Source organism: Gadus macrocephalus, chromosome 8, assembly GCF_031168955.1.
Source record: "Gadus macrocephalus chromosome 8, ASM3116895v1".
In the NCBI taxonomy this organism is placed as follows: domain Eukaryota; kingdom Metazoa; phylum Chordata; class Actinopteri; order Gadiformes; family Gadidae; genus Gadus; species Gadus macrocephalus.
This window is the reverse complement of record NC_082389.1, coordinates 10,317,317-10,388,432: the sequence shown is the minus strand read 5'-3', so window position 1 is coordinate 10,388,432 and position 71,116 is coordinate 10,317,317. Positions and strand designations below refer to the sequence as shown.

General features: G+C 46.4%; 4 protein-coding genes and 1 long non-coding RNA gene across 12 annotated transcripts in view; 2 read left to right on the top strand and 3 right to left on the bottom strand.

Annotated features, from left to right (window-relative positions):
• chd7 (chromodomain helicase DNA binding protein 7) overlaps positions 1-564 on the top strand; it is a 51,583-nt gene extending 51,019 nt beyond the window's left edge. For all 4 annotated transcript variants that reach the window (XM_060058763.1, XM_060058760.1, XM_060058762.1 and 1 more), the window contains exon 41: positions 1-564. This exon is cut by the window's left edge and continues 2,135 nt beyond it. The gene's annotated coding sequence lies outside the window, so the exon portion shown is untranslated.
• A 15,098-nt stretch (positions 565-15,662) lies between these two features.
• Positions 15,663-36,331, bottom strand: asph (aspartate beta-hydroxylase). Of its 5 annotated transcripts, XM_060058758.1 has the most exons (12): positions 30,550-30,707; positions 28,924-29,085; positions 27,786-27,830; positions 27,465-27,533; positions 21,562-21,657; positions 20,387-20,467; positions 20,201-20,298; positions 19,508-19,888; positions 19,019-19,387; positions 18,763-18,964; positions 18,608-18,643; positions 15,663-18,135 (listed from the first exon to the last, which is right to left on the bottom strand). In XM_060058758.1, exons 1-12 carry the CDS (start codon positions 30,629-30,631, stop codon positions 18,128-18,130), a joined length of 1,629 nt encoding a protein of 542 aa, XP_059914741.1. In that variant the 5' UTR covers positions 30,632-30,707; the 3' UTR covers positions 15,663-18,127. The 5 variants fall into 5 exon arrangements, with proteins under 5 accessions (XP_059914741.1, XP_059914739.1, XP_059914742.1 ...); XM_060058756.1 differs by lacking the exon at positions 30,550-30,707 and adding an exon at positions 36,223-36,331 and having other exon boundaries at positions 18,763-19,387; XM_060058759.1 differs by lacking the exon at positions 30,550-30,707 and adding an exon at positions 33,027-33,178 and having other exon boundaries at positions 18,763-19,387.
• Positions 36,332-39,457: 3,126 nt separating this feature from the next.
• On the bottom strand, positions 39,458-55,627 carry ttpa (tocopherol (alpha) transfer protein). Its single transcript, XM_060058754.1, has 5 exons — positions 55,350-55,627; positions 51,894-52,047; positions 42,423-42,616; positions 41,056-41,166; positions 39,458-40,799 (listed from the first exon to the last, which is right to left on the bottom strand). Exons 1-5 carry the CDS (start codon positions 55,530-55,532, stop codon positions 40,518-40,520), a joined length of 924 nt encoding a protein of 307 aa, XP_059914737.1. The 5' UTR covers positions 55,533-55,627; the 3' UTR covers positions 39,458-40,517.
• A 2,929-nt stretch (positions 55,628-58,556) lies between these two features.
• LOC132462958 (uncharacterized) lies at positions 58,557-59,069 on the top strand. Its single transcript, XR_009526938.1, has 2 exons — positions 58,557-58,703; positions 58,744-59,069. It is a non-coding gene; the product is annotated as an uncharacterized LOC132462958 (long non-coding RNA).
• A 148-nt stretch (positions 59,070-59,217) lies between these two features.
• Positions 59,218-70,455, bottom strand: LOC132462956 (xenotropic and polytropic retrovirus receptor 1 homolog). The gene is made up of 15 exons (XM_060058753.1): positions 70,175-70,455; positions 68,435-68,536; positions 67,609-67,832; positions 66,968-67,117; positions 66,555-66,638; positions 66,227-66,308; positions 64,977-65,066; positions 64,675-64,772; positions 64,245-64,424; positions 63,955-64,117; positions 63,077-63,280; positions 61,988-62,154; positions 61,253-61,392; positions 60,442-60,663; positions 59,218-60,130 (listed from the first exon to the last, which is right to left on the bottom strand). The coding sequence occupies exons 1-15, from the start codon at positions 70,287-70,289 to the stop codon at positions 60,076-60,078; spliced, it is 2,076 nt and encodes a 691-aa protein (XP_059914736.1). The 5' UTR covers positions 70,290-70,455; the 3' UTR covers positions 59,218-60,075.
• Between the last annotated feature and the right edge of the window lie 661 nt (positions 70,456-71,116).

Below are 71,116 nucleotides of genomic sequence, written 5' to 3'. Positions count from 1 at the left end.
TATATCATATATCTATGAATTATGGGCTGGTGTATTGTCGTGGAAACACAGGTTGACATCGCTGCCTTTTAAACGCTGTGGGCGTCTCGAACGCATCCCCCCCCTGCTGACACAGCAATAATCAAGGCAGCTTTTGAATGTTCAGACATAACATACACACACACACACAAACACGCACACACACAAACACAAACACAAACAGTACATGACTAACCAGATGTGTGGTATGAAATAAAAATGAACCTAAACTGTAAATGATGAATAATACTGCAATCATGTCTCACTCTGTTCCTGTTGATGCACTGGTGTTGAGAGTTCAATATAATCAGGTACCTTTATTACTTAGCTACTTTCTTGAAATGGACTTTTAGTTACTTTTAGCCAGCAAGCTGAAGAGCATTACCTCAAAATTATCTAGCCTTGAAGTTTACAGACTTACCGTGTACATGTTCTTTATTTTGGTGTGTCTTTTTGTTTTATTTTGTTTTTTGAGACATCATTATGATGAATTGTAGCTATGATGCTTTTAATAAAAGTGAATCACAATATTCGCCTAGGAAACCACATCCTCTCCGTCTCCATTCTTTTGTGGGTGGGTGGGTGTTGGTGTGTAGTCAAGCATCAGCAATGGCCTGCCTCCGTCTGCAGCCGCTGACGAAACCCGAACTGACAGCCAGACGTGTGTGTGTAGTGGGTGATTGTCTGACCGTCGCGCTAACAAAGGAATGCAGCCAGACTTTTGGTCGGCTCTCTGGCGTAGACTTAGCCCGGTCCGAAAAGCTAACAGTCTTCAGACCAAAGCTTGAGCTCTGAACCCCAATGTGTAATCTTGTAAATATGAAGACTGGACTGACGCAGATAATAAATAACATGCTGAAAGATACACATTCTGTTCAAATGGATAGCATTCATGCTAAGAAGGTAGGGCTAAAACTAAAGAATATAGGCCTATAATATGGTTATTTGGTTGTACTTTGGGTTAGGGTGTGGTTGGCTACAACAAGGGTGGGTTGGCTACAGCAAGGGTTATTCCACCCTTGTTATTGTAGTTGATGAATTAATATCAACTACAATAGAGATCCATGTTTATCATGCTACATCACCAACTCTGTCTCGAAACGTCCCCACAAAACGAGAGTGGGTGTATGTGTTTGAGAGACGTCTGGCCTAATCGTCTTGCTGGAGGAAGTGGGACGTGAAATCCACCAGCCCTCCTGGGTACACACACACCAACCCAGCATGCACTCTGTCTCTCAGACATCGTCTTTCTCTCTCTCTCTAACCCAACCCTAACCTAACCATTAAACCATGACCTAACCATAAAGCCCTAACAATTTGGGTTTAATGGTTTGGTTAGTGCCAAACCTAACCATTAAACCTAGCCCTAACCTAACCATTAGACCTATCCATCAAACCCAGCCCTAACCATTAAACCCTAACCTTACCATTAAACCCTAACCCAACCATTAAACCCAGCCCTAACCATTAAACCCTAACCCAACCATTAAACCCAGCCCTTACCATTCTTTTCCTTTTTTCTTTGAATGTTAAGCCCACCAACATGTTATGTTGGTGCGCTTCAAGCAGCCAGTGATTGATCGGCAGGTGTTATTCAACGCTGGGCCTAGCTTCTTGTCATGGGAGGATCTCTCCCAAACAAGACACGCATACTCTGCAGAGGTGTAGAACAGGGCCAAACCAGTAGATCTTATGCCGCGTTTCCACTGCAGGGTGCGGAACGGGTTGCGTTTCCACCACCAAAAGTGGGCGTGACCCGGACTTAGCTGTACCCGTTTTGGCCTCGTTTTCAGTACTCCTCCGTTGGGGTACTGAAAACGAGACAAGACGCCTGAAAGGGTCCCGGGAAATTCTAGCTACACACCCCCTCCGTTGATTGGTCGACAGAATCATCACTTCCGGGCGACGTGGGGATAAAAACAAACAAACAGTAGCCTCGCGGTATTATTCTTTACAATTAACATGTCGCGTAAAACGCTTGCTTGGGCGAACAAGGAGGTGGAGACGTTCGTCTGCATTCTTGGGGAGGAAGACGTTGTTTACGATGTTTACGTAGCTGCCGCGGCGATCGACATCCGGCCTACCTTAAAGGGTACTGTCGGCGGTGGAAACACGACCTCGGAACTGAGCTGGGCTATACCGCCCCCTCCCTACCGCACCTTTGCGAACCGAACCATTCCGCACCCTGCAGTGGAAACGCGGCATTATTGTGTGTGCTGTGACTCCACATTTGGAGTTAGTCAGCTTCCGGAGGATTTTATTTCGGGAGTTTACTTTCAGTTTGGCATCTTTGACGTGTTCCTTATAGGAGAGTGCAATCCAGTGTTACACCAAGGTAGACAGGGTTGTTGCAGTGCTCAAGAGGTGTTCCAGACCATGTGATGTTAAGTGGTCTGTTTGCTTCCCGGATCCTGAGATGGAACGAGCAGTTTTGGGTCTTCGCAGGGTTTGTGTGTAGGTGGCTGCGCTCGTAGAAGAGGTGTAGCTCATCTAGGGCTGAGGTCAGATTCGCTTCTATAGCTTCAAACTTACTCTCTTGGGTTGTTACACAGAGGTCGTCAGCGTAGATGAACCACTCAGTGTTCTGGTCCATTGGCTGGTCATTGCTGTAGATGTTATATAGTAGTGGAGCCAGCACACTACCTTGAGGTAAGCCATTCCGTTGACTTCACCAGCGACTTGTTAAGTTCAACATTGAAGTGCCTATATTTCAGGAAGGCTCCGAAGAGGTCCATGAGTGCCAGGTATTTGGTATTCCTCCAAGATCTTTTCAGGAGGAGGCAGTGGTTCACAGTGTCATATACGACAGACAGATTGGCGCGTTTCCACTGCAGGGTGCGGAACGGATCGGTTCGCAAAGGTGCGGTACGGGTTGCGTTTCCACCGCCAAAAGTGGGCGTGACCCGGACTTAGCCGTACCCGTTTAGGCCTCGTTTTCAGGACTCCTCCGTTGGGGTACTGAAAACGAGACGAGACGCCTGAAAGGGTCCCGGGAAATTCTAGCTACACACCCCCTCCGTTGATTGGTCGACAGAATCATCCCTTCCGGGCGACATGGGGATAAAAACAAACAAACAGTAGCCTCAAGGTATTATTCTTTACAATTAACATGTCGTGTAAAGCGTTTGCTTGGGCGAACAAGGAGGTGGAGACGTTCGTCTGCATTCTTGGGGAGGAAGACGTTGTTTACGATGTTTACGTAGCTGCCGCGGCGATCGACATCCGGCCTACCTTAAAGGGTACTGTCGGCGGTGGAAACGCGACCTCGGAACTGAGCTGGGCTATACCGCCCCCTCCCTACCGCACCATTGCGAACCGATCCGTTCCGCACCCTGCATTGGAAACGCGGCAAAAGACGGCTCCTGTCACCAGTCCTTTATGGTACCCGTATTCTATGTGATGTGTGAGGCTTCTTGTCAGCATGCAGTTGTTCATCAGCTCAAGGACCCCATTCCGTGTCAGAGGTCCAAACTGCTTGATCTCCTCTGTGAAAATGTTGTCCAGGCCGATGGTTTTGCAAGTCTTGAGGGCTTTGATGCCTACAGTATATTGAGCTCTTCAAGGGCTCAGTCAGTCCGGTGTTTTGGGAGTGCTGAAGTCGGTCTACCTTTGGTCTTGGCTGTTTGGTGGTGGATTTCTTGTTGAGCAGCAACTGATACACAACTTGGTTGGCCGTGGTGGTATACTGTTGCTGTGTTGGAGTTGATGGGTCATTGCTGATTTTTCGGATGAGGCTCCATGCCTTTTTTCTTTTTTTTGCCATATCAGTTGTCTCCAGTAGAGTTTGCCATTTCCACTGGCGGCATTCTGACAGGGAGGTCATGAGTCTCTCACCTACTTCGATGATGCTTTCAGCAAAGGGGCCAGATTCGTAGAGCTGTTGCTATTGCTCATATAGTTCGCTACTTGCAGCGTCAAGGCCAGGGATGTATTGAGTGCGACAGCCTCTTGGGATGTTCTTCTGGGCTGCCTGATGAACTAGCTTGGTGAAGATAAGATTTTTGGGGTCCGCTTGATGGTGGGGGTCTTTAAGATATTCTTGGAAGCCAGGCCAGTTCACTTTCTCAAAGTTTAATCTTCTCCCGAAAGGAACTGTGGCTGGGGTAACTGCAGAATTGACTAAGGCCAATTGGGCCGTGTCAGTCCCAGCTTCTTGCTCAATCCAGAGATGTTATGCCTGACAAACGTGATATCAGGGTTGTAGCCGGCTTTCCATCGCCCCCTATCAAAGGACTTTGGTAGTTTGGCATCATGGATCAGGTAGAGCTGGTTGGTTTCGGCTACTGCTTCCAATTCATCTTCATCGTCAGTTTCCGGCGTATCCCCATTGTGAACTGTGGCTGTTGAAGTCTCCAAACACACTATCCTTTGATGGTATTTCTGCCATCAGGAAAGTTGTAGAGGTGGCTTGTAGACGGAGCTGATGGTAATTTCTCTGAGCTCAGGGGTTTGCTGTTTTCATCGCTCTTTGATGTTTATGCGATGATTGTCCTGTTTTTTGCAAGCTTGACGCTTCCATGTTTTCCATGTGTTCTTTCAATGAGGGTGGTCATTCCTTCCACTCGAGGGCGGGGATGTTTGGGTCCGCGTTGAGTTTTTTGAAGGCAGAGAGTATCACACTGATGCTCTCTGCAGAGTTGGGCAGCAAGTTCTTCTCAGCTGCAGACAGTCCTTCAACATTTAGAGATATGATGGTCAAAGATGGCCTTGGTGGCAGGCGTTGGCCTCTCTTCCTCTTTCGGGCTGATGGGCTAGCTAGTGCCATTATTTGGGCTATTCGACATAATTTGTCTTTCGGCTTGGCGTCAAAGTGTTTGGTAGAATTCGCAAGTAGTATTGTTGATATTACTTGGCAGGGATCGCGACGTGAACTCTTCTACCTTTATCCCCCTAACCATTAAACCCTGACCTAACCATTAAACCCTGACCTAACCATCAAACCCTAACCTAACCATTAAACCCTCACCTAACCATTAAACCCTCACCTAACCATTAAACCCTAACCTAACCATCAAACCCTGACCTAACCTAACCAATAAACCCTAACCTAAACATCAAACCCTAGCCTAACCATCAAACCCTAACCTAACCATCAAACCCTGACCTAACCTAACCAATAAACCCTAACCTAAACAGTTCTTCTTTAGTCAGGTTTTTGCATGTGACACACACTGCATGCATGCGTGCGCGCGTGTGTGTGTCTTTGGCTGGACGTGTCACTTCCTGCTCCCTGTGGTTGTCATGGCAATAAAGAGCCATCTGCTGTCGGCATGACGACCTGCGGCCTGCTGGCTGTCAGCCAACTGTGATTGATCGCCCCGAGAGAGAGGGGGAGATAGGGGGGGAGAGCGAGAGGGGGAGAGAGAGAGAGAGAGAGAGAGGAAACAGGAGAGGAGAGTAAATAATAGATGAGGCATAGAAGTGATGACAGAAGAACGAGTGGAGAAGTGGACATCCAGATGTAACATCTCTCTCTCTCTCCCTCTCTCTCTAGAGGGAGAGAGATAGTTATCTCTCCACTCATAAATCCATCTCTCAGCCAATCGATACAGGGTGTCAGGATGAGGTAATTGATGACCTCACAGTCAATAAGCGATATGATAGGCCGACACACAGCACAGGCCGCTGCTGCAAACACAGGGTCACATTTCACCGGCCGTCTTTATGTGTGTGAGTATATGTGTGTTTGTGTATCTGTTAGTATGTGTGTGTTTGTGTATGTGTTTGTCTGTGAGTATATGTGTGTGTGTGTGTGTGTGTGTGAGCGTGTGTGTGTTTGTCTGTGAGTATGCGTGTGCGTGTGTGTGTGTGTGTGTGTGTGTGTGTGTGTGTGTGTGTGTGTGTGTGTGTGTGTGTGTGTGTGTGTGTGTGTGTGTGTGTGTGTGTGTGTGTGTGTCTCAGTCAGATCCAGAAAGGTTTTGAATCGTGCATTCGACGGGAAAACTAAGCTTGGCTTACGGCGACCTCTGGTGGTTATTTTGTTGGTTTTTGTGAAATAATAATGACATCATAGTTTGTTATTTTATACGTGTAAATAAAAGTTATATTTGTTTACAATTCTGATGCACAGAACAGTTTCAAGATGTTATGGTTTATGGATAATTAAATGACCAACGTGTATTTCTAGTATAAAGTATAAATACAATTCCAGATTGCCTCTAAAATAACAGCATTAACGCCTCGTTTCCACATACGTATGTTTTTCGTATCCGTGCTTCCGTAAATTTACGGAAGGAGTCGCTAGTGTTTTACGTACGGGCATGAATTTATTTACGGACAAAAGATGTTAGGAGGAAACCGATGGATTGCTTACTCCGGGTAGGAAATGAGTCCTTAGCCCAAGTGAAGGAGTTCAAGTAGGCTACCTCGGGGTCTTGTTCGCGAGTGAGGGTATGGAGCGTGAGATTGGCCGGAGAATCGGAGCAGCGGGGGCGGTATTGCGTTCGCTTTACCGCACCGTTGTAACGAAAAGAGAGCTGAGCCGCAAGGCAAAGCTCTCGATCTACCGGTCGATCTTCGTTCCTATCCTCACCTATGGTCATGAGGGCTGGGTGATGACCGAAAGGACGAGATCGCGGGTACAAGCGGCCGAGATGAGTTTTCTGCTCCTTTACTTAGAAAGGAGTCAGCTGAGGTGGTTCGGGCATCTGGTAAGGATGCCCACTGGGCGCCTTCCTTGGGAGGTGTTTCAGGCACGTCCAGTGGGGAGGAGACCTCGGGGAAGACCCAGGACTAGGTGGAGAGATTATATCTCAACACTGGCCTGGGAACGCCTCGGGATCCCCCCGTCAGAGCTGGTCAATGTGGCCCGGGAAAGGGAAGTCTGGGGCCCCCTGCTTGAGCTGCTCCCCCCGCGACCCGACCCCGGATAAGCGGATGACGATGAGGATGAGGGTTGACACTGTTGTTTTTTATTGGTCGTCAAGAAAAAAAACGTAAGGGGTAACTGTCGTTTTTTATCGGCCGTCATAAAAAACACATAAGGGGTAACACTGTAGTTTTTTTATCTGTCGTCATGAAAAACACATAAGGGGTAACACTGTCGAAATGTATCGAATAAAACAGGGGATAACACTGTCGTTTTCACCAAATGAAACATGAGGGGTGACACTGTCGTTTTTCTTTGGTCGTCATGAAAAAAACCATAAGGGGTAACACTGATGTTTTTTATTGGTCGTCATGAAAAATAACATAAGGGGTAACAGTGTCGTTTTTTATTGGTCGTCATGAAAAAAACATAAGGGGTAACACTGTAGTTTTTTTATTGGTCGTCATGAAAAAATCCATAAGGGGTAACAGTGTCGTTTTTTATTGGTCGTCATGAAAAAAACCATAAGGGGTAACACTGTTGTTTTTTATTGGTCGTCATGAAAAAAAACATAAGGGGTAACAGTGTCGTTTTTTATTGGTCGTCATGAAAAAAACATAAGGGGTAACACTGTAGTTTTTTTATTGGTCGTCATGAAAAAAAACATAAGGGGTAACACTGTTGTTTTTTATTGGTCGTCATGAAAAAAAACATAAAGGGTAACACTGTTGTCTTTGTCAAATAAAATATAAGGGGTAACAGTGTCGTATTTTATTGGTCGTCATGAAAAAAACCATGAGGGAAATAATAGAAACACACACATACATTTTAATGTCATGTATATCCTCTTTATTGATGATTAATTGTTGTGTATTGTCATCGCCTCAGTGGTGCAGTGGAGTGCATTCTGCCTAACCTCCTGGAGACCGGGGTTCAAGTCCGTTTGTTGTCCTCTGTTGGAAGACACTTATTTCTATTTCATGCAAATAATAAAGTCAAGTATAACCATTGTGATGAATTTATTCGATGCATTGATAAGGTCAGAGGTTAACACTCTAAACAGCTCAGGTTCGGACCCCCGCACTGTTGCTTTTTATTGGTCTTAATGAAAAAAAAAGATATTAAAAAAAATAATAATAATTCCTTGTCAAATAAAATATAAGGGGTTGTTTTCACTGTTGTTTTCATCAGTCATGTCAAAAAAACATAAGGGGTAACACTGTCGTTTTTATCAAATGAAACGTAAAGGGTAACACCGTCGTTATTTATCTGTCGTCATGAAAAACCCATAAGGGGTAACACTGTCAAAATGTATCGAATAAAACAGGGGGTAACACTGTCGTTTTCACCAAATGAAACATGAGGGGTGACACTGTCGTTTTTCTTTGGTCGTCATGAAAAAAACCATAAGGGGTAACACTGTTGTTTTTTATTGGTCGTCATGAAAAAAAAAGATGTTTGAAAAAAGAAAAAAGAAATTGTCCTTGTCAAATAAAATATAAGGGGTAACACTGTTGTTTTTCATCAGTCATCATGTCAAAAAAACATAAGGGGTAACACTGTCGTTTTTATCAAATGAAACGTAAAGGGTAACACTGTCGTTTTTTATCTGTCGTCATGAAAAACCCATAAGGGGTAACACTCGAAATGTATCGAATAAAACAGGGGGTAACACTGTCGTTTTCACCAAATGAAACATGAGGGGTGACACTGTCGTTTTTCTTTGGTCGTCATGAAAAAAACCATAAGGGGTAACAGTGTAGTTTTTTTATTGGTCGTCATGAAAAAAAACATAAGGGGTAACAGTGTAGTTTTTTTATTGGTCGTCATGAAAAAAACCATAAGGGGTAACACTGTTGTTTTTTATTGGTCGTCATGAAAAAAAACATAAGGGGTAACACTGTAGTTTTTTTATTGGTCGTCATGAAAAAAACGATAAGGGGTAACACTGTTGTTTTTTATTGGTCGTCATGAAAAAAAACATAAGGGGTAACAGTGTCGTTTTTTATTGGTCGTCATGAAAAACCCATAAGGGGTAACACTGTAGTTTTTTTATTGGTCGTCATGAAAAAAAACATAAGGGGTAACACTGTCGTTATTTATCTGTCGTCATGAAAAACCCATAAGGGGTAACACTGTCAAAATGTATCGAATGAAACATAGGGGGTAACGCTGTCGTTTTCACCAAATTGAAACATGAGTGGTGACACTCTCGTTTTTCTTTGGTCGTCATGAAAAAAACCATAAGGGGTAACACTGTTGTTTTTTATTGGTCGTCATGAAAAAAAAAGATGTTTGAAAAAAGAAAAAAGAAATTGTCCTTGTCAAATAAAATATAAGGGGTAACACTGTTGTTTTTCATCAGTCATCATGTCAAAAAAACATAAGGGGTAACACTGTCGTTTTTATCAAATGAAACGTAAAGGGTAACACTGTCGTTTTTTATCTGTCGTCATGAAAAACCCATAAGGGGTAACACTCGAAATGTATCGAATAAAACAGGGGGTAACACTGTCGTTTTCACCAAATGAAACATGAGGGGTGACACTGTCGTTTTTCTTTGGTCGTCATGAAAAAAACCATAAGGGGTAACACTGATGTTTTTTATTGGTCGTCATGAAAAAAAACATAAGGGGTAACAGTGTCGTTTTTTATTGGTCGTCATGAAAAAAACATAAGGGGTAACACTGTAGTTTTTTTATTGGTCGTCATGAAAAAATCCATAAGGGGTAACACTGTAGTTTTTTTATTGGTCGTCATGAAAAAAACGATAAGGGGTAACACTGTTGTTTTTTATTGGTCGTCATGAAAAAAAACATAAGGGGTAACAGTGTCGTTTTTTATTGGTTGTCATGAAAAAAACATAAGGGGTAACACTGTAGTTTTTTTATTGGTCGTCATGAAAAAAAACATAAGGGGTAACGCTGTAGTTTTTTTATTGGTCGTCATGAAAAAATCCATAAGGGGTAACACTGTTGTTTTTTATTGGTCGTCATGAAAAAAAACACAAGGGGTAACAGTGTCGTTTTTTATTGGTCGTCATGAAAAAAACATAAGGGGTAACACTGTAGTTTTTTTATTGGTCGTCATGAAAAAAACCATAAGGGGTAACACTGTTGTTTTTTATTGGTCGTCATGAAAAAAAACATAAGGGGTAACAGTGTCGCATTTTATTGGTCGTCATGAAAAAAACCATGAGGGAAATAATAGAAACACACACATACATTTTAATGTCATGTATATCCTCTTTATTGATGATTAATTGTTGTGTATTGGCATTGCCTCAGTGGTGCAGTGGAGTGGACTCTGCCTAACCCCCTGGAGACCGGGGTTCAAGTCCTGTTGATGTCCTCTGTTGGAAGACACTTATTTCTATTTCATGCAAATAATAAAGTCAAGTATAACCATTGTGATGAATTTATTCGATGCATTGCATGCATGAAAAAAATATATATTAAAAAAATAAAATAAATTGTCCTTGTCAAATAAAATATAAGGGGTAACACTGTTGTTTTTCATCAGTCATCATGTCAAAAAAACATAAGGGGTAACACTGTCGTTTTTATCAAATGAAACGTAAAGGGTAACACTGTCGTTTTTTATCTGTCGTCATGAAAAACCCATAAGGGGTAACACTGTCAAAATGTATCGAATAAAACAGGGGGTAACACTGTCGTTTTCACCAAATGAAACATGAGGGGTGACACTGTCGTTTTTCTTTGGTCGTCATGAAAAAAACCATAAGGGGTAACACTGTTGTTTTTTATTGGTCGTCATGAAAAAAAAAGATGTTTGAAAAAAAAAAGAAATTGTCCTTGTCAAATAAAATATAAGGGGTAACACTGTTGTTTTTCATCAGTCATCATGTCAAAAAAACATAAGGGGTAACACTGTCGTTTTTATCAAATGAAACGTAAAGGGTAACACTGTAGTTTTTTATCTGTCGTCATGAAAAACCCATAAGGGGTAACACTGTCGAAATGTATCGAATAAAACAGGGGGTAACACTGTCGTTTTCACCAAATGAAACATGAGGGGTGACACTATCGTTTTTCTTTGGTCGTCATGAAAAAAACCATAGGGGGTAACACTGATGTTTTTTATTGGTCGTCATGAAAAAAAACATAAGGGGTAACAGTGTCGTTTTTTATTGGTCGTCATGAAAAAAACATAAGGGGTAACACTGTTGTTTTTTATTGGTCGTCATGAAAAAAAACATAAGGGGTAACACTGTAGTTTTTTTATTGGTCGTCATGAAAAAAAACATAAGGGGTAACGCTGTAGTTTTTTTATTGGTCGTCATGAAAAAATCCATAAGGGGTAACACTGTTGTTTTTTATTGGTCGTCATGAAAAAAAACACAAGGGGTAACAGTGTCGTTTTTTATTGGTCGTCATGAAAAAAACATAAGGGGTAACACTGTAGTTTTTTTATTGGTCGTCATGAAAAAAAACATAAGGGATAACACTGTTGTTTTTTATTGGTCGTCATGAAAAAAACCATAAGGGGTAACACTGTTGTTTTTTATTGGTCGTCATGAAAAAAAACATAAGGGGTAACAGTGTCGTTTTTTATTGGTCGTCATGAAAAAAACATAAGGGGTAACACTGTCGTTTTTATCAAATGAAACGTAAAGGGTAACACTGTCGTTATTTATCTGTCGTCATGAAAAACCCATAAGGGGTAACACTGTCGAAATGTATCGAATGAAACATAGGGGGTAACGCTGTCGTTTTCACCAAATGAAACATGAGTGGTGACACTCTCGTTTTTCTTTGGTCGTCATGAAAAAAACCATAGGGGGTAACACCGATGTTTTTTATTGGTCGTCATGAAAAAAAACATAAGGGGTAACAGTGTCGTTTTTTATTGGTCGTCATGAAAAAAACATAAGGGGTAACACTGTAGTTTTTTTATTGGTCGTCATGAAAAAAACCATAAGGGGTAACACTGTTGTTTTTTATTGGTCTAAATGAAAAAAAACATAAGGGGTGACCCTGTCGTTTTTTATTGGTCTTCATGAAAAAAAACATAAGGGGTAACACTGCTGTTTTTTATTGGTCGTCATGAAAAAAACATAAGGGGTAACACTGTTGAAATAATAGAAATACACACATACATTTTAAAGTCATGTATATCCTCTTTATTGATGATTGATTATTGTGTATTTTCATCGCCTCAGTGGTGCAGTGGTGTGCACTCTGCCTAACCCACTGGAGACCGCGGCTAAATTTCTGAGGAAAACACAATATCTTTAATTTTAAACGTCATTTATAACCTCAGACATAATTAAATTAAAAATCTCAGTGGGAAGTGGAGATAGCTGTGAGCTAACCCCCTGGAGACTGGGGTTCAAGTCTGGTTGATGTACTCTGTTGGAAGTCTCATATTTCTATTTCATGCGAATTATGAAGTCAAGTATAACCATTGTGAAAAAATAAATAAATAAATTGTCCTTGTTAAATAAAATATAAGTTTCAAATAAAATGTTGTTTTTCATCAGTCATCATGGGAAAAAAACATAAGGGGTAACACTGTCGTTTTTATCAAATGAAACGTAAAGGGTAACACTGTCGTTTTTTATCTGTCGTCATGAAAAACCCATAAGGGGTAACACTGTCGAAATGTATCGAATAAAACATAGGGGGTAACACTGTCGTTTTTACCAAATGTAACATGAGGGGTAACACTGAGGTTTTTTAGTGGTCGTCATGAAAAAAACCATAAGGGGTAACACTGTCGTTTTTTATTGGTCGGCATGAAAAAAAACATAAGGGGTAACACTGTTTTTTTTTATTGGTCGTCATGAAAAAAAACACAAGGGGTAACACTGTTTTTTTTTTTTGGTAGTCATGAAAAAAAACATAAGGGGTAACACTGTTGTCTTTGTCAAATAAAATATAAGGGGTAACACTGTCGTATTTTATTGGTCGTCATGAAAAAAAACATTAAAAAAAAAGTGTCCTTGTCAAAGAAAGTATAAGGGGTAACACTGTTGTTTTTCATCAGTCATCATGGGAAAAAAACATAAGGGCTAACACTGTCGTTTTTATCAAATGAAACCTAAAGGGTAACACTGTAGAATAGAATAGAATACACACGCACACACGATACGGCCAAATCTTGTGCCGCCTTCTGAAGGCGGCACAAGATTTGGCCCCAGATTTGGTCAGAAGGCAGTTCGGACCTTAACTCAAAGGAAAGTGCTTTGAATACTCTCTTGGGTCAGAGTTTTCGCTCGTAGTGTTGTGCGATAGTAAAGCTGCCCGAGTCCTCCGAGATCACGTCACAACAATGGCTGCCCATTTAATTGATAAAATAAAGTGAACTTGCAGCAAGCACTAAGAGGCAAACTTAACCCCCATTCTAACATTTGCATTACGATACAGCTTACAATTATAAACATCACCTGATAAATTCTAGCTCATGTTCAACCATCATTCTAATAACTGATTCGCTGATTCAGCAAAGAAGCGCAAAGAGCTCCCTACGGCCATACTTGTTATGAAGTGTAGTCTCACGAACAATCTGTTTTTTCCGGTTTTGTGTCATAGCCTACGAACTTCAGAGGGGTGTTTCCTGAACACTCTTATTTCGGAAGTATGGAAGGTTTATGTAGACACGCAAGAGCTTCCGAACCTCTGAGCTGCTTTGAAGGTGGCATTGGTAAGACTTGCCCAGTTGTTGACGTATTGTTTATTAGTGACACGCATGAACATGGCGGAACATGAACGTTTTACTCAATATAAAGGAATCAACCATCAGATCACATACTTTACTAATGATTGACTATGTAACCATTCTGTTAGCATTGACTTCGCTCAGTTGTAAACGTGTAGGCCTACTGGTAAACCAGCTCTAGATAAGGGCAAGTGTAGCCTTCCATACAGTGGCAATACAATGTGCTTCTCATAAATAAAAGAAAAAAAGATAGCTGATAGGTTACAAGGACATAAAGGCGTGCAAACTTTAAACTGATCATAGGCTACTAAGTTGTGTTTAGTTCTGACTTTTTTTATCGGATAAAAAAAACCCGAACGCAGCGCACATGAACGGTTGCTGGGGAACATACGTTATCACTGACGAGGCGTCTTGATATTGCCAGGAGTCAGACCGTTAAGTGTCACACAAAAGCTGAGACTCCAAGGAGTACATGCGTCATCATTTTGTGAGCTTATCTTTATTAACTAGACGTGATGATTAAGGTCAATATTATCATTTTCCAAGTTACTACCAAATACACACAAACACACAGTTCAGCTATTCTATTTTATCTCATATGTATTAAATGAAAAAAAACAAAAAAAATGGTGTGCATGTTTACATTGTTTACTCCAGTTAGACTATTGAACTACAAATCTTTACATTTAACATTTCTTTGCGTCTTAAACTATCTAGCTTTATTAAAACATTTTCAACCTCACTCTGCAACGTTTCAAGACCCTTTTGGTTTGAGAATGAGTCCGTTTCCACAGTAGGCTACCTGATGAAAACATTATGTACTTTCCAATTTTTTATATACATATTATCCTATAGTAATACATGTGTGTTAGGGATTACTAAACATCCAACTTAAAAAAAAAATGCTGCAGTAGAATCACGGCAAAGCGGTACGCTTTTTTATTTTTATTTATACCTCTTCTTTGTATTTAATGAAGCAATATATATATATATCATACACAATATGTTACATTCAGATCTTGCATTTACTATTAACCTTCCATAACAATTCACCCTGTTTTAGTAAGGTCCTAAATCCATATAAGGGGAGGGGGGATTATAGCACCACGATAAAGTGTAACACATAACACATGCAACGCGACAAGGTGAGAGACAAACAACATACGACAGAGGAAAAAGATACAGGACGACATCAGAACTGACAAAATGTGACTTGGCAAGACAATTGACAAACACACTGGGAAGGTATTAAAGATTGGGTGGAGTGATGTGATTCACATTAAGTGGTCACGGTTAGGGTGTAGAAACGGGTTGGTCATGTTATGCATGAGTGTGGAGGGTGTGTGCCTATGTGTAAAGTGGTAGTTGCAGGGACAAATGAAAAGGGAGAGAAAAAAAAAAAAGGGAAGAATAAATAAATAAGTTTTACATAACGGAAGAGGGAGGTATGCAGGTGGTAATACACGGCTTGTAGTTATGTTTTTGTTGTATTTATAAACCTTTAAAATGAGGACCATGGGTGTCTTCAAAGGTTGATATTTGCTTATGTGCATTGTATTTTTCCAGTGAGATGTATTCTGAGATTAGATTTGTCCAGTTATTGATGTGGCAAGATTTCTTTGATTTCCAGTTTTGGAGGACTACTTTTTTAGCGACAACTAGGGAGATCAGCAACGGATTCCTATGTTTTTGCGGGATGTGGATTTCAGAAATGTCACCAAGGAGACAGTGTAGGGGATGAAGGGATTCTGTTGCTCAAAATGGTGGATTGAGTCTCAGTGACTGTAATCCAGAAAGAGTGAACCGGTTTAAAGAGTCATATGGCGTGCAAATAGGCGTCTGTGCTACCTAAAGTGCATTGTGAACAGATACCTGTGTTGGCGAGGCCCATTTTCACCATTTTACTTTGGGTGATGAGAGTTCTGTTAATGACGTTAAACTGTATAAGCTGCAGGATTGTGTTATCGGTCATGGTAAATGTATTTACCACGGCACAGCGGTACCTAGGGACACGATGGTAGACCAGATTATATTAGTGAAGTCCATAATGGCTCATCGTTTGAGGGAGAAAGATGAGGTGTTAAATTTGCGATTTAAGTGATTCTGGGCTTTATTAAACTCTTTGGAGAATAAAGACAAAGAAAGGAGTCAGGCACTATTTGTCCCAAACCGTTTTATTTTGTACTCCCAGAACAGAACTTTGACACAAGTCCTTCTTTACAACCTTCCATTGTATCATCAATTATTAATAATTTAATCCCCGTCCTAGCATTCGTAGTGTTCTGTTTGTAGACCATAACTCCTCAGATCCTATTGGTCAGTATAATTAAAGGACACATCCTCGGTTCCTATTGGTCAGCATAATCACATGTCTTCAGTTGCAATTGGAACTTTCTTCATCGTTGGGTATCCTTAACGCATTTCAACCTGGTGAACCAGCGACATTTGGTCTCAACTAGCCAAGACTCAACTAGGCCGGGCTCAACTAGCTCGGTCTCTTTTGTATTGCTTGTATCAAATGTAACCCTCCCAACCCCGAAAATAGTTTCATTCCATAATATCTGATTTGAAAAGTATGTACTGCCAGAAATTCAAAGAAATTGTATCCGTACATCTGTATTTCCCGTTCTGTTCACTTTGAAAACCTAGAATATTTCATACTTTGAAAAAAAATTCTATTTCATTATTAAAAAACAACCAGAAAACTTCACATTGACTCACAAACAGGAAGTAGAAATGAGGACCTAAGTGGAAACACCCCGAAACAACCAACAACCAACAGGTGAAAAGCTGCAGGCTGTCAAAATAAAAGTTCTCTGGTATTTGGAGTCCAACATAGGTCTAGTGAAGGAAAACCCAGCAGGACTTTTACTATGAAGGTCTGGAGTTGTCCACAGCTGAGGGTCACTCAACACGCGATTACCAACTGATGGGTGTTAAGCCCTGCCTCCCTGCTCAGAACATGCCAGAAGTCGACACTCGGTTGAATCCACTCCGTCTAACCTGTGGCGGTCAGGTGACCTCAGCTTGATGTCACAGTGATGTCACGAGTAGCACATCTGTAGTTACAAACAAAATTACAAAAAAACAATCTAAAAACACAAAGCTCACTTCCCCGGAAACCATACTGGAATCTTCATCATCATCGCAGGCGGAGCCACCTGGGACTCTAAAAAGGGCCAATCACAGTCCAGTTTGGACAGAGCGTAGACGTGTGACCCCAGGATGGTTCCAGGAAGTGAGCTCATATCCTACAACTTATTAAACTAACAAACATTATGAAAAAATTAAGAAAACAAAAAACTGAAAACCAAGTAGAGGGCTGACGTCATGAAACACACGCTTCAAACAAATGACAAAAAAAACAGAACAACATCCACCGTTTTGTCTTATGAGCAGAATGTGGCGGAGACCCGAACTAAGACAGAACATAATCACACCCAAGAAGAGTTTAACACACGTTGGCTTTGCTAGGCTGAGAGCTAGCTAGGCTAAGTAAGAAGGGCTAGGTGAGGTGAGCTAGGCTAGCTAACACGCAGGTGAGTTTCGCTGCATGATTAGTATATTGTGGTTCAAATCACAGCACAAGGTAAACTAAAAACGTGACATTTACATCTGAAACGTATAATAAAAAAAACACGTTCTACATTAAATTTTATCTAGAGTGTTAGTTATGTTGTCAAAATAGAAAACAGCATCTAGAGACACACACACACACACACACACACACACACACACACACACACACACACACACACACACACACACACACACACACACACACACACACACACACACACACACACACACACACACACACACACACACACACACACACACACACACCTCCCTGTAACCCCATGCATGTATGGCTCAACAGATACTGAGTGGTATATGAGACTGGGCGAGCTAGGAGGGACAGACAGAGAGAGAGAGGTAAAGAGCACCGTAGCGTTGCATAGAGCCCCCCTCCTGCCCCCCACAGAGCCAGCTCCTCCGGGTCTGGCCTAGCAAGTTCTGTAGAGAGGTGCTAGGCTAGGAGCAGAGCTACGTAGGCTGGGCTGGGAAACTTCTGGAAGTCTCTAGCGCCCTCTGTGGGGAGGAGCTAAGATGTCTGGATCTATAGAGCTGGAGCTCCAGAGCAGTCTCTAGTTCTGGCTCAAACAGTTCTGGAGACACTCCTAACTCCGCTTTCAATTTCCAGAACAGAAAGTGTGGTGGACCTAGAATAGAAAGAACTGGAATGATCTGATCTGGAAAAGATCGATCGGGAATGAACTGGTCTAGAATAGACCGACCAGTTGACAGGAAACAGAACATGTCCCGTTTTCCAGATCTGACTGTGGGAATTAAAAGATAAAGAGGGATCAAACAAAGGTGTCAAAGTAACTGACAAAGGACAGACATGAGAGAGAGCCAGAGAAACAGAGAGAGAGAGAGAGAGAGAGAGAGAGAAAGAGAGAACGAGAGCAAGAGAGAGGTTAGTGACGAATGTTGCCGCGGCCACGCTTCTCGTCTTCCAGAGGTGGAGAGAGCAGCGTCGTTTTGAGCACGCTCAGACAGAGTGACGACGCAACTTCAGTGGGTCCCTTGCTCCGTTGCCGTGCCGACAGCCGACTCTTACGTTTCTAGGGAAACCACAAAACAAAAACCCATTCAGTCCATGAGTGAGGATGAGCAGCGTCACCCCTGGTGACAGGGACCAGGAAGTACGACTGCAATAACAACAACATGTGGTTGACGCCGCTACCCCTCAAAGCATTACTTGGCCCATTCTGGGTACGTTCTAGAACAGGGAGAACCTGCTGTTCCTCTAGTGGCCGCTTGGGGGCACCCTACCGTCACCACAGAGCGTCCTGAAGCCATAGTCCTCAAAGGTCCCTTACCACTCCCCTTATTCAGCTTATCTTTAACATTTCATTGATGCTCTCATGAGAACATAAGAGCCTCTATAACCTCAAGAGACACTTCTATCCCCAAACCTCCTGATCTGCGGTGAGAAAGTGAGGCTCTCACCATGCAGCGACCCTGCAGAGCCAGAGCGTCCACTAGCCCTGCTAAGCTACGTGCTCCCCCCCCCCGAGGTGAGCGTAGATTTACCTGTGGGCGTTGCCTCGCTCTGTTCCGTTGTAAACTCTGTGGAGACAAAGAACAAGACGTGCCTCTGAAGCATCACTCTGGACAAAGAGCCCTCTGATTGGTTAAAGACCGCTGTGACGCCACACAGAGTACATCAGTACCAAGAACCTCCTTACCTCTGGGCTCATCTCCTGCCACCTCCTCCTCCTCCTCCTCCTCCTCCTCCAGGTCTTCTACCGTTTCCTCCGTCATCTGATCTTCTTCTTCCAGCTCCTCCTCAATCTGTTCTTCTGCCACCTCCACCTCAATCTGTTCTTCTGTCACCTCCTCCTCAATCTGTTCTTCTGTCACCTCCTCCTCAATCTGTTCTTCTGCCACCTCCTCCTCAATCTGTTCTTCTGCCACCTCCTCCTCAATCTGTTCTTCTGCCACCTCCTCCTCAATCTGTTCTTCTGTAGCAGCCACCTCCTCAACCGCCTCCTCAGCTTCTTCTGGCGTTTCTTCTTCTTCAGTGGTCTCCAGTTGCTCCTCAGCTGCTGGCTCCTGCTCCTCCTCTTCTGGCATCACCTCTTCTGCAGCTGCTACTTCTTCCTCCGCCTCCTCCTCCTCCTCCTCCTCGGGCTGGTCGGCTACGGCTTCTTCTTCCTCGACAGCATCGTCAGAAGGAGCCACCTCCTCCTCCTCCACTTCAGCTGCCTGCACCTCCTCAACTTCAGCTGCCTGCACCTGCTCTACGTGTGAAGCCAGCACCACCTGCTCTATGTGTGAAGCCAGCACCACCTCCTCTACAACTGGCAGGGTCTGCAAGGGTCAAAGGGTCATGGTTACACTCTGATCACTCTGTGACCAGAAGGAGAACCAGAAGGAGAGCCAGAAGGCGAACCAGAAGGAGAGCCAGAAGGCGAACCAGAATCAACCAACCTGTTCCATGATGTCTTCAGCAGCAGGCTCCTCCACCTCCTCCTCAACCTCAGGGGCCACCTCCTCAACCTCAAGGGCCACCTCCTCTTCTGCTGGGGCCTCCTCCTCATACTCCTCCTCTACCGGAGCAGCTTCCTCCTCATACTCCTCTATGGCAGCAGCTTCCTCCTCAGGGGCCTCCTCTATGGGAGCAGCTTCCTCCTCAGGGGCCTCCTCTATGGGAGCAGCCTCCTCAGGGGCCTCCTCTATTGGTGCAGCCTCCTCAGGGGCCTCATCTATGGCAGCAGCTTCCTCCTCCTCTTGGACCTCCTCCTCAATGGCAGCAGCTTCCTCCTCCTCCTCCTCCTCCTCCTCCAGCACCTCTGGGTCTTCCTCGAACACCTGGAGAGAGAGGAGGAGATTGATCAGAGTCCCTGCTTCTCCCAATATAAACCCTCTCCTGGTCCTCCCAATGGACCAATAGAAACCCTCTCCTGGTCCTCCAATATAAACCCTCTCCTGCTCCTCCCAATGGACCAATAGGAACCCTTTGCTGTACCTCCAAATAGAACCCAACTCCCTCTGCCAACCAATAGTAACCGAGCAGGTCAGTGAGAGGCAGGCTAGAAGGGGTCCAGCAGACGTAGAGCCTGCTTCTCACTGGCACACCTGTCCTCTGATGGACAGCTGATAACACCTGACTGAGGGGACTACCTCAGGCTCATCTTCCACTTCCTGGGCTGGGGCCTCCACTTCCTGTTCTGGGGCCTCCACTTCCTGCTGAGGTTCCTCTTCCGCTTCCTGCTCAGGCACTGGGGAACAAAGAGAGAACGTTTTAGGAAAAAATTAAGAAAATTAAAGCACAAGGACAGACACTCCCACTCCGAGACCGACACCCACCTGGTGGGGGGGCGAGCACCTCCTCTGCAGCCTCCGCCTGGATCTCCTCCTCCACCTCCACGGGGTCCGGCTCGATCACAGCTGGAGGGAGCATAGCGTTACTCTGATGGCTCTGGACAGGCCTGCCTACAGTGGTCCTCTATCCAGGCCGGTTCACCTCCTCTAGACCGTGAAACCTGATCACTAACCAACTGGGATATAGAACCGACTGGTGCTCAGAGGCCCCCCACATGGTGGGATACTGAGCTCACTGCTGTACTACACCCTGATACACACTGCTGTACTACACCCTGATACACACTGCTGTACTACACCCTGATACACACTGCTGTACTACACCCTGATACACACTGCTGTACTACACCCTGATACACACTGCTGTACTACACCCTGATACACACTGCTGTACTACACCCTGATACACACTGCTGTACTACACCCTGATACACACTGCTGTACTACACCCTGATACACACTGCTGTACTACACCCTGATACACACTGCTGTACTACACCCTGATACACACTGCTGTACTACACCCTGATACACACTGCTGTACTACACCCTGATACACACTGCTGTACTACACCCTGATACACACTGCTGTACTACACCCTGATACACACTGCTGTACTACACCCTGATACACCCTGCTGTACTACACCCTGATACACACTGCTGTACTACACACTGCTGTACTACACCCTGCTGTACTACACCCTGATACACACTGCTGTACTACACCCTGATACACACTGCTGTACTACACACCACTACACACTCCCACAGTACGGGTCAGGAGCCCAGTTTTCACCCTGCCAGGAGGGAGCTCACCGGGTCTTTTTATGGAACCAAACAGTTGGAGGGGATTTGCCTGCAGTTAGCCAATGTATTAGCTTACTGCAGGCTAATCAGTTAGCTAAGTTAGCTAAAGTGTTAGCTTACTGCAGGCTACATTATTAGGCAGAATAATTAGCAGTAATAGTACAGTACCGGGTCTACCGTTTATGAGCAGTACTAGTCCAGTAGTACTACAGTAACAGTACTACTACAGTGACAGTACCAGGTACCTTGGTCTGATGGAGTCTACAGTATATGAGCAGTACTAATGCAGTACTAGTATTAGTGCAGTACTAGTACTAGTGCAGTACTACTACAGTGACAGTACCAGGTACCTTGGTCTGACGGAGCGGGGGCGTCCACAGCGGGCTGCTCCACCGGAGCGGCGGCCTCCATCTTCGTTGCCGGGGCGACGGCACTCTCCTTCAGGCCTACACGGGACGACGCACACAGTTGTTGGCATGGCAACACAGAACAGGTGGGGAGGCTCCCCGCCGTAGAACAGGTGGGGAGGCTCCCCGCCGTGCGCCCACTCACACACCCACAGGAAGCGCTCCACACAGAGGCACCCCCCAGAGTTCCCCCTGCCGGGCGGACCATGGACCGGTTGAAACCAGAAGGAACCAGATCAAAACACGTCCGTTACCATGAAGATACTGGTCTGATGGACAGACGTCAGGGGAGAAGTCATCCTATTGGACCCTCTTTAGTCTTCACACAGGACACAGAACATCAAATCCAAACTTTATTGACAAATAAGAAAAACATTGCGACAGTGCTACAATCTCAAACCTCACCGGGTTCAACACAACAGAGGAAAGTCACAAAACAAAGTCAGCGAAAGAAGTCAGAACTCGGAACATTACCGGCCAACGTGCTCATAAAGACTATAAAACGGGGGTTTCCCGCCCCTTAGCCCAGGGGCTCACCCTCAGTTGGACCAATCATAGGCTTGACCCCTAACCTCACTTCCTGCTCGCCTTCTCCGATTTCTGAACCTTTGCTTTTTTAACCCTCTTATTTGTCCCCCTCACTTTCTTCTTTTCTTTCACTTCCTTAACCTCCTTCTCCTTATCATCCTCCTTGTCGTCGTCGTCTCCTATTCTTTCTCCTCCCCCCTCCTCCTTCCCTTTAATCTCCTTTCCTGCCTCAGCATTCTCCCCTCCTCCTTCCATCTGCTGCTTCTCCTTTCCTGCCTCAGCATTCTCCCCTCCTCCTTCCATCTGCTGCTTCTCCTTTCCTGCTTCAGTATTCTCCCCTCCTCCCTCTTCCTGCTGCGGCTGCTGTTCTTTCCTCTCCTCCCCCGTTTCTCCTTCCTCCTTATCCCCCTTGTCAGCCGCAGCCTCCTTTTTCTCCTTCCCTCCCTTCAGTTCCTCCACAGCCCTCTCCATCTCCTCCCTCTCTATGGTCTCATGCTGCTCCTGCAGGCGGGCCGCCACCCTCTCCCTCGCCCGGGCCGCCACCTCCACTCTCCTCAGACCCAGAAGGCTGGCCCTCTGCGCCTCCTCCTGCTCCTCCTCCTTGGCAAGGAGCTGCCGTACCTCGGCCAACGCCAGCTTGGCGATCTTTTTGGCATCCAGGCGCTGGTGGATGAGGGTCAGCTGCTTCAGCAGAGCCGCACGGAGCTTAAGTCCCGCCTCCCGGGACCCCGCCTCCCGGGACCCCGCCTCCTGGGGTCCCGCCGTCTCTGGAGCAGGACAACCCCGCCATTTAGCGTTACCAGGACATCCTCCACTGGTTACGAGTTACTGGGTTTGACATCATCGACTGGTTATGAGTTACTGGGTTAACCAGAACATTCTCCACTGGTTATGAGTTACTGGGTTAACCAGAACATCCGCCACTGGTTATGTGTTACTGGGTTAACCAGAACATCCTCCACTGGTTATGAGTTACTGGGTTAACCAGAACATCCTCCACTGGTAATGAGTTACTGGGTTAACCAGAACATCCTCCACTGGTTATGTGTTACTGGGTTAACCAGAACATCCTCCACTGGTTATGAGTTACTGGGTTAACCAGAACATCCTCCACTGGTTATGAGTTACTGGGTTAACCAGAACATCCTCCACTGGTTATGTGTTACTGGGTTAACCAGAACATCCTCCACTGGTTATGAGTTACTGGGTTAACCAGAACATCCTCCACTGGTTATGAGTTACTGGGTTAACCAGAACATCCTCCACTGGTTATGTGTTACTGGGTTAACCAGAACATCCTCCACTGGTTATGAATTACTGGGTTAACCAGAACATCCTCCACTGGTAATGAGTTACTGGGTTAACCAGAACATCCTCCACTGGTTATGTGTTACTGGGTTAACCAGAACATCCTCCACTGGTTATGAGTTACTGGGTTAACCAGATAATCCTCCACTGGTTAAGGATTTATGGGTTAACCAGGAAACCCTCCACTGGTTAGTGTGGGGGGGTTAGTGGGTAGGCGGCCATGTGTGGATGGGATGTCCTTGAGTCCGTTACGATGATTCGATGGCCAACGCCCTCAAGCGGGTAAGTCTCAACCAATCAGGACGCAGTTCAACTTTGTTGGGGTAATCTGCAGTGGGGGACGGCCATGCTAGCCCTCGTCTTTATAATGTTATAAGGTCTGGGTTGTCTTTCAGTCCTGATATAACAGCGTTTCAGAGCACTGCTCAAGATCCTGAGGAAGCATCTTTTAATGAGTTATAAAAAGGACCCATCAAGCAGTCCTCAAATGAGTCGTATTAGTAGATCCAAACTGTAAGAAGATCAGTGGAACCACTTTGACGGACCACTTTCTCTCCTTAAGGCTGTGGTAGTGGTGTGAGCCCTGGACCAGTCCAAACCAGTCTCCATGCAGTAGACCAGACCAAACGAGTGTCCATGCAATAGACCAGACCAGTTAGCACCAGTACCTGTTTTAACTGCTCTCTCCGTCACACTCTCCGGTTTCTCATCTGAGGTTAAACAGAACAGAAGAAGACAGACAGTTGACACAAGGGGTCACGGACAGAGGTCATGGTCGAGGGGTCGTGAGGTCAAGCTCATCAGCTAACTTCGCTACGGAGCTTAGGAATCAAATCCCTCTTGTGCACATCAGGTGGGCGTGGCTGGTAGGGCGTGACGCGGGCGTGGCATGAGTGCCAGGTGCTCCATGGGTCATGGAGAGGCCCCTCCCTCAGTAGAGCAGGACCAACCAGAAAATCTGATCCTTAAATAAATCATTAACCACGACACAACCCTGGCACTGCCTCACCCCTGGCATTGACTCACCCCTGGCACTAACAGTTTGTGGGAGGTAGATCACAATCTTTAAGATTCGACAAGCTCCAGTCGCTGCTTGTCGCTTGCTTTCTCTTCAAACTCCTAAAATCTGGAGGAACCTGAGCTTCGGTTTTTTTTTTCTGGCATTTGAAGGGCTCCTTGAGAGTCACTATCGCTAGATGTCAGCTCCATGACCAAATGGAGTTGAAAGCTTGCCAACATTTCAGCGGGTTGTGTTTATAATCTAGAAGACTTAAATATTAAACACTGGGCGTCACACAGCGACCTGAGACACGAGAGCTGCTTCTGGTAAAGGCAGTCACCCTTTCATCCCGTCAATGGGATTCAAACGGTAACCAATGGTAGTAGAATGGTAGAGAAACGTTTAAAAAGGTAAGAGGAGCTCTCAACGTGAGGTACGCCTGCAGAATGGACAGTACAGAAGAACATGAAGTCGAACTAAACAGAAGAAAAAATAAAATCAATGCCTGTTTGATGTGAATATGGGATGTAAAACGTACTGTGAAAGAGCAGCACCATGAACAGATCAAAGTGGAGGAGAACCTCCACCAACGAGGGACTAACTGAACCGTTGGAAACACACGATGCATGGGAAGTCATGACATACAACAAAGGTCTTGTTCAAATCAATCTAAAACACCAATAGCATGCCAGCAATTCATTAGTCTTCCAAGTGACAGCCAATCGTCCGCAGCCCAGTGATCTGCTGATAGTTCTGGACCAGCAGTCTTTAACCGGTCAGATCCGGTTGGATCGAGAATAAAAAACAATCGAAGAGGACCGAAGGCTTGAATGCGAGGGAGTCAAAGTGTCTACTGAGTGGACCGTCCCAGCCGGTCCTGGTCGACGACTTCAGGACCCTAGAGACCAGCTAGGGTTCCTCCCGGCACAGACCCACATCCTCCACTGGGAGGAGGGGAGCAGAACCAGTGAAGAAGCAGTGCATGATGGGACGCCAGCCTGGCTTATTGGTTATGAAGGCCAACGATGACCACCTTCTGACCAGGGGTCCCGTTGCCCCCCCTGGCTCTCATCGAGTCCTCCTTCTCCTCCTCCTCCTCCTCTTCATCCTCCTCCTCTTGTGAGGTGCTCAACCTCTGGAGGTCTTCCTCCTCTCCCTCCCCCCCCGGGTCCATCAGCCCCAACAGGGAAGTGAAGATGTTGTTTAGCCAATCGGGGCCTTCTTCGCCCTGCTCCGCCTCCTGCTCCGTGGCCAACCAGCGGCCGGGCGTGGCACCCCCCCGCAGGCCTGCGTGGCGGGGGGGGGGGGGGGGGGGGGGGGGAGATGAGGGAGGATGTACATGAATGAACAGGAGGTAGGAAAGAGGAAGGGAGGAGAGAAGGACTACGAGAAAGGGAAGGAGGTGGGGGGGTGCAGGAGTTGCGGATGGGAGGAGGGACAAGAGAGGAGAAGCAAAAGGTCAAAGGTTAGGCTCTGAGGGCGCGGCTGAAGATCTATACTTAGTGGCATTTAACTTTAGACTGACAGACACAAGGAGAGATAGAGACAGACACACACAGACAGGGATAGATAGAGACAGTTAGACACACAGACAAGGATAGACAGACAGAGAGACGTAGAGGGATAGACAGAGACGTAGAGGGATAGACGTAGAGGGATAGACAGAGAGACGTAGAGGGATAGACGTAGAGGGATAGACAGAGAGACGTAGAGGGATAGACAGAGACGTAGAGGGATAGACAGACAGACGTAGAGGGTTAGAGACAAACTGATGGACATATAGAGAGGAATGAACCTTTGAAAGTAGGGATCGACCGATATATCGGTCGGCCGATATTATCGCCGATTTTCTTTATTTATTTTTTATTTTTTACTTGTTCTACCTCACCTGTTTTTAATATTTGTTAAATATTGTTCATCTACTTGTTCTTACTTGTTCTACTACACCTGTTTTTACTATTTGTTAAATATTGTTTTTTATATTGAAGTTCAATAAATGTTCCTTTAAAAAAAATAAAAAATAAAATCGGCTCAAGAAAATTGGTATCGGTGTATCGGCTAAGGCTGATAAAAAAATATCGGTATCGTATCGGCCCTTAAAAATCGGTATCGGTCGATCCCTATTTGAAAGTCATCCAAACATAATAGACTAAAAGTCTCAAAGCTTTCAGTGTGCGATACTTGAGAGTGAGAGAGGGAGAGGGAGAGACAGAGAGAGAGAGAGAGAGGGAGAGGGACACGGAGGGTAACAGAGGGAGGGATTGAAAAAGGGGAAAGGAGGAAAAGATGGAGGGGAGACGAAGATGTAAATAAGGAAGGGGCCGTCACAATGGAAGGAGGAATGGGAGCAGTGGAAACAGAGAGGGAGGGATGACGAAGGAGTGGAACTATGGCCTGTAGCCACTATGGCAGCACGTAGCACGTAGCAGCAGCCAGCTAACAGAGGCCAGTGCAGTAGCCAGCTAGCTAACAGAGGCCAGTGGTCCCAGCGCTCCCAGTTGGTTCCTGATCCTGCAACTTGCTCCTTGTTCCAAAGTGTACTGAGCTCGAGGTTCGCTAGGACAATAATGTGGTCAGGGATAAGGGCACACTAGACTCCTGCTTTAAGTCGGGCTCAGGAGGTGTGCATGTTGAAACCTCTGCTCTGAAGCTCTTAAAGCAGGAACGGTGAGGTGATGAGGAGGTGAAATGGTTAATCTGGTTTCAGTCCACAGCCTCGTGCAGAGGAAACCCAACAGACAGCCAGGTGTGTGCGCGCACACACACACACACACACACACACACACACACACACACACACACACACACACACACACACACACACACACACACACACACACACACACACACACACACACACACACACACACACACACACACACACTAGTGGTGGTTAACTCAGCAGTCTCAACAAATCTTTCACTCCCAGTTGAAGTCCGTCTCAAAGGGTTTATACATTATGCACCTTGAGAGCCTTGATCAGATGGAGTTTAAACGAGGATCTACTTGCCGAGCAACACTTTGGCGTCCTCCACGTCGAAATCACCGTCTCCGTCCGCGTCGTAGGCCGACAGTTTACCTGCAGCCCCCAACACAGCATGGGTTAGAGAGACAGAGACGGACACATAGACACAGTCTGCTCAAACCGGTTTAGAGGTGAGGCAGACGCTTACAGAAGATAGAACTCTCACAAATGGTAGTCATAGTAAGATTAGTATTAGTGCTAGTTTTAGAAGTAACAGTTGTAGTAGTATAAGTGCTAATAGTAGGAGTAACTGAAGTAGTGGTTGTAGAAGTAGAATTAGTGGAAGTATTTGCAGTAGTACTTTACCTTGCAAACTCTCGGATAGGTTAATTTGAATGTCTTTGGCTTTGTCTGCATGCAAGTCAGAGAGAGAGAGAGAGAGAGAGAGAGAGAGATGAGAACACCAATAAGACATGCAGGCTGTCCAGGCTAGCATCCCACTGGGTAGAGACCCAATCTGTTCAGTGGCCAAGACCAGCATGCATAAAGCCAGAGGGACACTAGGGGTTAGTTGGGATACTGTTTGTTTTGTAGTCATCAGCCAAGTAGCTACATGGAGAGCTAACACACTATCGAGCTGTCTATCGCTAACCCCGACTCATATCTACCTCCACGTAGAATCAGAGCTGATGTCTAACTAACTCTAGGTAGAATCAGAGCTGATGTCTATCTAACTCTAGGTAGAATCAGAGCTGATGTCTATCTAACTCTAGGTAGAATCAGAGCTGATGTCTATCTAACTCTAGGTAGAATCAGAGCTGATGTCTAACTAACTCTAGGTAGAATCAGAGCTGATGTCTATCTAACTCTAGGTAGAATCAGAGCTGATGTCTATCTAACTCTAGGTAGAATCAGAGCTGATGTCTATCTAACTCTAGGTAGAATCAGAGCTGATGTCTAACTAACTCTAGGTAGAATCAGAGCTGATGTCTATCTAACTCTAGGTAGAATCAGAGCTGATGTTTATCTAACTCTAGGTAGAATCAGAGCTGATGTCTATCTAACTCTAGGTAGAATCAGAGCTGATGTCTATCTAACTCTAGGTAGAATCAGAGCTGATGTCTATCTAACTCTAGGTAGAATCAGAGCTGATGTCTATCTAACTCTAGGTAGAATCAGAGCTGATGTCTATCTAACTCTAGGTAGAATTAGAGCTTTAATCTATCTAACTCGAGTAACGTTGGTACAACTTGGCTGCATTGTAACCTCATCATCTTCCATTGATGCAGGTAGACATGGCTGGGATAGGATGCAGCAGTGACGCAGACCCCTGGACTACAGTGAACCAATGTACGGGACATTTGATTTCAGAATAAAGCGGCCGGCAAGGTCAGGCTTCACTTTTGATAATTGATCGCGCCTACAGGCTCTAATCTTTATAAATTCAAAGGTCAATGATAGGAGCCACGTCAACGACAGTCAATCTGTCTGTGTGTGTACTGACCCATCACACCCTTGTAGTCCACCAGGTCAAAGTAGACCACGGCCACTGAGGTCCAGACTCCCAGCAGGGCAATGACCATGAACCAGGAGAAGAGTCCGCCTCCGAGGCATCCTGAATCCGCCTTCTTCCCGTTCTTGTTGGCCAACGAAGATTTTCCTGCCTCTGAGGAGACACAGACATTGGTCAGTGATCATGTGACTAGCATCATCTAGATAGTATAGTAAAGTGTGAATAGAAACCAGACAGGGCAGTATGGTAAATAGTGTAAATAGAAACCAGAGGCTGATGGTTAGAGGCCAGTCTAACCACAGTAACCACAACCTGCAAATCATGGTTAGAATGAAAATAAGTTGCTGGAACATTCCTTGACAGGTTAACGGTGTGGTTAAAGTTGTATTCATATAGAAGCATTTATAGCACTCGTACCATATAGCACACATAGAATTAACACACACTCAGCCTATATATCATTTATAGCACACATATGCCGCTTTTCCACTGCATGGTACCAGCTCGACACGACTCGACTCGTCTCAGCTCGCATTTTTTGCGTTTCCACCGCGAAAACATGGTATCTGGTACCTGAAGTGGCTGCTTTTTCTAGTACCGCCTCGCTCTAGGTTCCAAGCGAGCTGAGCCGATGCTAAAAGGTGACGTCACCTTTTAGCCGATGCTAAAAGGTGACGTCTTCATAGACTCCATGTCTTGTAAAGACAAAGTGGGTGGTATATTGAAATATATCTATAGATACCGAGGGCAAAAGTTGAGCCATTAGGACTTTCCCAAGGAACCAGCAGCTTGGAGGCGAGCGTTTCCACGGCCTATCATTGACCCCCAAAGAGCACTACAAAGGGACAGGAACTTTGGGGATGGGGCTTTAGGCCCTGAACATTTTTTAATCATACGATTTAAGGGTAATCAGTGTCCTGATCTCCACAGGTCTTCAGACCGCCATGGCAATGCTGACAACGGACCGACGGTACTTTAGTTACTGAATATTTCCATGGACTGAATGCTCTGGGTGGAACGTAATAGACGGCAATACACAACCGATTACATACACACATAACCCTGTTACACACTGGTAAAACAGACAGAAGGGTGCTGCTATTCTGGTTCTGTTGACAACCTGCAGTGCCTTGTGGGTAGGAACAGCACAATGTGAATAAACAGGTGCAGAGCGAGAGCTCAATTTCAGAGCTAGGTCAAAGGGACACACGCACACACACACTTTACTGCAATACTAAAACAATCCACTGATAGCTAGCCCCAATTAGCCACGATTAGCCTATTGCCACATGAACACCATAAAACATTTACAACCTTACCCACCTCCACTTCCCAGATCACTCGTACGCTAGTCGGTTAGGCTACATTAGCTTGTGGCTCGCTGAGCATTTGTCTTCAAGCTCCAACAGAAATAGAGGACATAAAGTAGCCGCTAGCTAGCCAATGGCCACACTCTAACCTCTGTCCAAGCTCTGCCTCAGATGAGTCTATTCTGAAGGAATCCATGACACGTTGGTCTTCAACTTGCAGAGCAGAAACACCCCTCTAGATGTTGACCAAGGGAGTGGACTCTCACTACGACATGTCCCCTGGCCTTTAAACCCCCCCGGTCCTCACCTTGGGTCACCATCACCGCGGGCGCCGGGGCCGCCATGGAGACGGGGGTCGCACAGTCAGCCAGCGTTACCGGGTCAACCATCACTGCTCTCCCTACTGACAGACTGGCCAGCACCACATCTCCCCCTCTCCGACACGGCCAGCAGCAAATGAGCACAGCCCTCCCTCCCCTACTCTCCCCATCCCTCTGCTGCCCTGATAGGTCAGGAGAACCATAAATCACCTCTTCACTTTGCTATTGGCCAATCTCCCCTTCTTTCCCTCCCTCCTTCCCCCTCCCTCTTTGGTCTTTGTCTCCTCTACAAGGGAGGCTCTAGTGTCCAATGAGAGCTTTTTATAGCACTATAGGACAGCTGGGTCTGACAGACAGCAGAACCATTATAGGTGGAGGTGAGAAGAGGTGGTGGAGGTGGGTTACATTTAAAGAGGATTTCCCCGACTGCCCATTCCTTCCACTCAGATTCAGTGGAACAGATGCCCTCAGAGCAGAGGAATGCCCTCGCCCGAGAGGAATAACAACATCGGGGCATCAATGTCCTCCGCTATGGCTGCTATTTCTATGGTCTATTCTCTTGCCAGGGCTCCTCAGAACGGAGGGAGGGAGGGACTGAGATCCTGGGGGTGGAGTTGAAAGGGCTCCATTACCAATCCCCCGTTCCTGTGAGACAATCAACATTTAAATGATGAGACCACCACCAATCCTCAACCGCAAGACGCCGGGGGGACGCTGTGGGAATCTCCTCTAGAGCTAGCCACTACTATTTAACGATCATTCTACTCATCCATCCTACTGGAAATCCAGATCCAAGGAGCAGGTAGGGGTCAGGGGTCACCTGGCTCTAGGAGGCCTACAGGTAGGGGTCAGGGGTCACCCGGCTCTAGGAGGCCTACAGGTAGGGGACAGGGGTCACCTGGCTCTAGGAGGCCTACAGGTAGGGGACAGGGGTCACCTGGCTCTAGGAGGCCTACAGGTAGGGGTCACCTGGCTCTAGGAGGCCTACAGGTAGGGGTCACCTGGCTCTAGGAGGCCTACAGGTAGGGGTCAGGGGTCACCTGGCTCTAGGAGGCCTACAGGTAGGGGTCAGTGGTCACCTGGCTCTAGGAGGCCTACAGGTAGGCTGTGGACACTGGGGATTAGGGCTGCAACAACGAATCGCTAAAAATCGATTACTAAATGCGTTGGCAACGAATTTGGTCGTCGATTCGTTGTGTCGCGCAATTAATAAGTTACTCATAGGCGCAGCACTGTTTACAGCCAGCCGCCGACAGGTTGGTTCATGGTTAATGCACGCCCACAGCGGGCTTTAGTGTGAGCACCCACAGTTTGTATTTTGGTAATATCTTAAAACTGGACAGTAGGCCTACATAAAAGTGTTGTACCTTCACCGTCTTTGGGTTAAAAAAACTCCTTCAACTCAGTATCCGTCTAGTCCAACCGAAAACTCTGTCAGCTGCTGCTGCTGCAGACGTTGTGCAGACGGGCTCGGAGTCGGCACCGCGCGCATCAACAGTCATTCAAAGCAGCGGTAGTAATCACACAACCGGACGGTGTAGAAAGTCCCGTCAGTTAAAAATAGTATTGCAGTTTTTAAATCTGTTTTTTAAATCCAGGAGTCTCGAAAATGGAATAGGTTTGACCGGTTAACCATGGACATCCCTTATATACATATAAAAGTATATCATACATTGTATGTATTTTTTTGTGCTATCCCAGTTATGTTTTTTAAATTTTTTTATTAATTAATATTACTTTTAATAGTTCCGGGACGTTGGAGCAATAACCTGGTGTTTTTACACTTCAGTCTGCACTGTGAATTTGAAGTTATGTTGAGTTTTTGAATAAAGATGCGGCAATTCCAAATGTTTATTTTTTTTATCCGATTAATCGAAAAAATAAATCGACAGATTAATCGATTATTAAAATAATCGTTAGTAGCAGCCCTACTGGGGATTGAACCCGGTAGCTTTAGGTTGGGAGTCGAACACCACAGCCTAGACCCTTATGCCAACACATGGTTCTCCACAGGCTTAAGCTGCAGCTAGCGCAGTGCGCACCATGCTAAACGGTATCCTAGCTAGTTAAAGACAGCCAAGGATGAGGCCGTCACCCAAGACCATTCAATGACACAGCAATACTGGTTTGTCAGCGAACGAGAAGAACAGGTTTAGAGTCATTATAACATTGGAATGCTAGGAGCCATGCATATGAATGGTTCACAAACGTATGCAGTTTGTCAAACATTAAAGAAAATATATCCAAGACCAGTTTCGGAACGCCAATCCCCATGAATAACCATTCTAAACACAACCAGTATGATACCGAGGACGAGAACCCCGAGTAGAGAGGGTTTGCATCCCAGGGGGTCCGGACAGACACCCCAGCACATGGAGCCAATGACCACGACAACGCCACACAGTTAGCTTCAACCCCCCCAACAAGCCCCTACTGTTAGACAGAGCTGTCTCATCACACGTACCGTCTGATAGAGCTGTGTGAGCCATGGCTGCAGGGGAACCGACACACAGTCTGCCACGCAGTTAGGGATTGTGCTGAACAGTTTGTACTCAAAACAGAGACGCTCAGAGTCTTATATAAGGACTGACACACCCCCATACACCCCAACCACAGATCTTTTAGCTTTCAGTGCTCACATCAAACCTATGCATTGTTCTGTTGCCACCAAGGCTAACCCTACACAAGCTACATGCTAGCCTCTGGAGCTTATGCAAATGAACCACCTGGCATTAGCATCAGAAGAATGCCCTCCATGAGAAAAGCTAGTGTAGTAACATATGTTAATGTTAGCCTAGCTCAATTACAACCACTGGTACAGCAGCAAAGAGACATGCTAATGTTACGGTAACTTCATTACAACCACTTGTACAGCAACACAGAGATAAAGTAATGTTACCCTAGCTCTATTAGAACAGCTTGAATTGTAACAGAACGTTTAGAAAGCTATATCGGAAGTGTCTGGGACAGATGCTGCATGTTCAATTGTGCGTCTGTAATCTAAACTGTCCTGAACCACAGATGCAGTAGATTAGGGGGTAGGACCTCCACCCCCGATACCCCTCCCATGGAGGGGCTCAAAGGACCCAACATTCTCTACATTGTTCAAATTGCGACGCGTGGACAGTGGAGTCCCCACCGGCTGCACTGACCAGGAAACAAATAGGACCTAGCTTACCCAGAAACTTAGCAAACATAGGACCTGGCTTACCCAGAAACTTAACCAAACAGGCATCAATTTCTTCTGTTTTGATCAATGTTAGCATCACGAGGGAATCACACACACAACCTCATGCAGTGGAGCAATACATATCAACACACACACACACACACACACACACACGGCTGTTACCCTGGAGAGGTCAGAGTTCACCATTAAACCCTGAACAGGAAGGAGGAAGAGGAGGCCTGGAGAGAGGAAGAGGTAAAACTATCAGCGAGCGATTTTGTGATTATTATTGACTAGTAGAGAAAGTGATGTAGGGGAACCGGCATCACGGCTCCTGTGTGGACCTGTTCCTCAGGAAGAGAACCAGGTTCCTTATCCGCACGCAGAACCACCTCCAGATACCTGGAGCTGATTTCAAACAACGAGCAGAACAACCTAACCAGCCTTCCGAGAGCCGAACTGATCGTCAATACTTTAGATCATTATGTTAATGTGGAGCTGTGTTGTTTAGGTTGCCCTGGTAGTGGAGGCACAACCTGGGGACGGACTGGTGAGGGGGGGGGGGGGGGGGGGTCGGAGGTCATCTTAGAGACGGACAATGATCACAGGCTTCTCAAATAATCAATCATCCAATACCTATCGATCACCGCTCTGATAACACATCTCTGATAACCAGGTGTCTACCGTATGGTTAATCCCTCTGTGTGTAGTAACTATTCGTCGGGTCCATGTTCAGTACTTTTATTCATTATAATCAGGCTGTCATCATGAAAATTATGGGCTTGGAAGAATTAATACACACTCCTCGCAACACAACTCTGAGTGAGCGCGACATGTGATCACTTCTAGTCAACTTGATTGATTTTCCCATCACCGTATTTTATCACGGAGACCATCGCCTAATAAAAGAGCCGTAAACTAAGGCAGTAAACTAACTCAGTAAACTAACAGTAACCTAACGCAGTAATCCAACTCAGACCCCAAAGTTCACACTATTGCTCTTCGTTGGCGCTCAATGTGGGCGTTTTTCAACAAGTAAAACTAACGCCAGAACGCACTTTTACAATAATGATAATAATAATGATGATTGGGCATTATGAACATGAGTTCAGTGGTCTGCGGTCATGTACAGCGCCGTATTCCTCTGGGGCTGGAGGGGGCGGGGTCCAGCTCAACTGAACATTGTGTTCCCAAGGAGAACCCATGCAGCTACCCGCCTGGACTCGACACGGTCACGCTACTCAGACTAGTCCTACACGACCCGCGACTCATACTGGTCCCGCTAGTCCTACTGGTCTGTAGGAGCGTCGCGTCGACCCCCACACGCGTCGGCGTCGACCCCCCCCCCCCCCCCGAGTCAGCTGACTATAGAGTCTGCAGAACAAAATTTCACTAGACAAAAAAGTTCACTAGAGTCAGCAGAACAAAAGGTTCACTAGAGTCTGCAGAACAAAAAGTTCACTAGAGTCTGCAGAACAAAAAGTTCACTAGAGTCTGCAGAATAAAAAGTTCACTAGAGTCTGCAGAACAAAAAGTTCACTGGAGTCTAAATTACAATAAATTCACTAGTCTGCGGAACAAAAAGTTCACTAGCCATAAGTTCATTAGAGTAGGGTAGGACTCGGGTCGTGACGGGGGGTAACGGACGGGTCGGTGTCACCGCGGGGGGGCGGTCCTGTGTTGCTTGCATTGAATGACGACGTGTTCCATAGCTCTCACACACTGGCGCGCGCGCGCGCGCGCGCACCCCCCCCCCCCCCCCCCCCCCCCATGGCCACGTGTACCCCAGCCCCCCTCTTAGTGACACGTGAACACTAGAATAGGGGCGCGCGCCGCTTGCTGAATGGGTTCTATATATCATGATATATATAATAATATGCATGTATATAATGATATTCATGTATATAATGATATGCATGTATATAATGATATGCATGCACAGTCGCCCAAAGGGGGGTTTAAATCCCGCCGTGACCGTCGGGCATGGAGATGTAATCTCGAGCGTCTCAGTGAGCTCCGAGGCGCGTATCGGCCGCGCTCACGCTTTTCGGAGTCGCCAGGGGCAACCCTGGAGGACTTGTAATAACCAGCGAACCGTACACACACTCAGCCTGGAGGACACACAACCGCTCAAATCCCGTTATGTTATACTGTAACACACTATGTCCTAAACACTCGTTAAATAATAAGGCGCGGATAACGACGGGAAAAGTCTGCGGGAGAAACGCAAAATCCTCAGAACGACGGTGGCCGGGAAGGATCGCCCCGCTTTGTTCACGAAGTGAAACGCCGAATTCACCGGTTTGTGCGGTGATGACGGGTCGGCGACGTTGTGTGTCAGTTTGTGTGTGTGTGTGTGTGTGTGTGTGTGTGTGCACAACAGACCGCGTAGGCCCATCGAACACACGTCCATCAAGCAGCAGAGGAACGGACCGAAGAGAGGCCTGCGGAGAGCGGGTTACAGAGAGAGACTTCAAGAACGGTCACCCACCTCGGGGTTTAGCGGGTCCCTTCGTGCTCCTTTTTGGCGCCATGTTGTCCGGTTCGCAGGAGAGCAGGAGCAGGTCAGTGAGAACAGGTGAGAGAGACAACAGAAGAAGCTCGGCGGCTGGAGTCGGAGTGAGTAAACCAGTTCTGACGGACCACTCACCACTACTAGACCGACCGCCGCCACGACCAATCCGCGGCGTCCGCCGCGTCAGGGGGCGGGCTTAAAGGAAAAGACCGGCCAATGGGAGCGAAGGCCCATATGGCTTATTCAATCGTGTGGACATATTGTGCTCGCGACCCTCCTCCCCCGCCCCGCCCCTCTGGAACGTGGCAATATGGTCGATTCCCAAGCATCGCGATGATAGGTTATCATCTGTACTGTTCCCGGTACAACTGCCCAGAGAGAGGCTTATAAAACATATGATGACCAAAATACATTTAAAACATGTTGTGTGAAGATTTTAATGGAGAGGAGTATCGCTTTACCAGCTAGGCTGGAAAGGGGGAAAGTCCAGTATCGCGTGATGTTGGCGCGGGGGGGGGGGGGGGGGGGGGGGGGGGGGCATAATAGCTCGACTCTGTTGCATAACTTGATAATCTCGTTGAGTTAGGCGCTGCTCCATTTAGGATTAATTATTCCTCAAACTGCTCTCGATCCCATTTAATGTCCTCGGCCTTCTAATGCACCCCTCTCCCCTCGCAGCGAAACTTTAAGTGTTATGTGAACAAAGTGAGTCTGCTTTAACGCTTTAGCTGTCTCACATCACGTCACGCACGTCCAATAAGCCTCGTTACGCGCACATGCGCACTAGAGTGCACAGACGACGCTTTAAACCCACTTTACTGACTCAGCATGCAGCCAGCAAAACCTTTAGCCAAGTCACATCATTCATCCCCATAATGGCTGACAGTCGAGTTATCAGTACAGACGGCTCTCTGTTCACTAAAGCACATTAAGTGAGTTAAGCTCTAGTGATGATTTACTAACCCTTATCTTGCCCTTAGCTCGTGGTTACCTGAGCTCCTAACTCATAACCTTCACTAAAACGAGGCTGCAGCTTTGTATGTGTAACCATATTCTAACAGACTGTAGCTCACTGGATACAGTATGAAGGCAGTTGGAAGAATTTTGTGTTTGTGTGCGCGGGCGTGAGAACACACAGACACACACAGAGGGTGGCCATTTGCCTCTGGCCTTATGTAAACACTCCTTGGTGTCAGACAACACAGCCTCAGGGGTTGTGTGTGTGTGTGTGTGTGTGTGTGTGTGTGTGTGTGTGTGTGTGTGTGTGTGTGTGTGTGTGTGTGTGTGTGTGTGTGATAATTGAGTTGACAGGAGTCTCAAACAAAGGCTGATAGCCCGAACCCGGCTCTGTGATCTAATCATCTGATTTGGATATGATTGATGATCACTGGATTCGGTTTAAGTGTTTAGAGATAAAATGATTTGTTATTCTGATGTCATCAACAACTGAAAGGATCAAGTTTGGCTGAATCTCGTCTCTCCCTCCTGCCCCTACCCCTCCTCCCCCGTAGAGAGGACGGTGTAATGACGAGAGGCCGCCGCCAGGTGGCAGAACTCGGACACCTTAGTTCTGATACTGCGCGCAGAAAGATTAATCGAACCTTACTTTTGCGCACATTTTCAAATCTCCATCACTGATCGAGTGGACACATGACGCACACTCCTTGGGAATTAAACCGGCAGTCCGTTTATCTATAGGATATAGGGCACCATGGAGGCGTTCGTCAACATTGGTGGAGCTTCGCCTTTGTTTGTTCTTCCAGCTCCGCAGATGATTGATCAAGAGTCCCGTTTCGACATGACCCAGTTGGCTTCATAACGAGGAACATGAAGCAAGGGCCGAAGAGCAACCTCACTACCGTGTCCACACAGGAAACACACACAACCCACCACACTGGGAGAACACACTCATGGACGCAGAACCGACAGGTCACACAGATGATAGCTCTACAGTGAAGTAGACCCACTGTCGGTACTGTCTGTAGAACTAGTGTTTGTCTGTAGACCTACTGTCTGTTACAGTCTGTTGACCTACTGTCTGTCAATTGACATACTGTCTGTTGGCCCACTGTCTGTTACTGTCTGGATCTATTGTCTGTAGTCCTGCTGTCTGGATCTGATCTTAGCGGGGTTAGCCCTACACCGGTCTAATGTTTATCATGCAATATTATATCTGCTTGCTTATTATGGGATAGAAAATGACTTCCGAGGTTAAAATAAGCAGATCGTTTATTAGCGCGTACACAGGATAGGCATACTACATTGAGTCCTTCACCTACAGAGTAAGACCAGCATCGCAGAGCCATTCAAGTTTACAGTAAGAGTTACCGCCTACTCTGTCGTCGTAACGATTGTCTTCAGTCTATCATCTTAAAGACTAAAGGTGCGAGAAGTATGATTTAAGTTATTTATCCCTCAGCCCTCAGTGAAGTGACTGCCTCTGGTTCTTCCACTTCCTCATCAACCTGAAGCATAGTCCGCAATCCTTTTGGGCTGAACTGCCTTTATCTGAATAAAAAATAATTAATGTCAAGAGACACCTTAAGATTTTGATTCGCTGCACGTATTTTTTCGCACTTTGGGCTGCTGCAAGTGATGGAAGAGGTTGGACGTACTTAACCCTTTAGTTGATACAAATTTGAAGCACTCTACAAAATACCTGATACCTTAATTCGTCAGACACCTTGTACCAAAACATTTCAAAACAATGGAGCCATTTGTCTTCCGTTTACATGCAAGCTCCTCGGCGCCGCGTTTGCTGGCGGACCCTATGTTTCGCGCCGTAGGGGATTTAAAAAAGTGACGTGGGGGGCCGGGCCGGGGCAGAGTGTTTGTGAGGCACAGCGGGAGAGAGATAAGAAGAGTTACGAAATAGCAGGCGGCAGTCGCGGTTTGAAACTGCTGTTATTTGTATCAGATGTGCTGTACCTTCAACGCAAATTAAACTATATCGATGTTGACGATACGTCTCGTTCCATATCTTGTTTGAAAAAATATCGATAATATTTCAAATGTCGATATATCGCCCAGCCCTACTGTCAATCACAGGATTGTGAATGCCACACTTACAAGAAACGTACAAGTTTACTTTTCTGCTCGCTCTCAAGCCTACAGGACCTTCAAGTTGGCTAATTAAAATCATGCAACCTTCAGGTAGTAAAATACAAACATCAAATTCCAGCACACATGAATCCTTAATACACTGAAGAAATACAACATTACTTCTTTATTAAATGCCAAAGTGACCTTTCTAAACTGTCTTCAATCATGTCCAATGGCACACACAACTGAACACTGAATATAGACTATTTAAAACAGACTATTATAAAAAAGTAGGTCGCCCAGTAATATATTTCACAATTTTTCCTTTGGTCAACAGTTAAAACACTAAAATCAATGCTATAATACTGGCTGTTAAATACAGTTTAAATACCTTGAATTAAAAAAAATAAAACGTTTAAATAACCCATGGCTCCAACTGTTCAGAATAAGAGAGGAGAGGAGAGAAGGAGAGGAGAGTGGAAGAGAAGAGAAGAGAAGAGAAGAGAAGAGAAGAGAAGAGAAGAGAAGAGAAGAGAAGAGAAGAGGAGAGGGACAGAGTAGAATGTTATAAGAATGATATTTAATATCACATTTAATATTGATAATATTATGAATAGGACGGATAGTACACTAGGTGACCATCACACACACACACACACACACACACACACACACACACACACACAGACACACACACCTTAGAACAGATTCCCCTTAGCACAACATATATCTGTTCCAATGACAAACATCACATGCTACACTATGTGCTATGCTATGGGCTAAGGGCTATGTTAAGTGCTAGGTGCTACACCCCTCCCCTCTTATCTCAGGAATGAGTTGCTTCTACTGGGCAGTGATTGGGGAGAGAGGCGGGACCTCATGTCCAGAGCATCTGGGCGGGCAGTGGGCTCTGCAGGCTGTCTGAACTGGCTTCACTGGAGAAGTACCAGTTAGTGAAGTTCAGCTCAGGGACACGACAGTAACAAGAGGATGCACATTGTGTTTGGGTGGAGCCGCAATACCATAACTCATGACCTTCTTTCAGCCTCCTGCTCCTGCTCCTCCTTCTCCTGCTGAGGCTCCTCCTCCTCCTGCTGAGGCTCCTCCTCCTCCTCCTCCTGCTAATGCACCTCCTTCTGCTGGTGCACCTCCTCCTCCTGCTGAGGCTCCTCCTTCTCCTGCTGAGGCTCCTCCTGCTCCTCCTGCTGAGGCTCCTCCTCCTCCTCCTGCTAGTGCACCTCCTCCTGATGGTGCACCTCCTGCTCCTCCTGCTGAGGCTCCTCCTCATCCTCCTCCTCCTCTCCTCCCGTGATCTGGTTGCCGGCGGTGACGTCGCCCGTGCGGTGGGCGGCGATCTGCTCGAGCAGCCGCTCGGACTGGAGCAGCCGATTGGCCCATTGCTGACACACCCCCTCCAGCCCCGGCCCCTCCCCCCCGTACTCCGGGGGGAGGAGGGAGGTGGGGAAGAAGTCCGTCAGCGAGTCGTGGTAGTTGAAGCCGTGCATGTGCACCTGGGGACACCAGGTCAACCAATCACAGGGCATATCACCATATATGGGCCAGAGGAAGGACACACGCAGCGGCTACGCTTTAAACCAATCAGGACAAGGCAGGGGGCGGAGACAGGAAGCAGGTCATAATAACCACATAATAATCCCTAATAATTCATGTCCGACATAAGGCTACAATACCGTGAGCACAGCCCGGGGATCGTTGGTCACTGTATGAATATGTATAAATAATGGTAATTATTGACAGGTAACTCACCCTCTTTTTTATCTTGTCTGGCAGGAAGGGGCGGAGCATCGCGAAGACCGGCCCGAAGAAGATCGGCTCGTTGATAAGGTGGATCGCCTTCACCTTCAGAGGGAATGAGTCCTACACACATTTTGTATACATGTTATAGAACATGTTGTACACATGTTATACAACATTTTATACACATGTTATATAAAATGTTACACACATGTTACACACACATGTTATTCAAATGTTACACACATGTTATATAACATGTTATACACATGTTGCATAAAATGTTATGTTATGTTCAGTGCCTGTTTTATTGTCACCTGACGTTTCGATCTCTAGGGATCTTCATCAGGCATTGAAAACAATGGGTGAGATGACTTCTATCACATCATATTTTATTACCATTTTGTTTTTGCCTTTCCCGTACAGTGTCCTTGGGTGACATGAAAGGCACTTGAAATAAAATGTATTATTATTATTACTATTGTTATTATTATTAATATTATTATTATAATATATATATATTAGTATTATGTTGTGTATATATATATTAGTATTATGTAGTATATATCTGTTAGTATTATGGGGTATATATATTATGTGGTATATATATATTAGTATTGTGTAATATATTAGTATTATGTAGTATGTATATATATTAGTATTATTTTGTGGTATATATATATATATATATATATATATATATATTATATTATTATTATATATTAGTATTATGTGGTATATATATATTAGTATTATATAGTATATATTTATATTAGTATTAGTTAGCATATATATATTAGAATTATGTGGTATATATATATGTATGATGTAGTAAATATATATTAGTATTATGTGGTGTATATATTAGTATTTTGTAGTATAAATGTATATTCATATTATGTGGTATATATATTGCTATATATGGTAAATATGAACATTGGTATTATTTGGTATATATATATATATATATATATATATATATATATATATATATATATATATATATATATATTTGTATGATGTAGTAAATATATAATAGTATTATGGGGTGTATACATTAGTATTTTGTAGTATAAATGTATATTCATATTATGTGGTATATATATTGCTATATATGTGGTAAATATGTACATTGGTATTATTTGGTATATATATTAGTATTATGTAGTATATATATTTGTATTATGTGGTATATATATATTCGTATTATGTGGTATATTAATATTATGTAGTACATCTAGGTGACCTTGGGTGTCTTGAAAGGCACCTCTAAATTAAATGTATTATTATTATTATTATTTATCTATTAGTATTATGTGGTATATATATTCGTATTATGTTGTATATATATGTATATATATTCGTATATATCTACTGACCACGAGTACAGAGGAGATCTTGCGGGCGAGGGAGGGGTTAATCTGGAGGGCGTGACTGAAGCTCCAACCCTCCAGGTCAAAGATCACCTTGACCCCCCTCTGCTGGGTCTCCGTCTCCATGGCGATGACCTCTGATGTCATCAGGCTGACCCTGAACACCTGGATGGCCGTCCAGTCCTTAGGATTCCACCGACCTGCACACACACACACACACACACACACACACACACACACACACACACACACACACACACACACACACACACACACACACACACACACACACACACACACTGAGAATTGTATTGAAACAGAGAACATTTGTGTAATAGCTATGAGCTAATTTCCTTTTAATTCTCACAATGCAGATATGCAGATACACGCACATTTATGAGGGGCCGTATGGGACATTATTCAGATTGAGCATGCGCATACACATATGAAACCAAAGTCATCACATACTATACGGAAAACCTTGCACGCATACAAGTGAAAAGCTTTTACATACACAACTGAAACACTCACAACAACTGAACAATTATACGCTCACATACACAATTGAAAAGCTTGCATAAAAGCTAGTGAAAACTTTTACATGGACTACTGAAATGCTTTCACACATACTAGTAAAATGTTCTCATACACAGCTGAAAAATGTCCTCTCAAACACAAATATGAAACCATTCACATACTATACTGAAAACTCCACACATACACAAGTTAAGGCTTTTACATACACATCTGAAACAACTTCACTCAAACAACTGAAAAGCTCTCGTAACAACTAGTGGAACCTATTACAGACTACTGAAATGCTTTCACATGTACTAGTAAAATGTGCTCATATACACAGCTGAAAAATTCTCTCTCACATACACATATGAAACTATTCACATACTATACTGAAAACCTCAGACGTGCATGTGAAAAGTGTTTCACTCATATGTGTGTGAGGATTTCAGCGAAAGCGGAAGGCGCTTCAGTTGAAACGGAAGGTGGTTGAAAAAAGAAAGCGCGCAATTCAGACAAAGAATAGACACAGACATACGCTACAGACACAGGCGCTACACTGATGTCTGCTGGACAACAGCCTACAGGTAGCCGTCGCTGTGCGTTCCAACCAAACGCGACGGGGCGACACGACTCCATACAAAGTCAACGTAGAGACGCAAATTTCTCATCTCTCATCTTCATCCGCTTATCCGGGGTCGGGTCGCGGGGGGAGCAGCTCAAGCAGGGGGCCCCAGACTTTCCTTTCCCGGGCCACATTGACCAGCTCTGACGGGGGGATCCCGAGGCTTGCCCAGGCCAGTGTTGAGATATAATCTCTCCACCTAGTCCTGGGTCTTCCCCGAGGTCTCCTCCCCACTGGACGTGCCTGAAACACCTCCCAAGGGAGGCGCCCAGTGGGCATCCTTACCAGATGCACGAACCACCTCAGCTGACTCCTTTCTAAGTAATGGAGCAGCGGCTCTAATCCGAGTTCCTCACGGATGGCTGAGCTTCTCGCCCTATCCCTAAGGGAGACGCCAGCCACCCTTCTGAGAAAACTCATCTCGGCCGCTTGTACCCGCAATCTCGTCCTTTCGGTCATCACCCAACCCTCATGACCATAGGTGAGGATAGGAACGAAGATTGACCGGTAGATTGAGAGCTTTGCCTTGCGGCTCAGCTCTCTTTTCATAACAACGGTGCGGTAAAGCGAACGCAATACCGCCCCCGCTGCTCCGATTCTCCGGCCAATCTCACGCTCCATCGTACCCTCACTCGCGAACAAGACCCTGAGGTACTTGAACTCCTTCACTTGGGCTAAGGACTCATTTCTTACCCGGAGTAAGCAATCCACCGGTTTCCTGCTATGAGTCATGGCCTCAGATTTAGCGGTGCTGATCCTCATCCCAGCCGCTTCACACTCGGCCGCCAGCCGATCCAGTGAGTGCTGAAGGTCACAGGCCGATGATCCAATGAGGACCACATCATCTGCCAAAAGCAGTGACGAGATCCTCAGACCACCGAACTGCAACCCCTCCCCACCACAGACGCAAATTTTGACGCTAGAAAAATCTGCGGCAAGATTTGAAAATGTGGCACGGACTGAACGCCCTGGTACGGGCAAGTTTGTTCAGAGAGATTTAGTAGCACGACACAACGCAACTATTTGAACTTTTGCCGTGAAAGTGGTGTGATGAAAGCCAATCAGCGTTGACTCCCTGAGTGACGTCACGTAACAGCCAATCAGCGTTCCACCGGCCAACTGTTCCCTGCAGTGCAGTCCGGAGTGAACCGCAACATGGAGGAGAAATTGATTGTGGCCGTTTGCGACTCCCGGAGCTCTATATATAAAAGTATATAGTATTACCTCCCCAATGTGTTGCTACCTTGCCATGGTGGGGAGGCTTGTGTGCCTCCGTGACCCTGAGGGCTATACCAGCGGGGGCTAGGCTCCTGGCAGCAGTGGCGGTTTTAGGTACGGGCGAACCAGGCAGCCGCCCGGGGCGGCATATTTGTGGGGGGCGCCAAGTCACATGGGGGGCGCCACGAGCAGTAAAAACCAGGGGTACGAGGAAATAATTGGAAAACAAGGCTTGGGGGAGATGAATGATGATGGGGATAGATTTGCCAACCTGTGTGCCGCTACGAGCCTTGTCATCGGCGGGAGCTTTTTCCAACACAAACGGATGCATAAGGCCACCTGGGTGTCACCAGATCTGATGAAAGAAAATCAGATCGACCATGTCGGCATCGGGAATAAGTTCAGAAGATCTCTTGAAGATGGACGGGTTAGAAGGGAAGCGGATGATGCATCAGACCACCATCTCCTCGGTGCCCGCATGAAGCTCAGGCTGAGGCGGAACTTGACAGGGCAAACCAGTCAACGCCAGTGGTACAACACCACTGCTCTGAAAGAAACAGCAAGGCTAGAAGAGTTTAGAACCACACTCTCCAAAAAGGCCTGGATTATACAACAGCGGATTGAGGGAGAGACCATGGAGGAAAAGTGGCAGAGCATTGAAGAGGCGGTAACATCAATGTCAGAAAGTGCTAGGTAGCAAAAAGCAGGGGCAAAAATAATGGATCTCAGCGGGAACCTTAGAAAAGATCCAGGAGAGGAAAAGGATGAAGGCAGAAATAAGCAGCAGCCGCACACATGCTAGAAAAGCCAAGGCCCAAGAGCAGTACTCAGAAGCAAATAGAATAGTTAAGAGGAGTATAAGGGCAGACAAGATCATTTACATAGAGGCACTGGCAGCAGAGGCAGAATATGCCTCTCAAAAGGGTAACATGAGGGAGCTGCATACCAACATAAAGAGCATTCAGGTAAGTTCAGTCAACCAGAGAGGCCAGTGAGGGACAGAGAAGGGAACACTATTCCAGGGCTAGAACAGCAAAAGCGTAGATGGGCAGAGCATTTTGAGGATCCCTTGAACAGACCTTCTCCATCGAACCCAGCAAATATCCAGCCAGCCAACCGTGACCTTCCTATCGATTGTGCCGGTCCAGACACCATTCCTGCACAAGCTTTGAAAGTGGATGAAGTGACCACTGTGGAAATGCTCTATCCCTTATTCCAAAACATCTGGAAGGAGGAAGACATTTCAACAGAGAGTGGAAGGAGGGCTACCTCATCAAGCTCCCAAAGATGGGTGACCCTAGTCCCTGCTCCAACTACAGGAGGATAACACTGCTGTCAACCCAAGGAAAGATTTTTAATAGAGTCCTCCTGAACAGGATGAAAGATGCGGTCGACCCACATCTCCGAGATCAACAAGCTGGTTTCAGGAAGAGTAGATCCTGCACAGACCAGAAAACAACCCTGCAGATTAGCTTGGAACAGTCCTTGGAGTCGAACTCAGCTCTCAATTATATGACTATGAGAAGGCGTTTGACAGTGTGGATAGGCAGACCAGCTGGAGACTGTTGAGACACTAAGGCGTACCACCAAAGATTACTAACATCATCAGGAACTCATATGAAGGAATGACCTGCAGAATGGTTCATGGCCAGCAGCTTACCGATGCCTTCAAAGTGCAAATAGGGGTGAGGCAAGGATGCCTGCCTACTGTCACCCTTCCTTTTCCTGTTGGCGATGGATTGGGTAATGAAGACATCAAATGCCCAGAAGAGGAATGGCATCCAATGGACACCTTGGACACAATTGGACGACCTCGACTTTGCTGATGACCTGGCACTTCTTCCCCACACCCAGCAACAAATGCAGAAGACCACTATCATCGCAACTCACTCAGCATTCCTCGGCCTCACTATACACAAAGGGAAGAGCAAGATCCTCAAAGTAAACAATAACAACACAATCCCCATCATGCTAGAGGGAGAAGCACTGGAGGAAGTGGAAAGCTTTGCCTATCTTGGCAGTGTAGTCGACGAGCTGGGAGGGACAGATGCTGACATGAAGGTTCGGGTTGGAAAGGCAAAGGCAGCTTTCCACCAGCTGAAGAAAGTCTTGGGATTCTCTGAGCTGCTTAGGAACACCAAGATCAGGATCTTTAACTCCATGCTAAAGCCTGTTCTTCTGTACAGTGCAGAGACCTGGAGTACAACGGTCACCACCATGAAGAAAATCCAGTCCTTTATCAACAACCGTCTCAGACGAATCCTAAGAATACGCTGGCCGAACACCATCAGTAACCTGGAGCTGTGGCAGCAAACAGGACAGCAGCCTGTTGAGGAAGAGATCCTCCGAAGATGCTGGAGATGGGTTGGCCATACCCTTCAAAAGGCTGCATCCAGCAGTGCAAGACACGCCCTCTTTTGGAATCCGCAAGGGAAATAAAAGAGAAGCAGGCCAAGAAACAGCTGGCGCCGTGACCTGGATGCAGATGTGAAGAAGTATGGCCATACATGGGGACAGTTGGCGTAAGAAGAAGAAAGAGGAATATAATATTATAGTATATAAATATCAATATAATATTAGATATAATATCACGGCCAGAGCTGTGTGCGCCTCCAGATGATATTGTAGCGTCATTGGGTTTGGGAGATTGGGGCGGGCCTTAGCGGGGTGAGCTCTCGTGCGGTTTCGACTTTGGGGTGTTTGTTGTGGTTACCGGCGTTGTCGTGGTTACAGGGCTTGTTTGGGTTCCAATGGATTATTAGCGGTAGTATCTAATAAATAGCTGTCTAATCAATTCTTCATTCACCGAAAATCCCTGAAATTTGGGGTTGCTAACTCTCTAACTAACTCTGCTAAGAGCTCTAGTGCCACAAACAGGTCAAAGTTGGACATGCATTCATGTTTATAACTTTTAACCCATTCATCAAATTTTCACAAACAAGGACGCACCTTATGTTGTCATTTTCTGCCATCTTGGTTTTTATCAAAAACCTTCAAAATGCATCTCCTATCACAAATTTTCCCATCCAATCTTCTCAAAACTTGGCATAGATACTCTACAGACCATGCTTCACACAAGTTATTGACTAGATTTCTCAAATTCAAAACCGTTTGGCCGCGACAGTCAATCAAATTTGTCTGCAAAGCCGCCAAACAGGAAGTAAGCCAATTTCTCAGCAGCCCTTTGACGTGTCCAAACTTGGTAAAAAGACCAATGACATCATCATGGGGACACTCATTAAATTTGGTGACCCTTCACCTCTAGGGGGCGCTGTAATTAATGAAGATGTGTTATAACTCCTCTCTATAATGAGTAAATTAAAAACTTATTGTCAATGTCTGGTGATACTGTCAGTCCAACCCATATAGCTAATAAATTATTTCTCATGGAAACATCGGAATTTGGCCGCGACAGTCAATCAAACTTGACGGCATAGCCGCCTAACAGGAAGTAAGCCCATTTCTCAGCAACTCTTTAACATATCATAGCCAAACTTGGTACATAGACTCATGACATCATTTACATTTACGGCATTTAGCAGACGCTTTTATCCAAAGCGACTTACAATAAGTACATTTGTCATAAGAAGTGAAACAATATATCGCTGTCGGTACAGATCATCATCCTGGGCACACCCAAACAATTTGGGTGCCAATCCGCAATCCGCAAAGCTGCCAAACAGGAAGTAAGCCAATTTCTCAGCAGCCCTTTGACCTATCATAACCAAACTAGGGGGCGCTTTAATTAATGAAGATGTGTTTTAACTCCTTTCTCTTCACATGATTATGTTTCCAACTTGTTGTCAATGTCTGGTGATACTGTCAGACCATTCTATTTAGATATTAAATTATTTCTCATGGAAACATCAGAATTTGGCCGCCATGTTGAAAGTTGTCAAACTCAATAGTACATAACCACAGGCCACAAACTCTGTCCAATCTTCATGAAACTTGTCCGATAAGATATTCAGTCCAAGCTGAACAAATTAAATGAACAGTTTTTCAAATTCAAAAACCGATTTGCCATGACAGACAATCAAACTTAACGACGAAGCTGCCAAACAAGAAGTAAGCCCATTTCTCAGCCACTCTTTAACATATCATAGCCAAACTTGTTAAACAGGAAGTAAGCCCATTTCTCAGCAGCCCTTTGACGTATCATAACCAAACTTGGTAAAAAGACCAATGACATCACCATGGGGACACTCATTCAATTTGGTGACCCTTGACCTATAGGGGGCGCTTTAATTAATGAAGATGTGTTTTAACTCCTCTCTCTACACATGATTATATTAAAAACGTATTGTCAATGTCTGGTGATACTGTCAGACCAACCCATATAGCTAATAAATTATTTCTCATGGTAGATTTGTCATAAGAAGTGAAACAATATATTGCTGTCGGTACAGATCATCATCCTGGGGACACCCAAACAATTTGGTGACCTTTAAAGGAGACATATTATGGTGTTTTCTCAACAAGCAAACATAGTATTTGAGTTCCAGAAAACATGTTTTGAAGCTGTTTGCTGGAAATAGCTTTTAGGAAAAAATCTTGCCTACCGCTATGCCCCTGTTTCAGTCCCTTCAGAATGCGTTGTTTCTGTTGTCTGTAGATTTAATGCAAATGAGCTGCTGCCCATTGACCAATGAGCAGTCAGACTGAACCACAGCATGGAGGAGAAGGGATTGTTGCCGTTTGCGGACTCCTGGAGCTCTATATCTATATAATATAATATAATAATAATAATATTATATATGGTATTTATTTAATATTAGATCTAATATCACAGCCAAAAGCAATGTGCGCCTCGGATGATATAATGAATCATAAAGACTACGTCTGACGTCTCTGGTACTTACACAACAAGTATAGACTCGTAGTGGGGGATATCTTGTTATATCCATGGTTGAGAAGAATTGGGGGAAAGGTATTATGGCCTTGACTCTCTGAAGTCCGTGAACCGATACATGGAGGAGAAAGGGATTGTACTCCGGGAGCTGAGCTGCCGGACTGCCGCCGAGCTCCCCCCGCCGGACCTGCCAGCTTTGGCGGCAGTTCAGCTCCCGGAGTACACCGACGGAGCTGCCGGACTGCCGCCGAGGCTTCGGTGGCGGCCGGCGGGGGGAGCTCGGCGGCAGTCCGGCAGCTCAGCTCAGTGAGTGCAATCCCCTTCTCCTCCATGTCTCCTCCTTTGGTGGGGGGAGCTCGGCGGCAGTCCGGCAGAGAAAGGAATTGCACTCCCGGAGCTGAGCTGCCGGGCTGCCGCCGAGCTCCCCCCACCGGAGCTGCTCGTCCGCTGGTCCACAAAATCATAGCTATGCTCTGACTGGAGGGGAAGTGGGAGGTAATATTGAAGTGTGCCCTCTTCCTACGTAGGAGGGGGCGCCGAAACTGACTCGCTCGTTTGGTAACTGTAGGCGGGGTACTTACAGAAATGCATATCTCACTCAAAAAATCATGTACAGACTTTTGTCAAAGTTTGTATGCGTTTGGGAGCACCAGGGACCCAAAACCATACCCCAAATCCCAGGAAAAGTGTTGTTTTCATAATATGTCCCCTTTAACCTCAGGGGGACATCAAACAGGAAGTGAGCTCATATCTCTGCAAGGTTTTCATGTATCCAAACCAAACTTGGCTCATAGTCTTATGACTCTATGACATTTGACCGCTAGGGGGGGATTAAAACCAGAGCGAGTGTGATCATATCTCAGCCTACCTTTTATTTTTTGATGTGAAACTTGTTTAAATTGTTGAAGGCCGTGTGTCTGACGTAGATCTATCTTGTTACTGTGGGTAAATTCTGCTTGCGGACACATCGTGTTACCTTGCGACGACGTGGACGGTCAACGCACCAAACGATCGCAGTATGACATACGTATGACAGCCCCGATCCGTATGCAGATGTTGTTAGCAGCAAGTCGATTCCAGCCCTTAGACAGCAACTTCAATGTATTTTCATTGTGATAACCATTTGCCTATAGCCTTCATTGTAAGTGAAATTACTGAGACGGCCATCATGTAGCCACCTAACAAATTATGTTTGTCCACCAAAATTAGTTTATTAAGTCATATTCTGCTTGGCCCCCTCATTGCTGCTCGCAGCTATATTATTATATAGATATTTATATATTATATTATATACAACAATCCCTTTCTCCTCCATGCTGCGGTTCACTCTGGACTGCACCGCAGGGAATGGTTGGCCGATGGAACGCTGATTGGCTGTCATCACGTGCAACATTCAAATATTTCATCTCGAGCGAAAGTGTTGCGTGATAATACTTACACAAATCACACAGCGACGGCTACCTGTAGGCTGTTGTCCAGCAGACATCAGTGTAGCGCCTGTGTCTGTAGCGTATGTCTGTGTCTATTCTTTGTCTGAATTGCGCGCTTTCTTTTTTCAACCACCTTCCGATTCAACTGAAACACCTTCCGCTTTCACTGAACTCCTCACACACATGAGTGAAACACTTTCACATACACGTCTGAGGTTTTTTCACTATAGTATAGTATAGTATAATGTGAAAAGTTTCATATGTGTACGTAAAAAATTCATGCATGCTTTTCAGTTGTGTATGTGAGAATATGATTTTTCCGTTGTGTGAGAGTGAGAGTGTTTCAGTTGTGTATGTAAAAGCTTTGCACTTGTATGTGTGCAAGGTTTTCAGTATAGTATGTGAATGAGTTTGGTTTCATATATGTATTGTGGCAACCCGGCCCGAGCCAATTAAGGACATGGAGAACACCTGTGGAACAGGTGGAGAAGCAGGGCTTAAATAGCCTGCTCTCCACTCATTCGGGGCTCTCCCAGCCATGTGGCTCCTTACGGAGAGACCGGTCCTCGTGGGTGACGGGATTCCACCCACGAAGGATGGGACCGTTGATTCCTCCCAGGTTTTTTCGTCATTGTGTTTTCAGAGCCTTTGTGTTATGTTAAGGATTAAACATGCCATTATGGCTTTTCCACCCAAAGTTGTGCCATGTTTGGGAGGAGGTGGTTCGCTCACCGTGCCGGGTTACCACAGTATGCGCATGCTCATTCTGAAAAATGTCCCATACGGCCCCTCCTACACATCCACAAAAACGCACACACACAAGCACACACACTTACATATCCTGTAGACCAGCACCCTGCTGCCACTGTGGTCTCTGAGCGGCAGGACGCCATGGTAACCGTTGTCGAGCAGTGCGGAGACGGAGCGCGGCGACAGACAGCCGCTGATCTCAGGGCTCTCCCTCCTCCAGCGCTGGTAGTTCAGCATCAGCTGGAACACAACCGGGTTAGACAGTCACCGCAGACAGGGAGGGGTTAGACAGTCACCGCAGACAGGGAGGGGTTAGACAGTCACCGCAGACAGGGAGGGGTTAGACAGTCACCGCAGACAGGGAGGGGTTAGACAGTCACCACAGACAGGGAGGGGTTAGACAGTCTCCGCAGACAGGGGGGGTTAGACAGTCACCGCAGACAGGGAGGGGTTAGACAGTCACCGCAGACAGGGAGGGGTTAGACAGTCACCACAGACAGGGAGGGGTTAGACAGTCACCGCAGACAGGGAGGGGTTAGACAGTCACCGCAGACAGGGAGGGGTTAGACAGTCACCGCAGACAGGGAGGGGTTAGACAGTTACCGCAGACAGGGAGGGGTTAGACAGTCACCGCAGACAGGGAGGGGTTAGACAGTCACCGCAGACAGGGAGGGGTTAGACAGTCTCCGCAGACAGGGGGGGTTAGACAGTCACCGCAGAGAGGGAGGAATTAGACAGCAAAGTGCTAGGTCATTAAGGAGCAGGTAGGGTTTAGACGGTACAGAGAAAAATCATGAAGGAGCAGGTAGGGGTTAGACAGTACAGAGACAGGTCATTAAGGGGCAGGTAGGGGTGAGACAGTACAGAGAAAAATCATTAAGGAGCAGGTAGGGGTTAGACAGTACAGAGACAGGTCATTAAGGAGCAGGTAGGGGTTAGACAGTACAGAGACAGGTCATTAAGGAGCAGGTAGGGGTTAGACAGTACAGAGAGAGGTCATTGAGGGGCAGTTTGGGGTTAGACAGTAAAGAGACAGGTCATTAAGGATCAGGTAAGGGTCAGACAGTAAAGAGACGGCCTTTATGGTGCAGGTAAGGGTCTATCACGTCATCCGAATCCAAGTTCATAAGGACCTCTTTCTCTTTCCTCTTCCTCTGTTGCTGATGGCAACAGAGTATAGCTTCCAACCACGCAGATGCGGTCTAGCCTACTCGATTTGGTCTTGAAATTCCCAGAAGTAATTGCCTCATTCAATTTTTTGCAAACAAATAATCAAATAAAGAAAATACAGGTAGATTGTTTTATTTCAAACCATGCACATTTTTTAACATCTGAATAAGAAATTTGGCTACAAAACAATGTAGATCGATATAAAAGTTGAGGGTAACCATGACTGCGATATAGGGACCCATATCTATATCACTTCTTACTCTGCATCCAACGAAGGCGGTCGCATCTCTCTCTGCTCCCTCTGCCGCTCCCGGCCCTTATCTCTCCCCTGTCTCTGTCTCTGTCTCTGTTCTGTGCTGCCTCTTCTCTGCATTCTACCCGAAACCTAAATTATGGATTTGATCGGCTGGTCTCTCAACGCTATTGATCAAATTTTCTCGACGAGAAAACAGGGCCAAGGAGAGCCCGCCTGCCCTGACGGAACGTTCGCAGCGGGATACATGATGGACTCCTGGAAGGAGTGGAGGCCCTTGTGTCTCGCCATACTTTCCGTCGAGGATGTTGAAGACGTCTACATAATTGGGATGATGATAGCAGGATTCCTGCTGTTCGGAGGTTGCGGGTTCCTGTTCTATCTCAAAGTTAGTAAGGTGATGGCAGCATATCCGGCTTTTGAAAAGCTGCCCGTCATTATTGGATTGCAATCCAACATTGCTGGATTGTGCCGGATGGCCGACACACAGACTCATGCGTCGGGCGAACTAAATCGCAAATTGGATACCATTGTGGTGAAGTTGGACCGGGTTTAAACGGACCACGAATTTTTCGGCTATTTTGGCTTTTTGGTTTTTGGATTCTGGAAATGGAAGACTACAGAGAGTACCAGAGAGACTCTAAGGTTGGCAAAAATTGCAGAGTCGGCCTGACCCAAAGCAATCCTTATCTTCATTCGGCCCCCCCACTTTGGCCTTGGAAGGCTGATATCTCTCCTCTCCCTGGTTGTTATGCAGATGGATGCCCTGCCACCCTTCCCCCCACAAAGTCCACCCCCCACCTCCTGTGAACTTTATCTCTGGTCGGAACTCTTCGAGGTCGTCTCCACGGCGACGGTCGTGTCCTCGTCACCAGCTATCAGACGGGAGAGACACTGTTGAGTCCATGGGAGATGGAGTCCCTGAGCTCACACACACACGCACACAAGACTGATTACACACACACCCCCTGGACTCACCGCCTACTGGACTCCCTCCCCCCTCCCCTTCCCCCGTTGCAGCACAGTATGCCGTGAGTGATGTGATGCGCCCGTTGGCCGCGTCCGCCTCCCGGTGTCTGAGTTGTGACACCTCCCCTCCCCAACTCCCTTCCCCCTCCCATATGTTTGTGATGTTTTTGATGTGATGCTTATGTGTTGAGGTGTTTTTTTTTTGCTAATCTGTGCCCCCCTTATAGGAGCATAGTTTGGGGTATTGACAATTTTTTTTCCCCCTCGTTTCCTCTTGTCTTAGCTTTGAAACTTTCTTATTTAATGCGGGCCGCGGGTTCTTCGTGAACAAGCGCCTGACAGTCTCTCCGTCCTGTCTCCCCACACTGTCTTCTATGTTTCTGGGACGGATTGTTACTGGGAATTTCCTCACTCTCCACCTCATCCCTAACTCTCCACCTCAAGCTGGTGTGTAGTGAGCGTTCTGGCGCCGATTGGTTGCCGTGCATCCCCCAAGTGGGTGCTACATATCGGTGGTGGTTAGTGAGGTCCCCCCCTTTCTTTTGAGTGTTATTCTGTTTTGATATGCTCTGTAAGGTGACCTTGGGTGTCTTGAAAGGCGCCTCTAAATAAAATGTATTATTATTATTATTATCTCTGGTATTAATATATTTTCTCACGGAAAACAGTGGTGAGGAGCTTGGAGAAATTTGGCCATAGAAAATGATTGACGGTCGAGAGTGGGCCGAGATATTATGGGGCCGCCTTTTGCATGAAGGGGCCGCGCGGCTGTGACAGTCATGCCGCTCTTTGATTGGCAGGCCGGCTCAAACGGCCCACTAGAGCCCGAGGCCCGCGAATGCCATGGGACCAGTCTGTCACTGCTCGTGTGTGTATAACAGCTGATTAGTTGAATTTCCAAGAATCAGAGTGGGGGTTGTTGACCCCCCGCGGGTCAGACTGTAGGAGGACAAGCGGTATTAGCGTGTTATTACTGACTGTAGGTGAGGTGTCTTCGAGATGACGAATTATCTGGTTAACGCCAAAGAATCAATATCCTAAATCAATCAATGAATCAATATCCTAGTAATCAACCGTCTCAAGTGAAGACGACTAAATGAAAGGCTCCACGTGTCGCTTCTCTTTCTCTCACCGGGGAGGGGGGGCTCACCTTCAGGGACAGCTCCACGTCCATGTCCCGGGCCCGGAGGAACTTGATGAGGAACCCGTCCGAGAAGTCCAGTATGTGCAGCGGGTCTAGTTCCGCCTGCGCCCGGAGCCTGAGCCGGACCACGGAGGAACGGACCAGGAACGAGTCGTCCGGGGAGAGTAGGTCCACCGACCCGGAGTTCATGGCTCCGACCCTGGCTGTATGGGCTCGGCGGGGGGCTGACGGAGAAACGCTGGAACCGACGGACGCATAAGGCACTGGTAGTTGGGGAAGTTGGGACGAACTTTGACTGCAGAGTAGACCGGGGGGCGGAGCGTGGAGGGGGCGGGGTCAGAGTCCTATAGATAGAAGCTGGATCCTAGAGCGTGTCCCTGAGTCTGGTTCTAAAGGTGATTTAGTTATACGTTACGCTACTCTCCCTAACCAGACTTCAGGGTCATATCTAGAAGGGGCGTTTCACCTTCTGACGCCAGAGTGATGGTTAGTGATGGTTAGTGATGGTTGGTAGAGTGATGGTTAGTGATGGTTTGTAGAGTGATGGTTAGTGATAGTTTGTAGAGTGATAGTGATGATTATTGATGGTTAGTAGAGTGATGGTTAGTAGAGTTATGGTTAATGGTGGTTAGTGATGGTTAGTAGAGTGATGGCCCTGGTATGCTAGGATCTGGTAACATAGGGTCCTGGTAACATAGGGTCTAGTAACATAGGGTCAGGGCTGGATAGTGCATGATGTCAGTAGACTGATGGTCAGTGTATTTGGATGGATAGTACAGTGATGTTAGTAGAGTGATGGTCAGTGTATAGGGATGGATAGTATAGTGATATCAGTAGAGTGATGGTTAGTGTAAAGGGATGGGTTAGTCTGGTTCCTAGTCATTACAGTGTGTGAGTTAGTGTTGTGTTAAGGCGAGTCGGGTGTGTTGTCCGGTTGGGTAAGTTGAGGTGATGTTGTTGTAATGTTGTTGCAACCTTGTTGAAATGTTGTCACCTCGTCGCAACAGGAAGGAAGGCACTCAAGGCTACAGGGGGACCTTCTCATGATACGTCCAGGAAAAGACCAGCTCAGCCACACAAACACTGGAACTCACTTCATTGGGAATTGACAGATTCTCATTTATTATCACATCACGTTACACCTGCTCCTCTCTCCTCCTCTCTGCTCCTCTCTCCTCCTCCCTGTCCCCCTCCTCTTTCCTCCACTCTGCCCCCCTGCTCCTCCTTTCTACTCCTGCTCCTCCTAATCTATACGCCACAGAAGTAGTAAGCAATGAACAAAACGTTCTTCTTCTTTTACGGACATTAAAGATTAAAGCTTTCTGATTAGCCGCTGACGAACCCCAGGACCAGATATCTCTGTTGACAGACCGTTCCACATGTCCTGAAGATGGACAAACATTCTTACTCACCAAACACACCGTCACCACCTCACAACGGGACACACACACACACACACACACCACCATCTGGTCTTTATGAGCAGGAACCGTTTACCTCCTGGAAGACGTGACGTAATGTGAGGCTCCCCGATCACATCACTTAGCTCATCAATTCATTGGATATAGGCCTGTACTCAAGGACCCCTGACCCTCTATAGACCTGGACCCCCTGTAGACCCTGACCCTGTAGACCCAGACCCTGTAGACCCAGTGGAGCTGGTCCTGCCATGGTGGTCCGGGAGGGGGGCCCAGAGTTCGGTCTACAAGTGTCTCTGTGCAGGGTCAGCAACACACACCTAGTAGGGAGTTATTTTATCATTAACCTGCTCCTGGTACAGTGAGACCAGACGATCTGACACACCGGTCCTGGACTCTGAGGACGGCTCTCACTTTGACCTTTAACCTCTCAGCTAGGGTCTGTTTTAACGAGTGCTTCAACCCCGAGTGTCTTTCAGTGGGTTCAGATCCAGGTCATTGAGGAGCAGGTAGGGGTCAGAGGTCATCTGGCTCTAGGAGGCCTACAGGTAGACTGAGGAAATTTGGGATCGAACCCAGAACTGGATGGAGGAGAGAAGAGGAGTAGGAAGCAGCTTCAGGGTGGAGGAGAGAAGAGGAGTAGGAAGCAGCTTCAGGGTGGAGGAGAGAAGAGGAGTAGGAAGCAGCTTCAGGGTGGAGGAGGGAAGAGGCTTAGGAAGCAGCTTCAGGGTGGAGGAGAGAAGAGGCTTAGGAAGCGGCTTCAGGGTGGAGGAGAGAAGAGGCTTAGGAAGCGGCTTCAGGGTGGAGGAGAGAAGAGGCTTAAGAAGCGGCTTCAGCGTGGAGGAGAGAAGAGGCTTAGGAAGCGACTTCAGGGTGAAGGAGAGAAGAGGCTTAGGAAGCAGCTTCAGGGTGGAGGAGAGAGGAGGCTTAGGAAGCGGCTTCAGAGTGGAGGAGAGAGGAGGCTTAGGAAGCGGCTTCAGAGTGGAGGAGAGAGGAGGCTTAGGAAGCGGTTTCAGGGTGGAGGAGAGAGGAGGCTTAGGAAGCGGTTTCAGGGTGGAGGAGAGGAGGCTTAGGAAGCGGTTTCAGGGTGGAGGAGAGAGGAGGCTTAGGAAGCGGTTTCAGGGTGGAGGAGGGGGCGGATTCCGCAGTTAGGAGCCGAGGCATGGGGTCAGAGGTGTATATTGGTATGCAGGCTGTACAGGGTAATGCAATCACCGTCTCTCACCAATCGGAGAGCGCGGTAGAATTGCTAGTGCTCATGGTTAGCCCAGAGAACCCTGAGGGAGTTACCAGACAGACAGGACCTCATTAAACAGTCCTCTGAGTCACTTTAACAGAGTGTCCTTATGTAACATCTGGGGCCTTAACATCATCTAGGCTTTCCTAGCGGAAAATACGACATTAGTGCAGACTTTTGTCGCAAGACTTAAATGTTTTTAGTTAACATCTTTAAATGTAACGGTCATTTAACAGCATAATGTTCTCCTCCATCAGACGAGGTCAGTGACCCTCATGACCCCAGCAGACAAAACATCACCGCTCACAGGAACCAATCACAGGGGAGAGGCGGGGCCTGCTGGCCGGGTTCATCCAATCCCAATCTCCTAGAAGCAGTTTTTTTATTAGTCGTCATTAGTGGCGTCGGTTGGTCACCGACTGCAGACATGAGGAACAGACAACAGAACGATTTAAGCGACTCAACATAAGGAACCGAGACAACATCTCAACACGGTGAGCTCCCAGCTAGCCTGGCGCTAGCTCATGACACTAACACACGAGCTAACTCATGAGCAGCTCTCCAAAGTAAGAAAATATAAAGAAATAAGTAGGAGGCGTGTGTTATGGAATGTCTTCAGTGATGCTTCATGGAGATGCCAGGAGCTAGCTACAGCAGCGCTAAGGTAAGCTATGCTGGTGTGTGTGCGTGTGTGCGTGTGTGTGCGTGTGTGTCCGTGTGTGCGTGTGTGTGTGTGTGCACATAGCTTGAGGAGTATAGACTTGATTGGTCGACTCCAACCACACTTGGCGACCCAGTGTAAGGCTGGAAGCCCTGCCCACCACACCAGTCGGTCCGTGAGATTGGTGGAATGCATGAGAGTATTGATCCTAGCCAGTCAGAGCGAGCCTTACATATATAAATAAAACTAGCTCATTAACTCTATCTTATACACACACAATGACCTGGTACATTCAACACTTTGACCTTTTACCTCTCAGGGCAAGGTCTTCATCATCATCTTCACCCCAGGCCTTCAACTTAGGAGCAGAGTTCAGTTCAGAGAGTTTGTGTATAAGCCGGAATATTGGAGTCACTACTGGGACTCTCCTGATTGGTTTGTTTATTTACAACATTTCTACCCAAGGTTCCTGAAAGCAGAACCGCAAGTTCTGATGCAGAGCCACGTGTGTGTGTGTGTGTGTGTGTCAAAGTTTGTGGGAGTGTGTGTGTGTGTGTGTGTGTGTGTGTGTGTGCGTGCGTGTGTGTGTGTCTATAGCGTGTGCTGTGCAGGTAGGCAGCTAAGTGACACCCGTGGACCGGCCAATCATGTTAGTTAGGGTGGAAAGAGGGGGCGTGTCTTTCAGGGTCCTGGCCCACCAATGGGAGGAGCCCGTTTGAACGTGAAGCCTGGAGAAGAGCCAGACCCCAGGGGAGGGGATTGGAACGGGGGTGGGGGGTCCCCTGTTGATGGTTGGCGAGGGGAGGTCATCAGCTTGGCGGTTCGGGACCTCCTGGTCTGAAGGGAACAGGAAGAGGAGGAGGAGGAGGAGGAAGGACATGACGGGGTCAACTGCCCATGCAGGGGGTGTGGTCTCGGTTTGGCCCCACCAAGGGGCTGTGGTCTCAGTCCCCCCACCAAGGGGCTGTGGTCTCAGTCCCCCCTCCAGGGGGGTGTGGTCTCAGTTTGACGCCCCACCAAGGGGTGTGTGGTCTCAGGTTGCCCCCCAAAAGGGGTGTGTGGTCTCAGGGGGTGTGGTCTCAGTTTGCCCCCCAAAAGGGGTGTGGTCTCAGTTTTCCCCCCCAAAGGGGTGTGTGGTCTCAGTTTGCCCCCCCTACAAGGGTGTGTTTTCTCAGGGGGGTGTGGTCTCAGGGGTGTGTGGTCTCAGTTTGCCCCCAAAGGGGTGTGTGGTCTCAGGGGGTGTGTTCTCAGCTTGGCCCACCCCCAGGGGGTTGTGGTCTCGTTCTCTAGAGGGTAGGGGGGGATAGAGCCCCCGCTAGAGTCTGTTGGAGCCGCTCCAACACGCCGCTCGTCTGCTCTTCAGGAGGTGGAGCTCTTGAAGAGGTTGTGGACCCAGACGAGGGGCGTGGCCTGATGTCAGGAGTCCTCGTCTGTGTCCTCGATGAGGACCTTGGTGTCCCGGGTCTTGGACCTGGAGGAGAGGGGGGAGGGGAGAAGCGTTGCTAGCTCACGACGTGAAGCTAGGAAACACAACCTGAGATGGACAGTGGTCGGACCAGCGTTGGGCTCAGAAACAGACAGACAGGCAGATAGACAGGCATACACAGATAGACAGACATTATCCTATCCCTCCACCCTCCTCTCTCCACTGATTGAGTGAGTGCGTTGAGTGACTTGGTGGTTGAGTGTGTGGTTGAGTCAGCGACTTGGTGGTTGAGTGCGTGACAGTGAGTAAGTGAGTGTGTTAGTGACTGTGTGACTGGGTGCGTGCGTGCGTCTCACTGGGAGGCGAGGCGGGGCCGGCGCAGGCTGACGCTGTAGCTCCTCTTCCAGTTCCTCTTGCCCTGCCGGTTGCGGACGCCGTCCTCCTGGTCCATCATCTGCTCCAGCAGCGTCTGGTCGTCGGCGTTGAGCGGGGCCACGCTGATGTCACGCACCGCGCGGAACTCACCGCAGTTGTTCAGGTGCTCGTTCTCCAGCCGGAAGAAGTTCCATACGAACCGCCTGCAGCGAGAGAACCGGTGATTTAAGATATTAGATCTGTTATTATACAGAGATGTTATTATATACAGAGATCTGTTATTATACAGAGATCTGTTACTATAAAGGGATCTGTTACTATACAGAGATCTGTTATTATCTACAGAGATGTTATTATATACAGAGATGTTATTATACAGAGATCTGTTATTATACAGAGATCTGTTTTAATAAAGAAATCTGTTATTATACAGAGATCTGTTATTATACAGAGATCTGTTTTAATAAAGAAATCTGTTATTATACAGAGATCTGTTATATACAGAGATCTGTTATTATCTACAGAGATCTGTTACTATAAAGGGATCTGTTACTATACAGAGATCTGTTACTATACAGAGATCTGTTATTATCTACAGAGATGTTATTATATACAGGGATCTATTATTATATACAGAGATCTATTATTACACAGAGATCTGTTATTACACAGAGATCTGTTACTATACAGAGAGATCTGTTACAATACAGAGATTTGTTATTATACAGAGAGATCTGTTACAATACAGAGATTTGTTATTATACAGAGAGATCTGTTAGATCTGTTGGGTACCGGAACACCTCCAGCGGCGCCAGGACTGTTGCTAGGATGTCAGAGAGACCTGGGAAGTCACAGAAGGTCGTCAAGGAGAGGGTGAGCGTCCAGGAAAACCTCAACAGCACATCCTCTACTATAGCACTGTAGTAGTAGGCCTGGGAGAGAGACACACAGACAAGGGAGGAATGGTTAGAGAGACATCTAGTTGGAGGCCTGGGAGTATGTATATATTAGAGCTGTCAGTTAAACGCGTTATTAACGGCGTTAACGCAAACCAATTTTAACGGCGTTAAAAAAATTATCCCGCGATTAACGCAAATATTTTATTTACAAAAAAAAATAAAAATGTTCAAATTACATTTGTTCAAAGCAGTCGTTTAATTGCACTATAGGCTCTTTTTTTGTATCGTCCTGTTTTGTATCAGTATATGCCAATGTTGTTATCAATAAAAAAATCATTTGCACAAGACAAGCCGATGCACTTCACCATGTTGATAAGAGAATTAAAATGAGAAGAATTATGGGACAAAAAAATCAAGGGATATTTAGCATAGAAAAAGAATTTGCGATTAATCGTGAGTTAACTATGACATTAATGCGATTAATCACGATTAAATATTTTCATCGTTTGACAGCTCTAGTATATATATATATATATACACACAAGTATACGCGAGAGAGAGAGAGTGAGAGTGAGAGAAAGAGAAAGAGAAAGAGAAAGAGAAAGAGAGAGAGAGAGAGAACGAGAACCTTCTGGGGGTAAACGATCTCCTCGCGTAGGAGGGGGTTCTCCCCTGCGCTGCGCTCCAGGAGGCCCCAGTCCATCTTCAGGTCCCAGATCAGCGTGTAGCAAGAGCTGACCACCGAGCAGCCAATCAGCAGGTAGAGGAACACCTGGGCCTCGGCCGGCTGCTCGTCTGCAAGGAGGGAGGTTTAAGGAGCACATTTATGAGGCAATATTGATGTGTAGTGTACTGGATGTTTGCATACCTTTGTGAGTGTGTGCCTTTGTGTATGTGTTTGTACCTTGGTGTCTGCGTGCGTACCTTTTGTATGTGCGTGTTTGTGTACCTGTGTGTGTGTGAATGTGATTGCATGCCTTTTGTGTGTGTAACTTAGTGTGTTTGTGTGTGTGCGTGTGTATATGTGCCATTGTATGCCTTTGTGTGTGCATTCCCTTGTGTGTGTACCTTTATAGTGCTGCCGCGATTAGTTGACTTGGTCGACGTAAATGAAAATTAGCCAACGGCAACTGTTTTAGCCGACGAGTCGTTTCAGTGTTGATCGCCTATTTATTTTTGTTCACCCGTCTCAAAACGGCTCACTGTAATACAGCGGTCACCAACCACCGGGGAATCTGAAGTCCAGATTGACCGCAATATAGCATCTAGGATTTATGCTCTTCGTTGGGTCCGCGAATGTTAACACGGAATTTCATACATTGAATTTTGCAGCTGAATTTGGCATGTTGTATTTGGGGACGTTGAATTTTGCATCTGAATCTTGCACACTGATTATTTTATTGTTGAATATTTGACACCTTTCAATATTTGAAAGGTGAAAATATTTGTTTTTCAATTTAAAGAGTTAAATTCAGTGGCAAACAAAACAGATACGTTATTTCAATACATAAATATTCAGTGCTTAAAACCAATGGCCTTTTATTTTCAAAATCCGATGAGACAGATTTACTTTCATAAACACCCCCTTGCAACAAATGGACACAATGAAGTAACAAACACTCGATTTTTTCATAAAGTCGTTTGGATAGTCGACTAATCGGAAAATGTGTTGAAAGATTAGTCGTTAGAAAATTATTTGTTAGTGGCAGCACCATACCTTTGTGAGTGCTGTACAGGGCGGAGAAGATGACCACGAAGAAGGTGGTGGAGTACTTCCCTGCGTTGGCCAGGTGGGGGAAGGCCCGCTTGGTGTCTCTGTAGCGCCGCAGACACTGGATGAAGCGGAACCAGGCGGGCAGGCACTGGATGACCGCCCGCACCCCGTACGAGTACGAGTGGCAAGGCATGCGGTCCGGCTCCCCTGCACCAGCACAGCAACAACAACAGGTCAACAACAACAAGTCCACATGTCAACAACAACAGTTCAACGCCAACAGGTCAACGACAACAGGTCAACGACAACAGTTCAACAAAAACAGTTCAACGGGTCAAAACCAACAGGTCAACAACAACAACAGGTCATCAGTGTAGGGCTTGGAGGTGTATCCTCCATGTAGAGCAGCAAGCGGCTCTAGGGGTTCACCGTGGAGGTCTATCCTCCATCTAGAGCAGCAAGCGGCCTTAGGGGTTCACTGTGGAGGTCTAGCCTCCATGTAGAGCAGCAAGCGGCTCTAGGGGTTCACTGTGGAGGTCTAGCCTCCATGTAGAGCAGCAAGCGGCTCTAGGGGTTCACTGTGGAGGTCTAGCCTCCATGTAGAGCAGCAAGCGGCTCTAGGGGTTCACTGTGGAGGTCTAGCCTCCATGTAGAGCAGCATAAGGCTCTAGGGGTTCACTGTGGAGGTCTGTCCTCCATGTAGAGCAGCATGCGGCTCTAGGGGTTCACTGTGGAGGTCTAGCCTCCATCTAGAGCAGCAAGCGGCCTTAGGGGTTCACTGTGGAGGTCTAGCCTCCATGTAGAGCAGCAAGCGGCTCTAGGGGTTCACTGTGGAGGTCTAGCCTCCATGTAGAGCAGCATAAGGCTCTAGGGTCTCTCACCGGGGCGGACCAGGCCGTCGGGGAGGTGCCAGTTGAGCTCGAAGCTGTAGAAGCAGACCATGTACTCCAGGTCCATCAGCACCACCACCAGGGAGTTGAGCTGGTCAGCCAGCCAGAAGTCTGCGAACTCCACCCGGTGGAACGGAGCCGTCACCACCCGGAACTGGGGACACACAAACACATGAGACCATGGACACATGGACACGTGAACACACCAATCAGGTGGTTGAGGTTGGTTGATGTTGGTTAAGGTTAGTTGAGGTAATTTGAGGTTAGTGGGTTAACGTTACCAGTAGTTTGAGCAGCCAGAAGCGGGACTTGTAGTAGCAGGTCTTGAAGGGGTTGATGAGGAAGAGGAGGAAGAAGCCGTAGAGCGCCAGGGGGTTGAGCTGCATGGGCACCAGGATGCTGCTGCTGAACAGGCAGCACAGCAGGCTGACGCACCACAGAACCCCCAGCAGGCCCGCGATCTGACACACACACACACACACACACACACACACACACACACACACACACACACACACACACACACACACACACACACACACACACACACACACACACACACACACACACACACACACACACACACACACACGGTTATCTACTGCCTCCTCTATCGTCTGCTGCTGTTACACCTGACCCCCCTACAGGGATACAGACGTGTCCCAGGACTAGACCACCATGAGGAGGACTCTGTGATCCCCAGGTCTGTACCTCAAACAGGTGCTGGTGAGACAGGTTGTTCCTGGGGTTCAGCTCAAAGATGAGGACGTGATTGACCCCAGCCTGTCGCCAGCCGTAGGTGTTGATACCTGGAACACAAACACACACACACACACACACACACACACACACACACACACACACACACACACACACACACACACACACACACACACACACACACACACACACACACACACACACACACACACACACACACACACATGTTATGAGAACATGCTGGTTGTGAAAGCGTGTGTGTGCGTGTGCGTGCGTGCATGTGTGTTTGTTACCTAACAGGAAGAGGAACTCTATTAACAGGAAGCCTCCTCTGTAGATCCTGACCAGCGGCCAGACGTTAGCGTCACGCATCACCACCGCGCCTAGACAGGTCAGAGAGACAGGTCAGAGACAGACAGACAGGTCAGAGAGACAGGTCAGATATACATGTCAGAGAGACAGACAGACAGGTCAGAGGGATAGACAGACAGGTCAGAGACAGACAGGTCAGAGGGACAGGTCAGATAGACAGGTCAAGGGGACAGGTCAGAGAGACAGGTCAGAGAGACAGGTCAGAGGGACAGGTCAGAGGGACAGGTCAGAGGGACAGGTCAGAGGGACAGGTCATATACAGACAGGTCAGAGGGCCCCGCTCAGCAGGAAGCAGCGAGATGTTTAAGATCAATACATCCATCAGATCAATTCATCTATCAGATCAATACGTCCATCAGATCAATACGTCTATCAGATCAATTCATCTATCAGATCAATTCATCTATCAGATCAATTCATCTATCAGATCAATACGTCTATCAGATCAATACGTCATTCAGATCAATACGTCTATCAGATCAATACATCTATCAGATCAATACATTTATCAGATCAATACGTCTATCAGATCAATATGTCATTCAGATCAATATGTCAATCAGATCAACCAGATCAATATGTCATTCAGATCAATACGTCTATCAGATCCATACGTCTATCAGATCAATATGTCTATCAGATCCATACGTCTATCAGATCAATATGTCATTCAGATCAAAACGTCATTCAGATCAATATGTCAATCAGATCAACCAGATCAATATGTCATTCAGATCAATACGTCTATCAGATCAATACGTCTATCAGATCCATACGTCTATCAGATCAATACGTCTATCAGATCAATATGACTATCAGATCCATACGTCTTTCAGATCAATACGTCTATCAGATCCATACGTCTATCAGATCAATACGTCTATCAGATCCATACGTCTATCAGATCAATACGTCTATCAGATCCATACGTCTATCAGATCCATACGTCTATCAGATCAATACGTCTATCAGATCAATACGTCTATCAGATCCATACGTCTATCAGATCCATACGTCTATCAGATCCATACGCTCTATCATCCCAGACGGAGCATCCCGTAGCTCCTCCTTCAGGGACGGAGGACTTGTTACCATGACGACCAGGTGGTACCCAGACAGAAGGAAGCTCCCATCCCAGGAGGAGAGAGACCTCCCCATCCCTCCCATGTACCTGTGATCACCACGGTAACCATGAGGACCAGGAAGACTCCGCAGTAGAGGCCCACTCTGAAGGTGGTCCAGGCAGGGGCGGGCTGCACACGCACACACACACACGCACACACACACACACACGTCAAAGGGAGAAGTCAACAAAATCCATATTTTTTTATTTCATCGAAATACTATTCTGTTACAGAATATTTACGTAACTCTGAATTATGATTGTGTGTGTGTGTGTGTGTGTGTGTGTGTGTGTGTGTGTGTGTGTGTGTGTGTGTGTGTGTGTGTGTGTGTGTGTGTGTGTGTGTGTGTGTGTGTGTGTGTGTGTGTGTGTGTACCTGGGCAGCACCAAGAGGTGGGACCCTCAGCCTCTTCATGGCCTTCTGTCTGTCCCCCCCTTCCAGCTCCGTGGTTACCAGCGCCTAGCAACCAGGGACAGACAGACAGAATGTGTAATGACTGACATATATATGATATACATTAATACAAATAAATAAGCAACTAATGTGTTTGTTTGTACCTCCATCTCGGATATGAGTGAGTTGGTGTGTGAGTGGGTGAGTGGGTGAACCTCAGTGAGAGGGTGAGTGGTGAGGGGGTGAGTGGAGAAGGGTGATAGGTTGAGTGGTGAGTGAACCTCTGTCTCTGAGATGAGCTGGGTGAAAGGTGAGTGGTGAGAGGGTGAGTGGTGAGGGGGTGAGTGGTGAGGGGGTGAGTGGTGAGCGGTAAGAGGGTGAGGGGGTGGGTGTACCTCGGTCTCAGAGATGAGCTGGGTGATCTTCTTGCAGGTGTAGAAGGGGGCCACCTCCACGTGCGTGACCCTCCAGTCGGCCCCCCGCGACGTGTCCAGGATCTTGTCATGCTTCTTCAGGATCTTCCGGAAGCCTGTGAAGTTCAGGTTCTGCACACACACACAGTGTGAGTTTGTCTAAATGTGTTTTTCCAGGGTTGGAGTGTTTCTGTGTGCATGTATCCCTGGTAGTTCTGCAGCAGAATGTTTCTGTGTATGCGTGTGTATTTCTGTGTGTATGTCTGTGTGTATGTTTCTGTGTGTATGTCTATGTGTTTCTGTATGTATGTCTGTCTGTTTCTCTTTGTGTTTGTGTATGTTTCTCTGTGTGTCTGTGTGTTTCTTTGTGTGTGTGTGTGTGTGTGTGTGTTTCTGTGTGTACGTTTCTGTGTGTATGTGTGTGTTTTTGTGCTTGTGTGTGTGTTTGTGTGTATGTTTCTGTGTGTATGTGTGTCTGTGGTTCTGTGTGTGTGTGTGTGTGTGTGTGTGTGTGTGTGTAATTCTGTGTGTGTTCGTCTGTGGTTCTCTGTGTGTGTGTGTGTGTGTCTGTGGTTCTGTGTGTGTGTGTGTGTCTGGTTCTGTGTATCAGTGTGTGTGTGTACCTGGTAGTTCTGCAGCAGTATGAGGCTGAGGTAGAACTCGCTGAAGGCCAGCTGCAGGTCCTTGATGTTGCGGTGCTTACACCTCTCCTGCTGCGACAGGGCGAACACTGTCTTCCTCTGCCTAAGGCCACGCCCCTGGGCGGAGCTCTCCCGCAGGGCGTCCAATGAGGACTGCAGCTCATTCTGCAGCGTGGCGAAGCGGCGCTGGGCCTCAGCCAGCTTCTCTGGAGCGCGCGAGAGAGAGAGAGAGAGAGAGAGAGAGAGAGAGAGAGAGAGAGAGAGAGAGAGAGAGAGAGAGAGAGAGAGAGAGAGAGAGAGAGAGAGAGAGAGAGAGAGAGAGAGAGAGAGAGAGAGAGAGAGAGAGAGAGAGAGAGAGAGAGGTTTCGATACAGAGAAGTTTCGATATATAGAGATAGAGGGATATGGATGTTAAGCGGTAGAGAGGTATAGATAGAGGTAGAGATATATATAGAGGTAGAGATATATAGAGGTATAGCAGTATAGATGTATAGCAGTAGAGAGGTATAGATATATAGATACATAGAAGTATAGATTATAGAGGAAGAGGTATATAGCGGCAGAGAGGTATAGATGTATAGCAGTATAGATATATAGAGGTATAGATGTATAGTGGTAGAGGGGTATAGATATTAGATGTATAGCAGTATAAATATAGAGGCATAGATGAATAGCGGTAGAGAGGTATAGATATATAGAAGTATAGATTATAGAGGTATAGATATATAGAGGTAGAGATATATAGCGATATAGATGGATAGCGGCAGAGAGGTGTAGATATATAGATGTATAGAGGTAGAGGGGTTACCAGAGTAGAAGGTGTTTATCTTGGCCAGCTCCTTCTCGCAGGTCTGGAAGAACTTCTCCTCAAACTTGGCGTAATACCGCTTCACCGTATCTTCATCAGTAACTAAACAGGAAGCACACACCATCACTAGTACTATAACTAGTACTATAAATAGTACCGCTTCACCATGTCTTCATCAGTTACTAGACAGGAAACAAACTCTTTACCATCACTAGTACTATAACTAGTACTGTGTAGTCTAACCCATGCCGGGTGGTCCCCAAGTGTGTTAATGGATGCAGTGTTCTGCTCTGACCAGCAGGGGGGGCTATCTGACAGCTCCATTACAGCCCAGAGCCTCCAGCTCCTATTCTCATAGGAAGGCCCTAGCAGGCTTACAGGGTCGGTCACACAAGGACCCAGGGGGAGTCCAGACCCGGGACCCAGGGGGAGTCCACACCCAGGACCCAGGGAGAGTCCAGACCCAGGACCCAGGGGGAGTCCAGACCCAGGACCCAGGGGGAGTCCACACCGAGGACCCAGGGGGAGTCCACCACACCGGAGGAAGACAGGGCCGCTCCGGTGTGGGTGAGTCAGGATCACACACACACACACACACACACACACACACACACACACACACACACACACACACACACACACACACACACACACACACACACACACACACACACACACACACACACACACACACACACACACACACACACACACCCACACACACCCTCCGCCTCCCTCCCTGATTCAGCACTTTCCTGTCTGGCCCTCATAACCATCATCATCATTATGAAGGTGTGTGTATAATCAGCCGCTGCCAATCCCACAAGAGCTGCTCTTAAGAGTCCTGCAGAAACACCTGTCCTACTGGCTGAGGCGAGACCTGACCCCCTTGTCTACTGACCCCTTGGTCTACAGGCTGACCCTGGTCTGGTCTACTGACTGATGCTAGACCGGTCAGTCCGATCAGCAGTCCGATCAGCAGTCTGATCCTACAGAAGTGAACCGTGGGTTCATCGTATGTAGGTAGGCTGTAGTGGAAACTATGAGCCTGTGGAACCACAGCAGCTCTCCCAGACGGTCGGCTGGTCCATCACTGAATCACACCTCCTTAAATAAACCCACCGGAACAGGAAGTACCAGGTCATGTGACGGGGATCAGTCTACTGGTCCTCAGAGTCCCAAGAGGCCTCCAGAGAGCTTCAGTCTACTTTAACTACTATAACTACAGTATCTCTATATGTAGTTGATATAACTACAGTAGATATCTGTACACATAGTTTATATAACTACAGTAGATATCTCAGAATCAGAATCTCTTTATTGTCATTGCACAAAGTGCAATGAAATTGGGGTATGGGCTTTCAAAATAAGTGCTTTTAAAAAAAATATATATATATATCTACATATAGTTGATATAACTACAATATATATCTCTCCATAATGTTGATGCATATATATATTTGATATAACTACTATATATATAGTTGATAAAACTACAGTAGATATCTCTACATATAATTGATATAACTACTATATATATATATATATATATATATATTGTTGATAGAACTACAGTAGATATCTCTACAGATAGTTTATATAACTCCAGAGTTAGAGAGCAGGGGACAGACCATCCATTGATCTCTTTCACCAGTACAAACCCCCATGGACCCGAGCACCACACACTCTCTGCACGCTGTGGGATCGACTCAAAAGTCAATAGTGTGTGTGCGTGTGTACCTTCGATAGATGGCGCCTGGTCCTGGGCAGCGTACAGCATCTCTTTAAAAGCCTGAAACGCGGAGAGCAGAGTTAATATCACACTCACACACACACACACACTAGAACAGTTCATTGTTAGTGGCTGGTCCCTAGAAGATGGAGAGTCCTGTATTGTCTAACACTGGGCTCTGTGAATGGGATGGCTGCTCTCTTTGTTCTGAGCTCTCTCTCTCTCTCTCTCTCTCTCTGAGACAGTGGCACTCTTATTCTATCCCTCCTCTTGTCCGCTGAGAGGGTGAGGAGGCGGCAGAGGGACAGGAGAGACAGCAGAGAGACAGGAGAGGTAAGGAGAGACCGTAGAGACAGCAGGGAGACAGTAGAGATAAGGAGAGAGACAGCGGGGAGACAGTAGAGAGGCAGTAGAGAGACAGCAGGGAGACAGTAGAGATAAGGAGAGAGGCAGTAGATACAGGAGAGAGACAGGAGAAAGCAGAACTACAGTAGAGAGTAGTTGGGAGAGCAGCCACACACCACTGTGACGTACATACTGTACTGTGTGAAATATAAGCGGTGTTCGAAATCGTTCCCTATCACGGATATAGTGCACTATATAGGGTGCTCGCCATTTTTTTTGTGGTGTTCAAATTCTCAGTGGTTAATTTCATGCACAATATAGTGCACTTAAAATACCCAAAATTTGAGTGTACATACGATGTACCCTACATGTTACTCCCGTATACCACAATACAATGCGGTCGTGTTTTTCCGGCGGAGAAGAAGCTGAATAACTGCGAAAACGAATACATTTAATGATGGAGTCTCTGGCTTTCGTTTAGGAAAGTCTAACATTTATTTGGGATTTAAAATAGAAAATGTAACATTCTTAATTAATTTAAAAAAACTTCAACAAGGAAATGTAACATTCAACATCAATACAACCTCCAGCTTTCCTCACGAGTC

Bases quoted from the DNA above. Each gene is read 5' to 3' on its own strand.
- asph (XM_060058755.1), bottom strand. From the start codon at position 30,631: ATGGTTGACCCGGTAACGCTGGCTGACTGTGCGACCCCCGTCTCCATG. The intron at 29,086-30,549 runs GTGAGGACCGGG...GTGTCTCCTCAG, and splicing joins CGCGGTGATGGTGACCCAAG to AGGCAGGAAAATCTTCGTTG. The intron at 27,534-27,785 runs GTAAAGTACTAC...TGGGGGCTGCAG, and splicing joins CCTATCCGAGAGTTTGCAAG to GTAAACTGTCGGCCTACGAC.
- ttpa (XM_060058754.1), bottom strand. From the start codon at position 55,532: ATGAACTCCGGGTCGGTGGACCTACTCTCCCCGGACGACTCGTTCCTG. The intron at 42,617-51,893 runs GTAAGTGTGTGT...GTGTGTGTGCAG, and splicing joins GGTGCTGGTCTACAGGATAT to GTCGGTGGAATCCTAAGGAC. The intron at 40,800-41,055 runs GTGAGTTACCTG...TGGTGTCCCCAG, and splicing joins CAGACAAGATAAAAAAGAGG to GTGCACATGCACGGCTTCAA.
- LOC132462956 (XM_060058753.1), bottom strand. From the start codon at position 70,289: ATGAACTGTTCTAGTGTGTGTGTGTGTGTGAGTGTGATATTAACTCTG. The intron at 66,639-66,967 runs GTACACCCACCC...CCTGGTTGCTAG, and splicing joins AGCTCATCTCTGAGACCGAG to GCGCTGGTAACCACGGAGCT. The intron at 65,067-66,226 runs GTACATGGGAGG...TGACCTGTCTAG, and splicing joins GGTTACCGTGGTGATCACAG to GCGCGGTGGTGATGCGTGAC.